The 72,089-nt window shown below is 45.1% G+C and overlaps 1 protein-coding gene across 1 annotated transcript; it reads right to left on the minus strand.

Annotated features, from left to right (window-relative positions):
* Positions 1-3,259: 3,259 nt before the first annotated feature.
* Positions 3,260-51,996, minus strand: LOC124572277 (histone transcription regulator 3 homolog). Its single transcript, XM_047131125.1, has 2 exons — positions 51,799-51,996; positions 3,260-4,114 (listed from the first exon to the last, which is right to left on the minus strand). The coding sequence occupies exons 1-2, from the start codon at positions 51,994-51,996 to the stop codon at positions 3,260-3,262; spliced, it is 1,053 nt and encodes a 350-aa protein (XP_046987081.1).
* Between the last annotated feature and the right edge of the window lie 20,093 nt (positions 51,997-72,089).

Raw genomic sequence — 72,089 nt, forward strand, 5'->3', positions numbered from 1 at the left:
AGATGGGGAAAATACTCAATTTGGAACACAGAAATTAAAGAAGTGATTAAAGAACAATACGTAGCTTGTCGAAGTTTCTACAGATGAAAACGTCAGAAAGTTTGCAGACGTACGGAATAAAGCGGAATGCTGCCCAACAATTACTGTGCAAATCTCACCAACAGCCTACTACATTCATAAGCGTCTTAGAACACGATGTACATGGCAGACAGCAATGTGCATACGAGGTCATGAAAGCGCTCAAGAAAGAAAAAGACGCTGCCTTACTAAACATTATAAGCAATGGATAAATTACACTGAATGCTGAAAATGACACTCGAGAAAGTATGAACAATGAATCAGTAGCGCAATTACTACGGACGAACTACAATACGCTTTGAAAGGCATGAAATACAGGAAAAAAAAGAATAGATGGAATACATGCAGAGCTAATCAAATATGGAGGGTTACCACTAAATAAGACTTTACAATTAACAAATGAATGTTGGTCGAAATGTAAGATCCCCAGACCATTGGTACATAGCAGAAGTGATCTCTCTCCAGGAAAGGGAAACACAGTGATTGTAGGAGCTATCGCGGCGTAAGTCTTCCAAACACTGGCTACATACTATATAGATAGAACAATAATGACATGCAGAATATTACAGAAACTATTATTTCTGAGGAACATAATGGTTTTAGGTCGTTTATGCACAGTCATTGTGGTTGTAATTAAAAACATGATAGGAAAAAGACAGAGTTTAATGTACAAACCCATATGGCCTTACCGATCTTCACCAGGCTTTTGGACGCGTGAGCCGTGAGAGCCTATGGAAGATTATGTCCAAATATTGATATACGTACTACCTAACTGAGGTAGTGAAAAGTCTTTACAATAGCACATGCAATGCAGTAAACACAGGTAGGAATCGATTAGATGAAATAATTATTAACCAACGGGTTAGATAAGGATGTGGACTGTCACCTATCCTTTTTAATGCTACAATGACATTACCTCAAATGCAAATGTAAAGTAAACAAAGGAATTAACATAACGAATGAGCAATATCTGAATGTATTTCAGACTGACCTCCAAAGATCAGTGTACCAGCTAACAAAGATCAATATATCAGCAGAACGGAAGTACATCTTTAGAATTTCTAGTAACAAAACAAAAATAATGGCATTCTGAGGAAAATCTCCAGTCAGGTCAAAAATTGTTTTGGATAATTGAGTTTTAGAACAAGTGTCTCAACTCTTATTTAGGATCCGCTGGAAGTTTTGATTTGGACCCTGATATTGAAAATTAAATACAGAAATTTCAAGCTCTCTGTGGCACCGCTAGCAGAACACTGGCTTATAAAGCACAAAAACAAACAGTCGTGATATTCTATAAAGTAACGGCTGTTCCGGTGTTATCTTACACAATCGAAAGTTTGTTTACCACAAGAAAATAAAATTCAAACAGAAGAAATGGGGTTCCTGAGAAAGACAAAGAGCTGCACAAGAAGATATGATTGAAAACGAAGAATTAGAAGAGAAATATTTCCATCATGAATGAAAAAGTTAAAAGAAATATCGTGAAGATTGGGAGCAAACACCTCATGATAATTCCAGGTCACAGAATTCCTCATACGATTGAGGACTACAAGCAGAAATGGGAGATATTGGAAGGCCTGGATAAAGATGGGTATGAGTTTGTTTCAAAGGTCGTAACAGGCAACAGCCTCATCCTTTGAAGGACGATGATAGTGTGTGTAGGTGGCTTGTGGGATTTGTTTGCTTAAAACAGCTCGAATACGTCCATAAAAATCACTCGTAGGTGCAGCTCCGTCATGTGATTGTGCAACAGAAATTTAAATTACGGTTGGTAGTTTTTTCTTAATGTAGACTACCAAGTTTTTACAGGTTCGAAGACTAGGGACGTTTCGTATACGTTACCACCCAAATAGCACCGAATGACTATATTTTCTCAGTTTTCGAAAACCCTTTTGACTCTTCAAACATTAGAACAAAATACTGGGCTTCTTTCACTTCATGTGAGGCATTCCACCATATTGCTAAGGTTATAAGGATATTATTTGGTTTACCGTGAGGTGTTCATTTTTCCCGTTTAGGTTCACGTTTTTCCTAAGACAGATCCTTCCTTCAAAGTTCCAATGAAGGGAAAAAATTTCTGATTTGCACTATCTTTCTACTCACTATGAACTCTTCGTACAAGTCCCTTGAGAGCTGTGTATCGAAGTAAATCGGCAGTCTCTTCCATCCCCCCTCCGTTTTCTTGAACGTCTAGAACGTATCTTTGATCCACTAGAGCAGCAACCGTTACATTCACTCCAACCTATTACTTGCAATTTATAGAACACGAGAGCGTATAATCCCTGAACTACAATTGCAAACCTTGTGCTTAAAGTAACAGGATGTAAACATGTACCAGTATAGTTTTAATGTTCATTGCACAGCACTGTTTACGGGATTACCAATAGGTTGCGATCCCACATGTCTGCTTTGACTCATGATATGAAAATACCGGCCATCTGGGTTTCAAGCATAAAGAATATGTCCCTCATAGTGCCACTCATTGCATCCGCGAACAAACTTAACATGCGTAATAATCACTACTAAAAACTCAAATTAACGGGCCAACCACGAGAAGTAGAAATTCTTGCCAAACACTAACAAGAAAACAACCTTAAATTAATGGAAAGAATCGTTCGTTATTGGTCGAAACAGCTGCTGGAAACTTATCACAGACAACTTCTCCCACTGCAGGAAGCAATGACCTACTCGTAAATTTCCTTATCACAGACAACGAAATTTATATGAATTACCTGTCCTCTTCCTGACAATTCTGAAAACGTATTATGCAACGTTTGGTGGGTTTCTAAACTTATCTTCTCACACCCTTCACCCAGAGATTTTCGAGTTGGATGGATACGAAATATGAAATCAGATGACTGAAGGAAATCCTCTAATGCGAAAGTAAACAGCGCAGCCACTGCAGATTAAAAAATCAACCATGTATAGAGTCGAAACAGGCAAAATAATAATGTAAAAAGTCTGTTTTTGATGTTATTGTAAAACAAATAATCGCAATGAGCATGCTATTATACAAATTGTATCAGAGGGAAGTTTTAATGAGAGAGATATATATAAATATAGGGGACTTTCATTTCACATGCATAACATGTTAATAAGAACATCAAATAAAATATGAACACCGTCATTTTCTTAAAACTTAACATCCCAGCAAAATACAATTTACAAAAAATATCAGAGTTCACTTACCATGGCTGTTATCTTGATGGCACTCTCCTCCCAAAGCAAAAACACTCTCGTCAGCACCACTCTCACCCTCGTCAGCACCACTCTCACCCTCGTCAGCACCACTCTCACCCTCGTCAGCACCACTCTCACCCTCGTCAGCACCACTCTCACCCTCGTCAGCACCACTCTCACCCTCGTCAGCACCACTCTCACCCTCGTCAGCACCACTCTCACCCTCGTCAGCACCACTCTCACCCTCGTCAGCACCACTCTCACCCTCGTCAGCACCACTCTCACCCTCGTCAGCACCACTCTCACCCTCGTCAGCACCACTCTCACCCTCGTCAGCACCACTCTCACCCTCGTCAGCACCACTCTCACCCTCGTCAGCACCACTCTCACCCTCGTCAGCACCACTCTCACCCTCGTCAGCACCACTCTCACCCTCGTCAGCACCACTCTCACCCTCGTCAGCACCACTCTCACCCTCGTCAGCACCACTCTCACCCTCGTCAGCACCACTCTCACCCTCGTCAGCACCACTCTCACCCTCGTCAGCACCACTCTCACCCTCGTCAGCACCACTCTCACCCTCGTCAGCACCACTCTCACCCTCGTCAGCACCACTCTCACCCTCGTCAGCACCACTCTCACCCTCGTCAGCACCACTCTCACCCTCGTCAGCACCACTCTCACCCTCGTCAGCACCACTCTCACCCTCGTCAGCACCACTCTCACCCTCGTCAGCACCACTCTCACCCTCGTCAGCACCACTCTCACCCTCGTCAGCACCACTCTCACCCTCGTCAGCACCACTCTCACCCTCGTCAGCACCACTCTCACCCTCGTCAGCACCACTCTCACTCCCCTCGAAACAAAACAACTCCCCTCGAAACAAAACAACTCCCCTCGAAACAAAACAACTCCCCTCGAAACAAAACAACTCCCCTCGAAACAAAACAACTCCCCTCGAAACAAAACAACTCCCCTCGAAACAAAACAACTCCCCTCGAAACAAAACAACTCCCCTCGAAACAAAACAACTCTCCTCCCAAAGCAACAACAAAACTCCACTCCAAACAGCAACAACAACAAAACAACTCCTGCCAACTCCGTGCTCAATACTCGATGTGATCAAATCTAACCACGTAAGACGAATAACCCTCAGCTGTTCGTATCATCCGTTGCAGCCGTCAGGCAGGTCACATGACTCGATAGCAGCGCCTCTCGTGGCACCCCACCAACCGTCCGTCTGGCAAATTGGCTGTGTGTCGGCGTTTTGACTGACCGACCGACGAATTTTTATTGTCGGGTTGTCGGGCGCGTCCGACCAGTCGACAACTGACCCAAGAAATTGTGTCGTGTGTATCGCGATCGTGACAAACGCATGACTAAAACACCAGTTCTGACACAGCTCTCAGAATTAAATACTGTTGTAATATACATTTCTACGTCCGAGGCGGACGAAACTTTAAGGACAGAGTTTTTAGAGAAATTCAAAGACTGTACATCTTTTCGCGACACATAGTGTGAGGAGTATAACAATAGAGGTGCAAGAAATGAAGCACTTATTTCATTTTTTAACGAATCCATAATGGTTTCTCTATGTGCAACACGAGATTAAGTCTGTTGATCTTCTTTATTTATGTTTTTAGATTTTAATTTCCCTGTAGACCAAATGTGGCATCTTTAATTTTTATTTATTTATTTATTGCAATTCTAACGCTGAGCGAGTTGTTGCAGTGGTTAGCACACTGGACTCGCATTCGGAAGGACGACGGTTCAATCCCGCGTCCGGCCATCCTGATTTAGGTTTTCCGTGATTTCCCTAAATCGCTCCAGGCATATTCCGGGATGGTTCCTTTGAAAGGGCACGGCCGACTTCGGCCGACTTCCTTCCCCGTCCTTCCTTAATCCGATGAGATCGATGACCTCGCTGTTTGGTCTCTTCCCTCAAACAACCCAACCGTACAATTCTAACAGTCGCTAAATGTTTCATTTCTTACGTATCCATTGTATTTACTAGATGATGCGCGCCACCGTCATGTGTAGTCTTTCTTGTTCAAATATGATATGAGTTTCTGAAATTTGCAGATCATCTTTTGTATAGCATCCGTAAATAAATTAATAACGTTTTGTTTTATTTATTTTATCATGATTTATTACCTCTGTCAACTATAGATCACGTTGCACGTTTCAGGAATAATTTTAGGTAATAATTGCAGCGGTATGACAGTACTGAATCTTAGGTCTGCCGCCAGTGACGAGAAATCGTAATGCAACTAACAGTCTCTCCTCGGAGTTTAGCACCTCTCTCAGGACTGCATTATTTCTCCTTTAAGTCCAGCAGCCCCGAAATGCATGATTCACCCCTTCTTAAATAATCAGGAAAATTATAAGCTCCCAGCCTGAACATGGGTGAATTTCTTCCCTTGCGTTGGCCACTTCTTTGCCCACAGCTTTCTCTCTGTTTTTTCCCTTCTCATCTTTAAAACAGCCAAAGCAAACCGCGTTATTATTTTTCTGAAAAACCAGGCGAGATCTCGTAGAACAAAAACGGAATTAACTGAAGATAAAACAAACAACAGGGCGGCACTATAATCGCCGAGTACAGTCGGTTCGGACGTGTGTAGGCTGCGACCAATTTGGTCATTCTGTCATCCGATAAATTTGTGTGTGTGTAGGAGCCTTGTATACGCAAATACTGTTCATTGAGACCTTAAACCGATGACAAATCCGTATTTTCTGCTTCTCGACGCTGAGCTGCCTCTGTTTCCTTTGCCTGGTCTTTGATGATAGCCAGCGCAGCTGGATAGATGTTTTCGCTCTGGCGCAAATTTTAATTACTTCCGGATGAAAAATGGACAATTGTTCCCAAAGTATGGAGCACAGGTTCTTAGTGACACCAATTTCCGTGGAGAAATTGTGGTTCCATAGATCTGGACAAAAAAAATTTCGTAGCTGGGAGGTGGAGGTTAGAGTTTAACGTGCTGTCGACAGCGAAGCCATTAGAGACGGAGCACAAGCTCGGACTGTTGAAGGGTGGACTAAAAAGTCGGCCGTGCCCTTTCACAGGAACCATCCCGACATTTGCAGTAAGAAATTTAGGGAAATCACGGAAATCCCATACCTAAATGACCGGACGCAGGTTTGCACTGTAAACCTGCCGAATGCTAGTCCAGTGTGCTAACCACTGCGTTACCTCACTCGATAATTTCATAGTAGTTTGAAGGAGCGATTCTGAGGTTACAAGCAAACCTCCGCGAGAAATCGTGGTCAGCCACTCAACCGAACTTTCCTCAAGCATTGCCAGTAACTCCCCTTAGTGTGTCGCCAGCGATCTGTCGTAATGTTGCTTCGGTATACTACATATAGTATTGAAATCTTTCAACGCTGAAGTCGGAAGCCTGTTATGAGACATCGGAATCTGCTATTGCGAAATTTATATTTTCGAGCTCTTTCTCTCATTCAGTTACTATCAGTGTCTCACTGTCAGTAAAGGACCCTACCCTACACATGCGCCGGTTTACCGACCGACCGATAAATTGTGCGCGTGTAGCTTGTTGACCGACCGACCGACTAACAGTACGCCTGTAGGCTTGTTGGTCTGAAGAGAGATTTTTCTTTGCGGTGGGTTGGTTGGCTAAGACTAGCAGACAGCCGCACCTGCCTGCCCGCGACCCCATTCGCCGTGCAAATCGTGTAGTCTGTCGTGCAAGCCGCCCCACAACAGTTCCTTTTCAGTCACCACGCGCGGGGTTCAGTGCACTCCGAATGTGGCTAACACTGCAGTGTGCGAGGCAGACGAAATTTGTATGAGAGAGTTCCTGGAAAGTTTTCGAGTCTTCAGACGTCTGTGGGACATGCCGTGCGAGCAGTATAGCAATAGAGGGTAAGAAGTGAAGTGCTTCTTTCATTTTTAACGAATCTATAGTAGTTTCATGTGGCAAACAGAGAAATTAAAATGCACATTTTTGTGAATAACTGTTAATCATCTGTCTGTTTCTCGATTTTATTTCCTATACTCATCGGAAAGGAAGTCTGATAATCTTAAATACAGACAGATTGGATTTTTATTTAATTTCCGATACGTAGCGAAAATAAAAACTAAAAGCCGAATTACAGACACATTTGGTTCATTATTAGAAGTGTTACAAAAATTCAACCTATCGTCACCCCTCCTGCTATGAAGAGCAAAGTGAAGAGCTTTTCTCAAGTTCTAACAACTGTTAAGTGCTTCATTTCTTATGAGTATGTTGCTGAATTTATTACATAATACGCGCCGCCGCCATTTGCAGTCGTCCTTCTAATCTGAAATGAATTTCTTGAACTTACAGGGGATATTATTACATTCGAACATAAATTCATAAAGTTTACATAAATATATTTTAATTATCGTTTCGCTTCTGCTTTATCACGAGTATTTCCTCAAGCAACTATTAATCACCTTGCAGATTTCATGAATCCGTTTAGATAATTTTGGGGATTAATTGCGCTGAGTTCCGCCAGTGGCTAGAAATCGTATTAGCTATCGTATGACGACGTTCAGGAGCTCCGAAAAGCATTTTACATTCATTCTTAAATAATTCCGAAAATCCTCGGGTCTCAGCTCCGTAAGTAACAAAGCATTTGGTCCATTGCAATAGCCATTTCTTTACCCACAGCTTTATCACGGCTTTTTCTGGCCTTGTTAGTTCGAACAGCCAAGCCAAATCCCAATTATTTACTTGTGGAATACTAAGCGGTATCGCGTAGAACAGAACGTCATAACCAGCTCTAGGAGCAGGGGGGCGCTGAAATCATGTAGTCGGTCGGGACGTGTGTTGTGTAGACTGTTACGAAATTTGTCGGTCGGTCAATAAACTGTGTGTAGTAGAGCGGTTGATGTTGGGGCGGGCTAGTTTTGCATGACGGAGTAATAGAGCACAAAATGAGAGGTGTGCTGAGCACAGCCTACCTAGACAGCCTTCCCGCACCAGTGGCCGAGCGTAGAGGCCATGGCCAAGTCATACGTAATGTTAGACTCCAAAAACGTCAAACGTACCTTCACCCCTGCGCAACTACATCCACCACAGGATTCTCATTCGTGATGTATTTGTAATCATGCAGAGTGAGGAAGTATTTGCAGTAACAAGTAAAACTGAAACCAATGCGTAAACGTAGAGGAAGCGGGATAGTCCAAAAAGCGAAGTAAGGAATAAATATTTGTTGTAAACTGAAACAAATTCTACAGCATGTCACGCGTAAACTGATCGTTTGTGTTTCCAGTTGCGAACACTCATTTAAAGAAATACAGTTGTATGAAATCCCCCACTATCTCCTTCAGGAATTTAGGTTGTAATAAAAAACAGCGAAGTTTGTTGCAATGTGTGCTAAAAAGGTGACACGTTTTAGAGGTGAGAGGTGTTTCTGATGACAGTTCCAAAGAAATAGGCTAAGAATTAATTCATCTAGGTGCAAATTATCGAGAAGTCGGCGTTTCAGATGTTACGTCAAATATTTCTACTGTAAGTATGCATGTCAAAGAAGAGGCTTCTTGCAGTCCGAAACCGTATTATAATCTTCTGTTATAAAATTATTAATACAAAATTCTCTACGACGGTTGATATATGTGGACTGATTCGTATAAAAGGCGCATTATTCGACACAGCACATAAGCACATATTGGTCTCTTGTGAATAACATTCGATTTATAACCGAATTCCCAGACGTTAAGCTGACAGGAGTAAATACAGGGTGTATACGAGGATGAGAAAAAAAATTCCAGGATTTCTCGGTGAAAATTAGACTTTCTCCTGGGTGAAAATACACTTTTTCCTTGTTAAGTGACAGGGTACTTTTCCTCGAACCTGTAAAATTTATCAATCCTTTGAATGGTTATGGCTTTATACACCAGCGTAGTACTTCTCGGCCCTTTAGAAAGCCACATTCAGTAAAAAAAATACATGAATTTGGAAACGTGTACGCTACATATTTTCGTATTACGGAAGTGTACATTTAAATTCCACCAAACGCCGCATGTCACTTTCTGAAGCATTGAAATAAAGATTACAATGCGCTTTTGTAACCAGTCATAGCTCATGTCACGTGATCTCGCCAGGCGATGACAGCGGATATTCGAGCATATGACACGTGATAGCAATACCACTGTTCAGTAGTGGGTTCACAGATAGGAAACGTTAATAATGGTTCAAATTAATATACATCTTGTTACTACAAAAAAAGCAAAGTTTTCACATATAATCTTGGTCTCTAAGATTAATAAGCTGCAAGAGAAGCTAAGCTTTCACATACCATATTGATTTTTGCGCGTTACACTTACACACTTCCCACAAAGGACATGACTGATCTTCTGAGCTCGAAATTTTTCTAAATGTTCGTACCAGACTTGATTTTTAAATGAGTCAAACGCTCTGTGATTTAAGGAGTTCATCGTAAATTCTCGCACATAGTACAACTTACATAAAAGGAAATTTACTTTGAAAGTAACGATTTTCAAACAACCATTCGCAATATTTTCCCGCGACCTGTTATAAATAGGTTCGCCTCAGTAGTTGCCAGAGCGCCAGATAACAGGCGTCACCGCGCTTGCGCAGCTACTAGGATTCTGGAAGCTCGTATGTTCGTAGGTGTAAGACATTAAACGATCTTACATTGTCATAAAAGAAAAAGACATCAGAGTATACTCAAAGTGCATCGGAATTTCGTGAACCACACTAAAACGCGTAATTCGGCTTGATGTGGACATTCCTATGTCCAGATTCGGATGTAAATTTTCTTGGAGTACCAGTAATGTATTATTTCATCTTTGGTTCTTCATTATGACATAATTTCATACGTGCTAGAAGATGAAAACATGCACTTTCGAAATGCAGCAAACCGTTGAAACCAGCCAGTAGTGTGGAATTAAACACTTCGTTTCAAATAAATTGACTGCCTCAGTGGAAAAGATTAATGAAAGCCAAATCTCTTCGACAAATATAACTTCATTGTTCTGTAAGGCTATTAATGCTTGACTGTCAGAAAGATGGAAATAAAATAAAATCTGAAACTAATAACATAATTTAGCCTTCCGTACTCCTGTCAATGTATTTTAATTCACTTGATAGCTCTCAGCCACAGAAATCCATTTTGTTTTCACTTGACGTGAGAGCAATAAACGAAGAGAAAACAGCAAAATCACTGAACGTAAACGTCGGTCGTGTGAAGATTATCACCTTTCCCACTATAACTGAGACTGCTTTGCGCATCAGAAAAAAACTCGCAATCAATATTGGATGGGATAATTTGTAACCGGGAGAACAAGAACTCTTCAGAAAATTTGCATTATTTATTGCCTATAGCTAATAACTCGTTTTTTTGTGTGATATAAAATTAAATATAGGATACATGAAACCAGTAGAAGAGACAAGCAAGACAGTACATTTCGTCAGACATTAAACCTAGCATTTTTACTCTCTAACTTTGTTACAGATTTACATGACGTGCTTTCCTTTCTGGGAAAGAATCTATTACCTCATCAAAGATCGTCAAATGTTTTGCTACATGAAAAAAGAAATTATTTGGCTAATACTGAAAAAGCCGTTAGTACATACAATACCCAAGACTTGGTGATTTCTCAATCTGATAACGTGTTTGTCACTGCTAGATAAAACAAAATAAGCCTGTCTAATATTGTAGCTATCTTAACAAACACCAAATAAACGAGACAGTTTTGGCACAAATGGTCATTTTTATAACACGAGAAAATATAATTCACGAAGTACCAATATCAAATGCTTATCAAGCCTACTACAAGCAAAAAGCTTCATGTTCGGAAGTAGTTTCACATTTCATTCATATGCTCCAGCTTCCCAAGCATGAGATCGAAAGTAGTAGTACGAAATTTTTGTATAAAATTGGAATCGTCGCTGCTCGGGAGTAACCGAGCTGTCTATGGGCGCTGCGATCGTGGACTGTGTGGCTGGTCCCGGCGGAGGTTAGTCCTCCTTCGTGTGTGTGTGTGTGTGTGTGTGTGTGTGTGTGTGTGTGTGTGTGTGTGTGTGTGTGTGTGTGTCCTTAGGCTAAATTTGGGTTAAGTAGTGTGTAAGCTTAGGGACTGATGACCTTAGCAGTTACGTTCCATAAGATTTCACACATACTTCAACATTTTTTTGGAATCGTCTTATTCTTACATAATTTGTGTGATGTCCCCGTTTCTGCTTCTTCGTTCTAATAAACATTCTTGTCGTGACTAATTACGTAACTTATTCTCCGGTTAGCTTCACTAACCCTGCCACAATCAACGGTTTAGTTATCCGGCGTTTATTCTCCGGTTAGGCATTATTAGGTGTTCATATATAGATGAGCGAGGTTTCTACGGCTGCTGCCCCCTCTCTTATCCCAATCACCATCGTTCACGGTCTATCCAGTCTCCTTCATTAAGACTTCTTGCCGCCGTTGCTTCGTTGACGTCGTCTTTCCAACATCTCGCAGGTCTACCGCGCCTTCTTCTTTGATGTGGAGTCCATTACCATACCCGTTTTGGCCATCTTGTATCTGGAATACGCTGTAAGTGACTATACCAGAGTAGGCGCTTCCTCTCTATCTAGTCTAGGATTGTGCTTTTGACATTCATAACCTCTCTGGTCCTATCACTTGTAATATGGTCAAGTCTGGAGTATCCACAACTTCGCCTCCAGAAATCCATCTCGACAGCCATCAGGCGATCTTTCTGCCTCTGAGTTAGTTCCCACAACTCTGCACCATGTGTTGTGATACTTCCAATAATTGAGCAAGCGTACAATGATCTCTTCTCCTCGAAAGCTAACAAGCTGATTACTCTGGTCAACAACACGCAATTCTAGGTAATCCAATATCTGAACTGTTACTGGGACATATATAGTTTGTGTGGGCTTGAACTATTTTATACCCAGTGCCGACTGTAGGGATGAATCAACTTATCGTTGAGGTATGAGTTTGTGGCAATATTGCTCTCAACGTGGATTGTGCTGACTGGTAGTATACCTACAGCTTGATCCGATGCATAAAATTTACTGGCGTCCCTCACCAAAACACGATCATTTGCAAAACCTAGCAGTGGACCTATTGAATCTGTCTAAAGTCGATCGTAGCTCTCTGCCCGTATTTGATTTACGGATATTAATGTTTGCCCGCAGTTCAATACCTTTTCCTGACTGTTTTAACACTTCGTTTAAATCATCAATATCGTAGGCACCAAGTTGTATTTGTAGACTCTCCTTCCGACCGTCAATTTCCAGATGCTCTTCGTGAAATTTGGAATGCTGTTACACGCCTCCAGACCAATCAGAGCAATACGCCAGTCCCCTGCACTTAAATCGGCGGAAAGTAATCTGCACGTAATGCTGATACTCGCTCTTTTAAAGTCAGTGTGTATGACATAGCATCTAAACCTCAAATGATGGGCGTGCGTTCAGTTATGGCTGTTTCATATGTGTGGATGTTCGCACACCGGCTCTGACAAGGAGAGGAGAAAGCGGGCATTCCAGACTTCTCACCGTTCAGTCTAAATATAGCGCGCATTCCAGAAGTTCGCTGATACAGGCGAAGGCTAATTTGCCATGGCTGTGATGAGGAACATAATGCAGAGATGCCCGCACAGGTATGTGTTAAAGTCCTGACATCGCCGTAGATTGTAGAAAACACGACTTTTGCTGGTGAAGTAGCGCTGTGAATCTTCAGGCGGCTGTAAATCCCCAAATGAATCGAAATATTGTACTGTATTCGCACTTTCCTTAACATACGCCTCCCAATGGATCCCTGGACCCCCAGCAACATCTAAATTTACAATTCCGCACTCATTAGTCCGCCACATACTCTTCGGTAATGTATCCCGCATAAAGACGCCACGGAATCCAGGAATGTGATGTTTCTCTTTAACAATATTAATGATACCTTTATTCGTGAGCGTTCGATCAGGTAGGATAACTAACGAACTTTTTTTTATTTATGAAGAGACCTAGTCCTTTTCTGTATGGTTTAAAGTAGAGACCCTTTCCGATAGCTGCTGCTTCCGTGGCCCGATTATGTCTTCTGGCTTCCTCTAGATGCCTGTGCATTTTTGACGCTCTGGCTACAGCTGCAGCCCCACCTGTGAGTGAACCTACCGCCGACAGAGCTGCAAGGGCTGGAACGAGGAACGGAATAATTCCACCTGATGTGTTTGGTAGTGGTAGGACTCTAGGTGGTTTAATTGCAGTCTTCTTCGACTCCCCCCCCCCCGCCCCCCCCCCCGCCCCCTCCCCGCCCTTCAACACACGTTTAGCTGTACACATCGAAGTGAGAATACAGTTTTTCAAAGAACCTGGTGTGGTGTCACCGCCAGACACCACACTTGCTAGGTGGTAGCTTAAATCTGCCGCGGTCCATTTAGTACATGTCGGACCCGCGTGTCGCCACTGTGTGATCGCAGACCTAGCGCCACCACAAGGCAGGTCTCGAGATACAGACGAGCACTCGCCCCAGTTGTACGACGACATTGCTAGCGACAATACGGACGAAGCCTTCCTCTCATTTGCCAAGAGACAGTTAGAATAGCCTTCTGCTAAGTCCATGGCTACGACCTAGCAAGGCGCCATTAGCCTTACATAGTTTGAGAGTTATAGTATAAATGTCTCCAGAAGAACGCTGTATTCATCCACGAATAAAGTTAAGCATAAAGCAGCTACGTACTGTTCTTGCTACCATTCAATAGTTATCCTGTTCCAGAATTCACGCCTGTCTGCGTTAGATAGCGTGCCTATCGGCCCCCTCAAAATAAGACTGTGTCGGCACTTCTGTCCACACATCATTTGGCGCCGAGGCTTAACGGATCGTGTTCTTACTCATTGCTTTGCTCTGATTTGTCATGGCTTCGCCACAATCTCCAGATGTACTGTCTGAATTTTATCGCTTGCAGAATCAGCAGACGCAGGTGTTATTGGATGGCTTTGGACAGCTCGTCCAGGGTCAACGTGCCATTCAAACCGATGCGCCAGCCGCCGCTTCACCGCTACCGCAGCCACAACATGCTGTTGCACCGCCGTTTCGCAGTTTTAATGCGGCGCACGAGTCGTGGCCAGAATGGTCCCGACAGTTCGCCTTCCATCTCGCCGCCTACAGAACTCAAGGTAATGAGCGGCAGCCGTTTTTGCTTTCTTGTGTCGGTGTGTCCACCTACCGTGTGATAGTGAAATTGTTTCCCCGACGCGACGTAGCAACTCTGTCCTACGAGGAAATTTTGTCTGCTTTAGATGCCTATTTCAAAGACACAGTTAATGTGGTTGCAAAACGGTATACGTTTTTTCGTACAAAACGTACGGCCGGTCAAACGAATAGGGAGTGGGTAGCAACATTGCAAGGACTTACTAGGGACTGTGCCTGTGACTGTGGCCTTCTTATTCAGATACAATGGTACGTGATGCTATTGCACAGAACGTTTCTGATGTTCGCATACGGGAGCACATTTTGAAACTAGTTAATCCCTCCCTTCAACAAGTGATAGACATATTGGATAGACAAGACACACTTGACTGTGTTCAGGAATCTTTTGAAACTTCGCCAGCCGTGTGTAAGATTAACCGGCCCGCCGGGTGAGCTGCGCGGCCCGGTCAACTGCCCTCGCGCACACAAACGCAGCTGCCGCCGCGCTCTAAACCAGGTGTGCCGCGCCAGCCAACAAATGCAGTGAAATCATGCCCGCGGTGTGCTACTAGACATTCGCGTGAACATTGCCCATCGCGCCAAGCTATTTGCTTTTTCTGTAATAGGAAAGGACATGTTCAAAGTGTTTGCCAGAAAAAGCTCCGATCTGACAATCACAATCATTCCAGGCACTTTGCTTCGCGCCGGAATCGAACCAAGGACACTCAGGATCGTGGACCTTCGCCCATGGACATTCATGTAGTTAATTCTGATTCGTCCAGTGCCACTTTCTCTAACAGTGACTGTGTTCGTCCCACAAAAACTGTGCGTCGACGTCGCCGGAAATCACGTCAATTAGCAAGTGATTCTGTACAAGTGTCTGTTCAAATTGCACAAGACAGTCGCTCTTGTCGTCAGCAGGACAATAAACTTTTTGTAGATTTGGACTTTAATGGCAAGGTCATACCATTCCAGCTCGATACCGGAGCTGCAGTTTCATTGCTCAATCACGACACGTACAAACAACTCGGCACACCTCCGTTGCGTGCCGCAAATGTTCAGTTACATGGTTATTCAGGACAGAATATACCTGTGTTAGGACAGTGCAGCCTTCTTGCCACATACAAGGGACAAATAAAACTTGTGTCGTTTCACATTCTTCGTTCTTCTTCTGCAGTGAACTTGTTTGGTTTAGATTTATTTCAATTGTTTAACATTTCTATAGTAAATCATGTCCTATCAGTGAATCAACCTGTGCCTTCAGACAGTGTTTCTCGTCTGTGTGGCGAATTTGCAGACATTTTTGCACCGGGCTTAGGTTGCGCTAAAATCTATGCAGCACGTTTGGAACTGAAAGTAAACGCGCAACCAAAATTTTTCAGAGCGCGCAATGTTACTCACGCATTGCGTGATGAGGTCGCACGAACATTCCACGATTTAGAATCACAAGGTGTGAGTGAATGTGCGCAATGCCTCTTCTCTTTCAGCTCCGCTTCATCGCTTACGCCGTACAGGTGTTCCGTTCGTCTGGACGACGGAATGCGAACGCGCCTTTCGCCAGTTGAAATCGGCGTTGCTTTCTAATACTTGCCTCACGCCTTTCGATCCCCGGTAACCCCTTTTGTTGATGGTAGATGCATCGGATTTCGAGATCGGTGCTGTGCTTGCGCACAAAGTTGGCTCGCATGATCGCCCTATTGCCTTTGCGTCAAAATTGCTCTCATCTGCGCAAAGACATTACTCACAGATAGAGAAAGAAGCTTTGGCTCTCGTGTTTGGTGTTACTAAGTTCCATGATTTCTTGTATGGTCGTCACTTTACCATCATCACAGACCGCAAACCTTTGACATCGCTTTTTCATCCGAACAAGCCTGTACCTCCGCGTACAGCGCAGAAATTCATTCGCTGGTCTATTTTTCTCTCGCAGTACCGCTACGATATCTTCTATCGGTCCACTGCTAGGCACGGCAACGCTGATGCGTTGTCCCGTTTGCCTGTTGCTGAGGATAAAGCATTCGATTCTTCCGATCTTGCTTGCATGTTCATTGATTCGGAAACAGATGAAGTGGTCGAATCGTTTCCGATTGATTTTCGTCGTGTAGCTACAGCCACAGCTGCTGACCCTGTCCTTGCTACCGTTTTGCGTTTTGTTGCTACGCAATGGCCTTTGTCAAAGTCTCGGATCGAGGATCCGTTGGTTCGCCGATTTTTTGCTCGCAAGGAGAGACTTTTTGTTCGACGTGGTGTTTTGTTGTTGCGTTCTGATAATCAGTCCAGAGTCGTGGTCCCACGTTCGTTACAGTCCTGTTTTACGGCTTCTTCACCAAGGACATTGGGGTATAGTGCGAACGAAACAACTTGCTCGTCAGCACTGTACTTGGTTCGGAATCGATGCTGCGATTACGAATATGTGTTCTTCTTGCATGGCGTGTGCCGAACAACAATCCGCACCGCCGCGGAAAGTCTTTGCATGGCCAAAAGCCACTTCCCCTTGGCAACGCTTGCACATTGATTTTGCTGGTCCATTCTGGAATGTTCGATGGTTGGTTCTGGTCGACGCCTTCAGTAATTTTCCTTTTGTTGTCCGGATGTCTTCCACGACGACCTCCGCCACCATCCAAGCGTTGTCTGCTATCTTTTGCATTGAAGGTCTTCCGCAGACTATTGTTTCCGACAATGGCCCACAATTCATGTCCGCAGAACTTCAGTCATTCTGCCAGGCCAATGGTATTCAACATCTGACATCCGCGCAGTTTTCGCCTCAGTCAAACGGTGCCGCTGAACGATTGCTCCGGACTTTCAAGTCACAGATTTTGAAGTTGAAAGAGTTGCATTCTCGGGAGGACGCGTTGTTGCTCTTTTTGTCTTCGTATCGCTCTCAGCCCCGAGAGGATCGCTCGCCGGCTGAGTTGCTCCACGGTCGCCCTCATCGCACCTTGATGTCTTTGCTACATCCGCCGCATCAGGTTCCTGTGCAGCGGCAGACTCCTGCTTTTGCTCCAGGCGACGTTGTATTTTATCGTAACTATCGAGGTTCACGGCGTTGGCTCGCAGGGCGCATTCTTCGCTGCCTCGGCCGCGCGATGTATTTGGTTTTGGGGGCCTCTGGTGAGGTGCGTCGGCATCTCAGTCAGCTGCGCCTCTGTCGTCGCACGGGTTCTGCCGCTCCCCGTCTGCTTTCAGCGACGGTGCCGTCCGGTCAACGCCCTGGGGACCCATCTACTGGCTCGCCTCATCCCCAGGTGTTACCGACGATGCCTTCCATTTTGCCCCATGGCGACGCGCCGCCGCAGCCGCCGCCGCCGCCGTCGCCTGTTCTCCCGCCGGCGCCACCCGCATTCGACGCTTCGCTGCAGCCGCCAAGCGCCTCCCAGGGTCACGCGCCGCCGATCGCTTCCCGTGACCAGCTGTCCTCCGCCATGGAACTCCCGCCCGCTCCGGACCACATGACGTCATCGCGCGTCGGCTACCCCGACGCAATTGAGGTCGACCCTTCGGCCCCTCCTGTCTCTTTACGGGCGCATACACCGCATGTTGACGTGCACCCTGGACTAGGTTTTCAGGCGTTTCCTAGCTCCCCTCGGACTGAATGGCCGGGTGCGGGTGGCACAGCCTCGCCTGTTGTTAGGCTCCCCACCTCATCGCATACGTCAACATGGGGTCCTCCTCACGGCGGGCGGAAGCCTTATCTCACGACCGTTCGCCGATTTGCGGGGGAGGAATGTGGTGTCACCGCCAGACACCACACTTGCTAGGTGGTAGCTTAAATCTGCCGCGGTCCATTTAGTACATGTCGGACCCGCGTGTCGCCACTGTGTGATCGCAGACCTAGCGCCACCACAAGGCAGGTCTCGAGATACGGATGAGCACTCGCCCCAGTTGTACGACGACATTGCTAGCGACAATACGGACGAAGCCTTCCTCTCATTTGCCGAGAGACAGTTAGAATAGCCTTCTGCTAAGTCCATGGCTACGACCTGGCAAGGCGCCATTAGCCTTACATAGATTGAGAGTTATAGTATAAATGTCTCCAGGAGAACGCTGTATTCATCCACGAATAAAGTTAAGTATAAAGCAGCTACGTACTTTTCTTGCTACCATTCAATAGTTATCCTGTTCCAGAATTCACGCCCGTCTTCGTTAGATAGTGTGCCTATCGGCCCCCTCAAAATAACACTGTGTCGGCACTTCTGTCGACACATCACCTGGTTCCTCCTTCTTCGCCCCCAAAGCTGTTCGCGCTGCATTCATAGTTAGTTTGTAATTCATAACCCCCATGTCCAATTTAATTTTTCCACGCATGGTTTTATCAACTACGAATGCAGCAATGTGTTGACATATTCAGAGATCTTGTCTTCGTCTTATTTGCTTAGCTCTATCGGCTAATATTCGGTCGGCAACGTGGCATGCTGGGAGATCTTTATTTGCAGCGAATGCGAGGTCGTGTTCAAGACAGACTTCGTCTAGTAGGTTAATACTGCTAACACCGCGTGCCAGGCGTTTCTGAAGCTTTGTCTCAGGCCCACAGAAGTTGTACCCCGGAATGTGCAATTCAAAAGGCAATTTTTCAAAAATACCACCTCCACCTCTTATGGTGTGCTGCCTATCATGCATGATACGCTACTGAGGAGACAGAGGTCTACGCTTCCTGTTATACACCAACTCGTCAGCGTCAATCCAACTATTTTCTGATGATGGAAATACTAACAATTTAACTAGCGCTCTATTCCCGCGACGTCTTATCACGCGTTCGATGAGAAATACATCTGCTGCAGAACTCTTCTGCAATTCTTCTGTGTAAAAGCATCCAGCAATTTCTTCACCCTTGCCATCCTTTAGGATATATGTCCTAGGGTTCGTTCTGTGCACTTTGGATACTGTGAATATCTCCGCTGACCAGTTTGGTAAGTAAGATTTCTCGAACGCTGTCTTGTATTTTGAAATATGTACTAAGTCGCCTACATTGAACCTCTGTTTGCGCGGGTCCAGCATTTAATGTGGAAATATACTTCGTCCATGAGTGAATTATAGCGAACATCGGTCGGTCTCATTTTTATTGTACTATGTTTGGTTCGATAATACCGCGCAATTATTTGTGGGATGATATCTAGCCACTTGTAAGAACCGCGAAGATTAAACGGTATTCACATTTGAGCTTTCACCATTCTGTTCAAACTGTCCACGAAGCTAGCTTTCAGGTGGGTAAACGTCGAGTAGTCGTGTATCCCGTACCGCTCCATCACAGTCTTGAAATGTTCATAGTAAAACTCACCACCATGATCGGTTTGAAGATTGTCTGGGCATCGATTCGATCCTGTCTGCAGCAAACGCTCAAACACTACAGCAACATCTATACCGGTTTTAGTTTTGACAGGTAATGCCCATGCGAATTTAGAGTATATATCAATAACCATTAAAATGTATTTGAATCCATTATTCTCGTGTGAATATTGACTCATATATACAAGATTGGCCTGCCACAAGTCATCCAGCCGCTTAATCATGACATGCCTCGGAGCATATGTTTTGCGTGGTGGCTTGTGCAATTCTCGAACTACCGTCTTCATACTTATTAAATAATACCTCTCTCTCAAAGCTCAGAGATTATCGAAACAACCTCATTCGAATGAGCTGTACTGCCTGCAGCAGCCGAAGCCATCAACAGTCGAAGCCTATTAGTTCATCCGGCTCATCGTAATATATATACTGTGGGAGTTGATTGCTCACGCCTTTATGCTGAAAGTCTACACCCTCACCAATGCTTTTAGGATGCTCATTCACTAAAGGTTGTATAATGGCTCTGTATTTAGTTTTGCAGGTTTCTCAGTGTTCTGTCAGGAATTTAATACAGCTCAGTCAATTGCAGTATTTCACCATACACTTTGCGATTATTGGTAGAGTATTTTAAGTTTTTTGAGGGCCTTAGGAACATTAGATTCATTAAGCCAGGTGTTCTTCTAAACTCTGTATCCCCGAGGCGTGTCGTGCTATCGGATAAACTTAGTTTGAGAGCCTAGCATGTATGGTCTCTCCCTGCTGACACCGAATGTTCTATCTTACCCGCCCAATACTGGTTGGTGAATTCTGCGATTGAATCATTATCACGCGAAGCCATCTTACTGATAGATTCGGTAACAGGTTTAAAAGTTTCTCTTAATGTTTGCTCGCAACCCATATGCCCCAATTTCTCTGGAACTGCTTTGTGTGCCTGAATGACTTAATGCTTTGTCGACATCTCGGAGCATACTAATCAGAGCTGTGCATATCACGTGGTTTTATATATGCTTTGTCGTTCTTCTTCTTCCCTACACCACCTCCTTCAATAACAACCACCTCAGCTTCTATCTTCACTCCAATTGCGCTAAATCTATTCTCTAGCCAATTTTGGTTAAGTGCAAGAAGTTTAGGAGTGTCCTTTAATTCCCTTACAAGCTTACCGAGTCTTGCCTCAAGATTCGTAAATTTCATATCGGTATACATGTGAGCATTCTATGCACACCTAACCTCTCAGATTGAGCGTCCGCCAAGCGTGCGAATTTGTCCATGGTGTAGTGTCTACTGACGCACTCAGCTATTTTGTACATTTATATATGGAGAAACTGTGGTGTCACCGCCAGACACCACACTTGCTAGGTGGTAGCTTTAAAGCGGCCGCGGTCCATTAGTACATGTCGGAGGCGCGTGTCGCCACTGTCAGTACTTGCAGACCTAGCGCCACCACATGGCAGGTCTAGAAAGATGGACTAGCACTCGCCCCAGTTGTACGACGACTTTGCTAGCGACTACACTGACGAAGCCTTTCTCTCATTTGCCGAGAGACAGTTAGAATAGCCTTCAGCTCAGTCAATGACTACGACCTAGCAAGGCGCCATTAGCCTTACAGTGATTTTAATCAAAGTCTCATTTGTATCGTCAAGAGCGATGTCCCCCCCTGCGGGTCCGGGGATTAGAATAGGCCCGAGGTATTCCTGCCTGTCGTAAGAGGCGACTAAAAAGAGTCCATCCTCCTCACGGGGGTAGTTAGCACCTGCGTCCGGAGACGGACGGTTCTGCGACCTATAATTGTGGTCTTTTTGGTTTTTCACTTCTTGTTTCTTCCTTCCTTTGGTTGCTTCCTTTCTTTGCTCTTCTCCACCTCACTGTCTTCCTTACTCTTTCCCTTGACTTCTTCTCCTTGCATCCTCATTGCCTTCTTCTCCTTGCCTTCTCACTGCCTCCTTCTCCTTGCCTTCTTCTCCTTGCCTTTTCTGGTCTCCGCCTCGGCGTTTGAGACAGTCTGTCCTCCTTCTCCCTCTCTCTTCTTTTTCCTCTTCTTCCTTCCTCCCTGTGCGTGCCTGAAGGCCGACCCACGCGTTCGCACGCGTAGCCGGTGACGGGGTAACGCGTAATTCCCCGCCCTGGGTAGACATGTAACGCACGCGCGTACCCCCTGGTAAAGGCCAGGCCTGGGGAGGGGTGATTGCCTGAGCTGATACCTTCTCACCATGCCGATTGGTCCCTCCGTCTGTTTCTCGGGAGGTGTGACCTGAGGTGTAAACATTCACCTGAGGCGGGAGTGCCCTCTGAGAGGGTCCCCACAAGGAAGGAGCGCGCCATCGGAGACGCTGGCAATCATGGGGGATTCCTCCGCAATGGATTCTACTCCATCTCTCTCGACTTTTGCCCAAAAACGGAAACGTGACCAGCCACAAAATGCTACCGCCTGCCCCACAGTTCCTCGTCGTTTCTCGATCTGAGGACGGAAAGGATTTTTCCTCTGTCAACCCTTTCGTTATCCAGAAGGGCGTAGATGCCATAGCCGGATCTGTCAAATCTTGTACCAGGTTGCGTAACGGTACCTTATTACTAGAAACTGAGAGTGCCTTTCAGGCACAAAAACTGCTTCGGGGCACACTCCTGTACATGTTCCCTGCCCGGGTGGAGGCCCACCGAACTTTGAATTCGTCTCGTGGTGTGGCCTATACTAGCTCCCTCGATGGATGGATTGACTGACGAGGAGATTCAATCTTTCCTCGCTGAGCAGGGCGTGACGGCTGTCCATAGGGTCATGAAAAAGGTCAACAATGACCTTGTACCGACCCGGACACTTTTCTTGACCTTCGATAGTGTTAAGCTGCCATCGCGCATCAAGGCGGGCTACGAGGTTATTTCTGTTCGCCCCTATGTCCCGACACTACGCGCTGCTACCAGTGTCAGCGTTTCAATCACACTCGACAGTCTTGTTCCAATGCGGCTAAATGTGTCACTTGTGGCAGGGATGCCCATGAGGGTCACTGTCCACCTCAGTCTCCTTGTTGTGTGAACTGTCAGGGTGACCATGCCGCATCCTCCCGCGACTGTCCTGTCTATAAGGAAGAACGCTGTATCCAAGAAATTCGGGTCAAAGAGAAAGTGTCCACCTCGGCTGCTCGCAAGCTATTGGCTAGTAGGAAGCCCGCGCTGCTCCCAGCAGGGAAATACAGTACTGTCCTCGCCTCTCCTCGGACTACAAGGGAGGTGGCAACCCAGACATGCGATCTGACCTTCAGCACCACGGTCGTCCGTTCGGCCAGTGCTAAGATCGCGCGGTCGACGTCTCCTCTTCCTCCCATCACCCCACAGACACGAGCCCCTTCATCAGCTTCTGTTAAGACGAACACCCCGAAGACACATGCACGGGCCTTCAAGAAGGAACCATCCCGTGCAGACTTCCTACGTACCTCGACCTCCCAGCCTTCGACCGGTACTTCCACCAAACGTCCTTCCAAGGAGGCTCATAGGAAGCACAGTTCTCCTTCTCCGCCCCGGCGCATTTCTTCTCCTGCGCCACCCAGCGGTTGCCGCGCCTGGCCGCACCGCTGGTAGCAGAATATCTGGCCGTTCACCGGCGGAGGAAGCTCCCCCTCCCGGCCACCCTCCCAAGATGGCCGATTAACCTATAGACCCAATGGACGATGACTGTCCGCTTACTGATAGCGGCGGCAGTGCTCGCTCGAAGCCAGGCCCTCAGCGGCCTTCGAGGTGACCCCTTCTTTCATCTTCCTTTTCTTCTTACGATGGCACTTATTCACTGGAATATTCGCAGCATTCACTCCAACCGAGAGGACTTGAAGTTGCTGCTCCACTTGCACCGTCCGCTCGTCGTAGCCCTCCAGGAAACAAAGCTATGCCCATGCGTTCAAATTGCCTTGGCACACTACACCTCTGTGCGTTTTGACCTACCCCCTGTGGTAGGTATCCCAGCTCATGGAGGGGTTATGTTGCTGGTCCGGGATGATATTTACTACAATCCCATCACGTTGCACACCGGTCTGCAGGCAGTTGCCATCCGCATTACTCTCCCCACTTTTACGGTTTCCATTTGTACCATTTACACTCCATCGTCATCTGCCGTTACCAGGGCAGACATGATGCAACTTATTGCTCAGCTACCTGCACCATTTTTGTTAACTGGAGACTTCAATGCCCACCATCCCCTTTGGGGCTCTCCAGCATCCTGCCCGAGGGGCCCCTTGTTAGCAGACCTTTTCAACCAGCTCAATCTTGTCTGCCGCAATACTGGCGCCCCTACTTTTCTTTCGGACACATCTCACACCTATTCCCATTTAGACCTCTCTATATGTACTCCCCAACTTGCACGCCGGTTTGAGTGGTATGCACTTTCTGATACGTATTCGAGCGACCACTTCCCGTGTGTTATCCATCTCCTGCAGCATACCCCCTCTCCGTGCTCCTCTAGTTGGACCATCTCCAAGGCAGACTGGGGGCTCTTCTCTTCCAGGGCGACCTTTCAGGATCAAACCTTCACAAGCTGCGATCGTCAGGTCGCACACCTCACGGAAGTCATTCTCGCTGCTGCTGAATATTCCATCCCTCACCCTACTTCTTCTCCACGTCACGTACCGGTCCCCTGGTGGTGCGCAGCATGTAGAGATGCTTTACGTGCTCGTCGACGTGCTTTACGCACCTTCAAACGCCACCCTACAGTGGCGAATTGTATCAATTATAAACGATTACGTGCTCAGTGTCGTCGTATTATTAAAGAAAGCAAGAAAGCCAGCTGGGCTGCTTTCACAAGCACCTTCAACAGTTTTACTCCTTCTGTTGTCTGGGGTAGCCTGCGCCAGCTATCTGGCACTAAGGTCCACTCACCAGTTTCTGGCTTGAAGGTCGCGAATGACGTCCTTGTGGCCCCTGAGGCTGTCTCCAATGCCTTCGGCCGCTTTTTCGCAGAGGTTTCGAGCTCCGCTCATTACCACCCTGCCTTCCTCCCCTGCAAACAGGCAGAGGAGGCTAGGCCACCTAACTTCCGCTCCTCGAATTGTGAAAGTTATAATGCCCCATTCACCATGCGGGAACTCGAAAACGCACTTGGCCGATCACAGTCCTCCGCTCCAGGGCCTGATTCTATTCATATTCAGATGCTGAAGAACCTTTCTCCTGCGGGTAAAGGTTTTCTTCTTCGTACATACAATCGCATCTGGATTGAGGGACATGTTCCCGCATGCTGGCGCAAGTCTATTGTTGTCCCGATTCCTAAGCCGGGGAAGGACAAGCACTTGCCTTCCAGTTATCGACCTCTCTCGCTTACCAGCTGTGTCTGTAAAGTGATGGAGCGAATGGTTAACTCCCGATTGGTTTGGCTGCTCGAGTCTCGACGCCTACTTACCAATGTACAATGTGGATTTCGTAGGCGCCGCTCTGCTGTTGACCATCTGGTTACCTTGTCGACCTTCATTATGAATAACTTCTTGCGGAAGCGCCCGACCGCGGAAGTGTTCTTTGATTTGGAGAAGGCTTACGACACCTGTTGGAGGGCGGGCATTCTCCGCACCATGTATACATGGGACCTTCGCGGTCGCCTCCCTCTTTTTATTCGTTCCTTTTTAATGGATCGACAGTTCAGGGTACGTGTGGGTTCTGTCCTGTCAGACACCTTTCGCCAGGAGAATGGGGTGCCACAGGGCTCAGTTTTGAGCGTCGCTCTCTTCGCCATCGCGATCATTCCTATAATGGATTGCCTCCCAGCTGATGTATCAGGCTCCCTTTTCGTGGACGATTTTACCATCTATTGCAGCGCGCAGTGTACACGTGTCCTGGAGCGCTGTCTTCAGCGTTCTCTTGACCGTCTTTACTCCTGGAGTGTCGCCAATGGCTTCCGTTTTTCTGCCGAGAAGACGGTCTGTATTAACTTATGGCGCTACAAAGAGTTTCTCCCACCGTCCTTACGACTCAGTCCTGTTGCTCTCCCAATCGTGGAGACGACCAAATTTTTAGGCCTTACATTTGACAGGAAACTTAGCTGGTCTCCACATGTCATATTTGGCCGCCCGTTGTACCCGTTCTTTAAATGTCCTCCGTGTTCTCAGTGGTATGTCGTGGGGAGCGGATCGAACCGTCCTACTTCGTCTATATCGGTCGATCGTCCGCTCCAAGCTGGATTATGGGAGCTTCGTATACTCCTCTGCACGGCCATCCATCTTACGCCGCCTCAACTCCATACAACATCGGGGTTTACGACTTGCGATCGGAGCATTTTATACTAGTCCCGTAGAGCGTCTTCATGCTGACGCTGGCGAATTGCCACTCACCTACCGGCGCGATATACTGCTTTGTCGGTATGCCTGTCGGCTACTGTCAATGCCCGACCATCCATCTTATCGTTCCTTTTTTGACGACTCTCTCGACCGTCAATACGGGTTGTATGTCTCTGCCCTGCTACCCCCTGGAGATCGCTTTCGTCGCCTCCTTCAACACCTTAATTTTTCACTCCCTGCAACCTTTCGAGTGGGCGAGAGCCACACGCCACCTTGGCTGCAGGCTCAGGTCTGCATTCACCTTGACCTCAGCTCACTCCCAAAAGAGGTTACCACCGGTTCGGTCTACCACTCCCGTTTTTTGGAACTTCATTCGAAGTTCATCAATATGACTTTCATTTATACAGATAGCTCTAAGACCAAAGACAGAGTCGGGTGTTCTTTTATTGTCGGGGCACAAAGTTTCAAATACCGGCTCCATGGCCATTGTTCGGTCTTCACAGCTGAGCTCTTTGCCCTCTACCAGGCTGTTCTTTACATCTGCCGCCACCGACATTCTGCTTATGCCATCTGCTCCGATTCCCTGAGCGCCATGCAGAGCCTCAGTGATCCGTATCCGGTTCACCCTTTCGTGCACCGGATCCAACGCTCTCTTCGGCAGCTGGCGGACGTCGGTTCTCCGGTTAGCTTTGTGGGTCCCTGGCCATGTCGGTATCCCTGGGAACGAAGCTGCAGATGCCGCGGCCAAGGCTGCGGTCCTCCAGCCTCGGACAGCTTCTTGTTGTGTCCCTTCGTCAGATTTTAGCAGGGTTATTTGTCGGCGCATTTTATCGCTGTGGCATGCCGATTGGGCTGCCCTTACAGCCAACAAGCTTCGGGCCTTGAAACCTCTTCCCGTGGCTTGGACGTCCTCCTCACGCCCTTCTCGGCGGGAGGAGGTAGTTTTGGCCCGGTTAAGAATTGGACACTGCCGGTTCAGCCATCGCCATCTGCTGACGGCTGCGCCGGCGCCGTTTTGCCCCTGTGGGCAATTGCTGACGGTCCGCCACATTTTAATGTCTTGTCCGGATTGTAACGCACTGCGTCTCGATCTTAACCTGCCATGTACTTTAGATGCCATTTTAGCGGATGACCCACGAGCAGCTGCTCGTGTTCTTCATTTTATCCATTTGACAAACCTCACTAAGGGCATTTGATTATGCTGTTTTTAATCCTATGCCTGTCAGTCTGTCTTTTATCGTGTTTTCCCTTTTAGTTGTTGTTTTAAACTTGTGCCTCGCGGTGCATTCTTAACGTCGTCAGGGTGCTAATGACCATTGAAGTAGTGCGCCCTAAAACCACAAAAAAAAGAGCGATGTACCACAATGATGGATTAAAGATGAGTATTAACTTAGCTGCATACTTTTCTTATTAGCATTCACAACTTATCCTGTTCCAGACTTCACGCCAGTCGGCGTGAGTTGACGCGTGCCCTTTCGGTAACTTCACCCTGTGTCTAGACTGTCTTGTCTAGACACAATAGAAACTCCTGGAAGTTCCGGCTATAACTACCATCATTCAGTTTCCGCCTTTTATCAATAACGAGGAAACGGGATTGTGAGTGATTCCAACAATCAGCACATATGTTTACAAATTCATTGTATGACATGACAGTCCCTACATGAGCGTGGTAAATGTATTTTAAATTGAGATTGTCTTGTTTGAAGGCTATGAGGTTGGCGTTATCCCTCACCAACTGTGTTGGGATGCTGGAATATGTCTCAGACAAAATACGTCAACACCCATATGACGACCAAAGCAGAAATATCTACGAATTTGATCCTGCTTTTCAACAGCCACATAGTCAAATATGAAGACGGTGTTAGGCTTTACATTTTCAGGTTAAGGGGGGATGACGTCGATTTCACTAAATGCTCTGTACATTACACCATCTACCCCATCTAATATTTTATGCAGTAACTGGTATTTGGGTTGAAGCAGTGCTTCAGAGTAGATGAAAAAGTGCTTGAAGCGGACTCAGTCTGTGTGTGTTGACACAGCCATCAAGACATTATCTAACCACATTTGGAAGGACCTACAATTATAGCTTGTATGCTGTTGGGAAGGAGTGCTCCATTCTTCTTCTTCTTCTTCTTCTTCTTGGTCTTCTGGTCTTGATCATCACAGGACCGGTCACCAACAACAAAGTCCTTGCAGCAAGTGTGCATCACCCAGCCTGCCATGATACCTATTGTGCTATGTACTGGCGTGCAATAGGCTTTTATATGATAGAGTGTGTGTGTGTGTGTGTGTGTGTGTGTGTGTGTGTGTGTGTGTGTGTGTGTGTGTGTGTAGCCACTATAGTGCAATCACCTTATCAGCTGAGCTACAACAGCTACACGACAGAATGAATTCCACGTGGTATATTTAAAGGGAAGTGTGTCACATAGATTAACGTACATAAAGGTGTACTAACGTGCATTAACATGTGACATTTTTGTCTAGAGAAATGAAAAAGACAGAGAAATTTAATATTATAAATACATTTATTTACTCGAGACATAAAATTATGATCAACATGGAAAACAAAAAGTTCATTCTTTTTCAAATGGTGCAGCAGAAGTATAGTATTTCGAAAATAGCTGTTTCTTATGTCCCTCAAATTCAACACGTGTATCTCATAATGTTATAGACCCATTGAAATAGTTGGGTGTCCCATCAGTAAATTTGAGTTCAACATTCTCAACACTTATTTGAGGAATAGCACAAGACTTCGGCACTGGAGTTATACAGGTGCTAAGACAATGGTCTATATCTTCTATGTGAATGCTAAATGTCTGAAGCCAGTTAATGATGTTATTGTATACACCTTGAACACACTGGCGCCATCTATTTAGTACTAGTTACTGCCATGTGTAGATTGAATAAGTTATCAACAGTCGAGTGCTGCATGAAAATACTATGACCCCCAGCACATTTGATATACTCTCTACTTCGACCATGTGTCTCTTTTCCTAATCTAATTCTGTCAGCATCACCCGACTTAATTCGACTACATTCCATTATCCTCGTTTTGCTTTTGTTGATGTTCATCTTATACCCTCCTTTCATGACACTGTCCATTCCGTTCAACTGCTCTTCCAAATCGTTTGCTGTCTGACAGAATTACAATGTCATCGGCAAACCTCAAAGTTTTTATTTCTCCATGGATTTTAATACCTACTCCTAATTTTTCTTCTGTTTCCTTCACTGCTTGCTCAATATACAGATTGAATAACATCGGGGATAGGATACAACCCTGTCTCACTCCCTTCCCAACCACTGCTTCCTTTTCATGCCCCTTGACTCTTATAACTGCCATCTGCAATATCACTCTCTTCTATAAATGATGTAGTGAAATGTGGCTAGTCCTCCTTTGAATGTCTACATCATCTGCATTCATCTCGATGATCGAACATGTGACGATGCTTTGATGATGACAACAGAGCAAAGACTAAATGTGCACCGCCAATCAGGTCATCTGAGTGGCGAAACAAAATAAGTCGCCGTCCTGGATAACGGTAGTTGAGTGGATGTGGTCCAGTTGGCCTTCTTCCCGCCAAAATCCGACATCTTGAATGACATCCTCTGCTGGTGGCAATGTAACTTATCCAGTTGGACTATGGATCTCGTGGCGAACACACCTGCAAGATATTGTTGAAGTAATAATAAAGACAAGTCAGGTTTTAGTGCCATTATTGTGCTGGAATTTAAGCTTGCCGCCATTTTCTAGGGGCTTGGGGGGATAGGTTAGTGGACGTAGCCCAATTGGTCTATTTTCCCGCCATTTTCATGGTGTGATGCATTATCCTGCTGGAATTTGAATTTCCCACCCAATTTTTTTCTGGAGGGTTAGGTTAGTGGAGGTAGCCCCATTGACCTATCTTCCAGCCAACATTCAAACTTCCCACCAAATTCCGCACTTGCCCGCGAAAGGCAAAGGTCCCGAGTTCGAGTCTCGGTCGGGCACACAGTTTTAATCTGCCAGGAAGTTTCATATCAGCGCACACTCCGCTGCAGAGTGAAAATCTCATTCTGGAAACATCCCCCAGGCTGTGGCTAAGCCATGTCTCCGCAATATCCTTTCTTTCAGGAGTGCTAGTTCTGCAAGGTTCGCAGGAGAGCTTCTGTAAAGTTTGGAAGGTAGGAGACGAGGTACTGGCAGAAGTAAAGCTGTGAGTACCGGGCGTGAGTCGTGCTTCGGTAGCTCAGATGGTAGAGCACTTGCCCGCGAAAGGCAAAGGTCCCGAGTTCGAGTCTCGGTCGGGCACACAGTTTTAATCTGCCAGGAAGTTTCACATGTATATTAATAAACACACTTGACGGCATCCACAACAGCCTAACTGTGCTTCACACAGGACCCAACAGTAAAAAATTTAATCTACTAGAACAGTTAGAAATAATGCTACACAAAGAAAAATATTCCGAAAACTTGTTGAATGAACAAGTTTAACAGCCACATTTTTTTACGCCTTCAAAAGTTTATTTTTCCCTAAGAAATCAAATCCATAAGAGTACGAACAGTCGACAATCTACAACATGGTGCCAAATAATTATTTTAATGATACCTGTGTACTAATAATACTATCATATTATCTTCTGTGAAACAAGAAAATCGATTATATTTAGAAGTAGAATATCTGTATGAACGAGAATCTGTGGCATGTTTACGTTCTGCTACTACAATGTGCGAAAAAGTGTGTGACTGTGTGTATCCCAGTGTGCACTGCAAAAGTAAAGATGTATACTGTGTATACCAACTGCACAACAGAAGCAGACATCATACAATGTTAAACTGTAACTTATTTTCACATTATTAACGCTGTTAAACTTACATCTAGAATATACGATGTTGTAACAGAAAAATGTAATAACAGGCAAACAACTAAAAAACCTGATGCAAATCGCTAACAAGCACCTGAAGATGAGCCTCCAGTGCTCGAAACGCATAGTGCAGTAAATAAACGCAACTTGTGACTGAAGGCGGTTTGTTCATTTTATTAAATAATTCTTCCAATATGAGATGGCACCCTATCCTCCCTCTCTCTCTCTCTCTCTCTCTCTCTCTCTCTCTCTCTCTCTCTCTCTCTGTCTGTTCAATGCGTCTGGAATGAGGGAGACTCCCAAGTCAGTGTTACGACTTGTTCACACCAAAGAATGATGTAAACCTGGAAGAAGCACTTGTCATCGATGGTGGATTTCTTCTCCAGTGCGTTGTATGGAAGAATGGTGAAACACTTAAGTTAATGCTAACCAAATACGTTGAATACTTAAGAAGACACTACAGCGGAAGTGCGACAAGTGTGGTGGTAGATGGCTACCCAGAAGACCTGCCCACCAAGAAAATCAAATATGCTGAGCACCTCTGTCGAAGCAAAAGACACACTACTCCTGAGGTCATATTTACCGAGCTAATGATGGTGATTGACTCAGGAGCAATTCCTTTCCAGAAATGAAGCACATCTCATTAGCTTGCTTATTTCGAGGCTCGAAGATGAAGGCTTCTTAGTAAGGCAAGCCACTGAAGACGCAGACCACTTAATTGTCTTAATTGTTACCACAGTGCTTGAGGTTTCACAGGAGCATGAGAAGGTTGTGGTTGTTGGTGAGGATACGGACCTTCTCATCATGCTCAATGCCCTAGCCACACCATCAGCAAATATAAATTTCTTGAAATTTGGAAGAGAAAAGACCTCATCAGAAATATTTGTTTCTAACAGTTCCAAACTGGCAAAGATCAGGTCACTCGTATTTCTTTACGCCATAAGTGTGTATGACACAACTTCAGCACTCTTCGGTCAGGGCAAGAAGGTGGTCAATCTACTGGTCAAAAATAAATGTCTTCTGGAAGATATCAAATCATTATTACAGCATGACACTCAAGCTGAAGCTATTGTCGAAGCTGACCTCCGATTTACGGAGGTATGGCAGGAGAGACTTCAGACAACTTGCGATTCGACCTGTTTTCCAAAGCGATTGTGAAATTTAGATTCACCCTAGCATCCCTACCACCAACGTCGGAAGCAGTTCGCCAGCGTTGCTTGTGGACCTACTTAAAAGTACAAATGTGGATAGGACACCAGATGGATCCGCTCCTCTGGGGATGGCAGGCTTCAGAGTTTTGTCTTTGCCTCATTCCTACCTCCAAAGAACCAGCTCCACAGTCTCTTCTCTCAACAATTTCCTGCAAATGCAACAAGTGCTGTGTAGGTAGTTGTGGGTGTCGGAAGGCTGGTATTAAGTGCTCATTAATTTGTGTAAACTGCAAGGGGATCTCATGAACTAGCTCCCTCCAACCAGACGAAACCGACGAACAAGATGTTAACGAAGACCTGGATTGTATATATGAGGTGACGAAAATTACTGACTTTGAGGAGCCGAGTGACGGGGCGTCGGACTCGGAAATTTCAGACTTTGAGAAGCTGAGTGGTGCAATGACAGTCAAACGTTGACGTATGTGAAATTTGTGTACGTACCTACTTTTACCTTTTCATCTCATACATTTATGTAAAATTCTGTAATTACGAAATATAATAATCACTACTTAATTTCAAGGAGTGTCTCTTCCTGCGTCCTTCATATCAGTTGAATGGGTATCACTATATTATATTGAGGGTTATGAACGGAGACCACGTACCTGACAAGACAAATTTCACAAGGGAGCTGAAAAAATAACCTTTAATAAAAATTTTGATTGTTTTGATTTTTTATTTAGAGATAAACACTTATTACTCACAGGTTGTGCATTGTCTTTTTTGCATCATTTTGTTATAACATGTATTTTTTACACTTACAAGTTTTTTTGACTCAGAACTTTCTGACATCTGTCAGATACGAGGTCTCAGTTCTTAACCCTCGACATATGAAAAACTTTTTTAATATGTTTCAAATTTTACAAAATTTTAGAATTTTTCTATTACTATATTAAATAAGTGCAAGGCAATTGGTTGCTATAGTTCTGTGTTTAAAAGAGTGTACATAAGAATTACTGAAGAACTACATTTGAAATGTATGATGAGAAATGGTCCAACTTTAATGGGGAGCAGTACACAAATGGGTGGTTCAAAAAATTCACTTCTGGTTTCATCGAATGCCAAATTTCTCTCACCATATCTCTTTTATGAACGACATTATTGATAGGTGGGTTAGTTTCTACGATATTACAAAAAAGAGGTTAAAACGAAAATTTTTTATGAGCATGTGAAATTGGTCTAATTTTGAAGAACACTAGTATGGAAACGGGTGGTCCAAGAAATATACGGATGGTCTCGTTCAATGCAGAATTTCATGCCCTACAATTTTTAATTGCGCTATGTTTTCGATTTGTAAGTCATTTAAGAGATAATCTCGAAAGCGAAAAATACCCCTCTTTCGGGTACATTTTTGCCCCCCAGCACTTTTCCACAACTCCGCCGTGGGGGAAAACGTAGGATAGTCATACTGGGACACAAACAAAGCCATTAAAACAGTAAAATTTTTGTAGCAATTATTTCCGATTGGAATGCTAAATCTACTGGACTAATTGTAAATACTGTTTGTTAGGGTGAGTGTGGCAACGGCCGACATCGTAACCAAAGTATTGGACATTGATTTACTCCAGGATATGGCTGCTCTCGGAACAGAATTCATAGGTTGCAATCACATTCCAGGAAACTGTCGCTGAATAAGAATGACAGAAATAATGGACGCAGTATATCGGGACAAAACACGGGGCCTGCGCCTAACTGGACGCCAACCCCGCAAAATCCTACCGTGAGCACTTTAGAGGTGTCCGAGGAATGGTCCTCTAGCAACGCCGGCGGGTCATACTAAAACCGCCCCCATCGTACTCACTGCGACGGTCTGTCTTGTGACAGCCAGAGCGAGAGCACCAGCAGCAGCGAGTACTGTTTGTATAAAGCGTTTATTTTGCATTTTGTTTATGACCTTCCACTAAGGAAGGGATTCTATTTGTGTTTATCTGCTCTGCATAGTAACTAACAGTTCTTGGTAAAACTTTACGTAGTTTTCGTGTTAGATTTCTTAGTGTCTTCTTGATCGTTTAGAACAGAAAGCGCCCTAAAACCGTCTTTTGTTTGTTTCGCGGCCGTTAGCCACTAGTCACTTGAATCAGCAGTTGTCTTGTGACAGCCAGAGCGAGAGCACCAGCAGCAGCGAGTACTGTTTGTATAAAGCGTTTTTGTGCTTATTTGCTGCGCTTAGCTTTTAAATAGTTTTTCTGGGAAAACCTAGCGTAGTTTTCGCGTCTCGTATTTCAGTGAGTGTTTCTTGATTATCAGAGTAGCTCATCAGAAGATTATCTTGGGAATTTGTCACCGTATAGAGTAGGGTAAACAGTCATGTGTAGGGACTGTGGTTGTTGTGAGCGGACGCAAGGAGAATTGGCCACTCTTCGGGGGCAGGTGGAGGCTTTGTCTGTTAGGCTCATCGAGCTCGAGGCGCAGGCGTCGGCTCGTAGTGGCGTTGGGGCAACTGTGGTGAGACCTATGCCTACTTCGGTGGCCTTGGAATCACATGGAACCCCTGATGTCGCTGCGTCTTCCGGCAGTGAGCATCTTACCGGTCAGCCATCACTCCAGGGTGAATGGCGGACAGTGGTGGGCTCCCGCGTGCCTGGCCGAAAGGCGAAGGTGGGATCTGGCCGCATGGCAGCTGCCTTACCCTTTCCAACAGGTACGGGGTGCTTCCTAGTGGTGATGACATCGTTTCCGAGCCACCACAGGATGCCTCGCCCGTTGGGCCAGTGGCCGATTCTCCGGCAAGGTCCCGACAGTCACAGAGGGCGGGCCTATTAGTTATAGGGAGCTCCAACGTTAGGCGGGTTATGGAGCCCCTCAGGAAAATAGCGGGTAGGTCGGGGAAGAATGCCAGTGTGCACTCGGTGTGCTTGCCGGGGGGTCTCGTCCGTAATGTGGAGGAGGCCCTTCCGGCAGCTATTGAACGCACTGGGTGTGACCGGCTGCAGATGGTAGCACATGTCGGAACGAATGACGCCTGCCGCTTGGGTTCTGAGGCCATCCTTGGTTCCTTCCGGCGGCTGGCTGATTTGGTGAAGACAACCAGCATCGCACGCGGAGTGCAAGCTGAGCTTAATATCTGCAGCATAGCGCCCAGAGTCGATCGCGGTCCTCTGGTTTGGAGCCGTGTGGAGGGTCTAAACCAGAGGCTCGGACGACTCTGCGACTATAATGGCTGCAAATTCATCGACCTCCGTTATTGGGTGGACAACTGTAGGGCCCCCCTAGACAGGTCAGGCGTGCACTACACACAGGAAGCAGCTACTAGGGTAGCAGAGTACGTGTGGCGTGCACACGGGGGTTTTTTAGGTTAGAGGGACCCCCCCTTGGGCGAAACGATAAAATACCTGACGGCTTACCAGAGAGGACATTATCATCGTTGATAAAGAACGTCCGTCCTCAGAGACCAAAAACAGGAAAAGTTAACGTAATATTGGTAAACTGCAGGAGTATCCAGGGCAAGGTTCCTGAATTAGTATCTCTTATTGAAGGAAATAGTGCGCATATAGTATTAGGAACGGAAAGTTGGTTAAAACCGGAAGTGAACAGTAACGAAATCCTAGACACAGAATGGAATATATACCGCAAGGATAGGATAAACGCCAATGGTGGAGGAGTATTTATAGCAGTAAAGAATTCAATAATATCCAGTGAAGTTATTAGCGAATGCGAATGTGAAATAATCTGGGTTAAGTTAAGTATCAAAGGTGGGTCAGATATGATAGTCGGATGCTTCTATAGACCACCTGCATCAGCAACCGTAGTAGTTGAGCGCCTCAGAGAGAACCTGCAGAACGTCGTGAAGAAGTTTGGTGATCATACTATCGTAATAGGGGGAGACTTCAATCTACCAGGTATAGAATGGGATAGTCACACAATCAGAACTGGAGCCAGGGACAGAGACTCTTGTGACATTATCCTGACTGCCTTGTCCGAGAATTACTTCGAGCAGATAGTTAGAGAACCAACTCGTGAAGCTAACGTTTTAGACCTCATAGCAACAAATAGACCGGAACTTTACGACTCCGTGAATGTAAAAGAGGGTATCAGTGATCATAAGTTAGTGGTTGCATCAATGACTACAAGTGTAATAAGAAATGCCAAGAAAGGAAGGAAAATATATTTGCTTAACAAGAGTGATAGGGCACAAATCGCAGAATATCTGAGTGACCACCATCAAACGTTCATTTCTGAGGAAGAGGATGTGGAACAAAAATGGAAAAAATTCAGAAACATCGTCCAGTACGCCTTAGATAAGTTCGTACCGACTAAGGTCCAAAGCGAGGGGAAAGATCCACCGTGGTATAACAATCATGTACGAAAGGTACTACGGAAACAAAGAAAGCTTCATCATAGGTTTAAGAGTAGTCGAATCATAGCTGATAAGGAAAAGCTGAACGAAGCGAAAAAGAGCGTAAAGAGAGCAATGAGAGAAGCATTCAACGAATTCGAACATAAAACATTGGCAAACAATCTAAACAAGAACCCTAAAAAGTTTTGGTCATATGTAAAATCGGTAAGCGGATCTAAATCCCCTATTCAGTCACTCGTTGACCACGATGGCACCGAAACAGAGGACGACCGAAGAAAGGCAGAAATACTGAATTCAGTGTTCCGAAACTGTTTCACTGCGGAAAATCGTAACACGGTCCCTGACTTCAGCCGTCGCACGGACGCCAAAATGGAAAATATTGAAATAAACGATATCGGAATTGAAAAATAACTGCTATCACTTAGTACCGGAAAAGCATCCGGACCAGACGAGATACCCTTAAGATTCTACAGTGATTATGCTAAAGAACTTGCCCCCTTTCTGTCAGCAATTTATCGTAGATCGCTGGAAGAACGTAAAGTACCTAGCGACTGGAAGAAAGCGCAGGTCGTTCCAATTTTCAAGAAGGGTCATAAATCAGATGCGAATAATTATAGGCCTATTTCGCTTACGTCAATCTGTTGTAGAATAATGGAACATGTTTTGTGTTCTCGTATTATGACGTTCTCAGATAATACAAATCTCCATCATAACCAACATGGATTCCGCAAACAGAGATCATGTGAAACTCAGCTCGCCCTATTTGCCCAAGAAATTCACAGTGCCGTAGACACTGGCGAGCAGATTGATGCCGTATTCCTGGACTTCAGGAAGGCATTTGATACGGTTCCGCACTTACGTTTAGTGAAAAAAATACGAGCTTACGGAATATCGGACCAGGTTTGTGATTGGATTCAGGATTTCCTAGAAGAAAGAACACAACATGTCATTCTTAACGGTTCAAAATCTGCAGATGTAGAGGTAATTTCGGGAGTACCGCAAGGAAGCGTGATAGGACCTTTATTGTTTACAATATACATAAATGACTTAGTTGACAACATCGGTAGCTCCGTGAGGCTATTTGCAGATGACACGGTTGTCTACAAGAAAGTAGCAACATCAGAAGACTCGTACGTACTCCAGGAGGACCTGCAGAGGATTAATGCATGGTGCGACAGCTGGCAGCTTTCCCTAAACGTAGATAAATGTAATATAATGCGCATACATAGGGGCAGAAATCCATTCCAGTACGATTATGCCATAGGTGGTAAATCATTGGAAGCGGTAACGACCGTAAAATACTTAGGAGTTACTATCCGGAGCGATCTGAAGTGGAATGATCGCATAAAACAAATAGTGGGAAAAGCAGGCGCCAGGTTGAGATTCATAGGAAGAATTCTAAGAAAATGTGACTCATCGACGAAAGAAGTAGCTTACAAAACGCTTGTTCGTCCGATTCTTGAGTATTGCTCATCAGTATGGGACCCTTACCAGGTTGGATTAATAGAAGAGATAGACATGATCCAGCGAAAAGCAGCGCGATTCGTCATGGGGACATTTAGTCAGCGCGAGAGCGTTACGGAGATGCTGAACAAGCTCCAGTGGCGGACACTTCAAGAAAGGCGTTACGCAATACGGAGAGGTTTATTATCGAAATTACGAGAGAGCACATTCCGGGAAGAGATGGGCAACATATTACTACCGCCCACATATATCTCGCGTAATGATCACAACGAAAAGATCCGAGAAATTAGAGCAAATACGGAGACTTACAAGCAGTCGTTCTTCCCACGCACAATTCGTGAATGGAACAGGGAAGGGGGGATCAGATAGTGGTACAATAAGTACCCTCCGCCACACACCGTAAGGTGGCTCGCGGAGTATAGATGTAGATGTAGATGTAGAAAGGGGGGGGGGGATTGGAAGTGATAGACGGCATGAAGAGCAGTGGCAGCTGTTGGGTAAGAGCCCAAGAGCACGTGAACACCGTAACTTTTGGCACCTTGCTGATTTATTCCTTATTTTTCTTTGAAGGCTTTAAACATAATGTAGATGGGGTAACCCTAAATAAATGGCACCTACCGCGCTGCGCTACATTGTTCCCCGACTCAGTGAAACTGAAACTTGGGATCACGATCACGGGCGCACATTCACGGGCCAAATATATACGGATTTGATGAGCAATGTAAACGGTTTACAGCACTCAACTAAAAGTTTACATCAATACCACCAGGTGATAGCGCACTGCAGCAGTCGTTTGCGTGGCATAAATCCCACGAGGCAGTTAGCACACTGCGCAGATACGCCAATTCACTCGTTATATGGTAACATTAGATCGGACGTTAGTATATTTTATACTGACAAAAACACCTATTTTGTGAGATTCTGAATGAGATATAGTACAATAAGTTTTGGATTTTATCCAGCAGTAATCCGTTTGAGGCACTCAGAACCATAAAGCACATGATTGTCAATTGTGAGAGTGGAGCATTTATTCAATGCTTCTGAAGTCTGTTGAGCTTACGGTGGGTCAGGTATATCTGCACTGTGGGCCCACATTACATGTATATCTGAACATCCAAGAAAAGCTGTCTCACTGGTTTCTCTAGTATTCACTTAAATTTGGGGGTCAAGGACAGTGTGCTTTTGGCCCTCGTGGCTCTCAGCGCCTCATTTGTATTCTGGTCAAGTGAACTCGTTGGTAGATAGCACTATTTGAATTTAATAGTTTCCATGAAAGGCAGTGTGTGTTTGGAGTTCGCTGTTTACTGCGCATGAATCGGCTTTCTTGTGCAGTGTCAACATCAGCTGTGTTGAACCTGTCTTAATGAGCGTACAGCATTGTGAGCCGGGAGTCCCCCATTTGGGGAAGTTCGGCCGGCGAGGGCAAGTGCTTACTGCATTCGACGCCACATTGGGCGACTTGCGCGTCGGAGATGGGGATGAAATGAAAACACAATACCCAGTCCCTAACGGAAAAAAATTTTCTGCTCGAGCTGGGAATCCAACCTGGGCCCCTTGAACCTGTATTAAACGCTAACAGAAAACAGAATCACCAGGAAAAGGAAGCAGGGCCTCTCAGACGACATTCGTTGTTTGAGAAAGTGAGGAAATCAAGTAAGCGTGACTAGAAGCGAACATTCAACAAAGAAGTGTATAATACGCGTAAGCTGTGTGGGTGCATCGTAATAATTCCCGATTATCGGCCAGGAAATCAATTCATTAACTAATACACGAATTGTACATACATGATCTTGTACATTTTTTCGAAAAACTAAAAAAGGCGCGAAAACTGCCACTTACATAAAAATGTGAAATGGAGAGTAGTGAAACCCTAAACATTGTTTCATTCTTGCCATCGACTGCACTAAATAATATATAGAATAACAAAATACCACATACACAACTTTTTTCAGACAAGTTGAAAATTATTATTATTATTATTTATTATTATTATTATTATTATTATAGACAGTGGCGGAAGTTGTACAGATATCTTGATAAGCATAACTGTTTTACAGTAGATGCTATTAATTACAGACATATTTACCGGAATTCAAAAATTTGTGAAGACCCAGAATATAAACCTATGAGCAAACCTGATGAAAAGTTTCATATGCTACGATATAAAGAGGATACAGATATTAGAGAAGAACTGTGAGGAGATTTTAAATCGTGCATGAAACTTAAAGAACTAGTTCAGGCAGCCGTGAATTCTGTAGTGGAGAGCATACCCACGGCAGTTGTACTGGACAGAGGAGCAGGTATTAACTTCCGTGACGTGAAATTTTCAAAAGTGTAACTAGTAAAACTCGTCTACCGATAATGCCATTCCAAAACTGTGTAGTCTCCGGTGCTACTGGCGTCAAGGGACAATTAGGTGAGTGTGGAATGAGAGGTCCGAACAGTAGTATCAGCTACATGATAATGTGTGCACGTAATTTCCTTAATAGTCATAGTTGCATATTTGCATGGAAGTAAGGCGCTGCACGAGTTTCAAAAAGTTTGCATTTCACATTTTTATGTAAGTGGCAGTTTTCGCGCCTTTTTTAGTTTTTCGGAAAAATGTAAAAGACCATGTATGTTCAATTCATGTATTAGTTAATGAATTGATTTCCTGGCCGATAATCGGGAATTATTACGATGCACCCACACAGCTTACGCGTATTATACACTTCTTTGTTGAAAAACACGAGTCGGTGCATACTACATTATATTATAGCGGTGTATTAAATTTAGCTAACATACTGAATTTTTCTTTAGACTTGGGACTTGGTGTCTGTCATCGATCTCGAAAAAAACTGCTCTGACGAATCAATGAAGCCACAGTGTAATATCTACATCATCTCTTATATTTCCACAACTGTTTGAGATATCGAAATGAGATTATGGCAAATGATAAAACGCAAAGAGACTATTTTTCCTTATGTTTATTATGCAGAACGTCTTCATTTACGGTGTTATTCCACGAACTACAGAATTTTTCGAAGAAAGCACATGCTATAGGTTTCAGAACAACATAAGTGAAGATATTACACGTTTATTTTTGTACCGCGGATGTGCTTTTCCATAAGCTACCGATCTTACTTTTCCTCAGTTCCTTACTTAAACTTCATAAGCTACTGTTTCGGAATTGTCTCTGCACAACATGTTTGTGAGGTGAAACTGTAAACTCTGCTGTGCTCTGGCAAAAGAAGCAAGTTTTAACAGGGCAACAAGTTAAAAGTACAGGTTTTATTAAAATTCGGCACTCATGATGCTTCTCTGAAAATTACAAATGGTTAATAAACCAGACGAAAACCAATTCAGCGGAATTCTTTTTTGATATTGACGAAAGCAGAGGTGGCAGAACTTTCCGAATGGTCACCATACAAGTGAGGGCTCCACTTAATACTAAACGAAAATTTTGAGCGTACGCTTCACTTTAGAACGCACTATACCTCCAACGCTCTAAAGTTCCTCTACAGGGCGTGCCCGTAACCCACACCACCACCACCACCACCACTCTCCCCAAACGTGCCCAGCCGTTCTCGCAGCGTTATTCGGCCCGGGCTCAACGTTTCTCTGTGTCAAGAATTTGTCTGTTTCCTGTCTGGTAGGCATGGGATTTCTGCGAAGAGGGGACGCAAAGATCGACCTTCTGAACGGAACAAGTTGTAAGTTTCTTGAGGAAAACCTCATGTCATGGTAGGTATAGCGAAAAAGTGAAGGTCAAAGTCTCAAATCTATAAAAACTAAGGCTCTGTCCACTAGTGATGGGCAGTACTGTGTTCATAATGCACTATAATGTCAGAATACAGGAGATGCCATGGATATTTTATCCCACATTCAAACGAAAATAGGCGAATCAGAGCATTTAACATAACAACAAAAGGCTGACCTAGCTGATTTGCTAAATAAATATTCAAATGTCTTACCACATAAGCCTGGCATCATCAAGGGGTACGAATATCATGCACAGGTAGTCCCTTATCAGATGTATCCTAGGCGCAAACTAAGTTCACACAGCGCGCAGTGGCAACTGTAAATGGGAAATGCCTTTAGGTCACTCACACCGGTCACTGCGCCGACTACCAACTTCGTCTGCATATACAGTACTGTCATGTGACGTATTGCTTTCCCTGGGCCTAAGGAGAGGCGGTGGAATTTCTACTTAATTTAGCTTCATATATAGTATTAATAGTTATGATGGCATTTTGTAGTCAGTCCGGCAAATTTCTCTTCTAAAAATGAAAAAAAACTTTTCTGACTTTAAAGCATGATTCTTCAAAGTTAAGTGAACTTCTTGTAATTATAGATAGTAAATATTTCTGTTTAATTCATGAGTCTCAGACAGATGATCGGCTGTACTAATCTCGTGGAATAATGTATATATGAAAATATATTTGTATAACAACTCATCAAGATTTGGACACAAGCTTTGAAGCAGTAGAAGTACGCTTTGTTTCATGGACTAACCACAGTGGCGTGTAAAGCTAGGAATTTTAAATATGTTCTGAACAGTACAATAGTTAATTCAAAATTGCGTGAGAACAAAATACTTGCACAGCAACTATTTGATTGTCAATGTACACAGAAACTCCTGAGAAAAGAGACACAACGATTCTGTATTCATTGCAGTTTAAAACCCACTGTGGAACTCAGCACACTTATTTAAGTGATACTGAAAGGCTGTGCAAGCATAAGCAAATAAAACATGTGAAAGCCCATAGTAGTACGTTAATCTGTACTCACCTCTGCTGCGTCGGATTATGGAGGTAATCGGATGAAGTATGCACGAACGCTTTTAACCAAGTGTATCTTCGTAAGTGTTCTCGCACGGGACAACAAATAAACGCGTCTGGTAAACGTGGTACTAACAAAGCGAACTGATGTCTGCCATTGTGGTATTCAGTAACAGTGCTTAACAAGTCCACTATTGTCACGTATGGTTGTGCTTGTTTAAAGTACAAAAACTTTAAAGACTGAATAAATAACCTGTGCCCTACGAGAACGCTAAACTACCGTTTGTCGTAGACAGTTTTGTAATATGATTAGCTAAGAGCTGAACTATGTGCAACAGGTTAACAGTAATTCTACAGTGGATGTCATGCCGCGCTCTGACCGGTGACAGTGTTGCCAACGTAAAACAAGGAAACGTGTTCTCACTTTGAAATGAACGAACAGTAGAAACTGCGTATAAACTACATTAAACAACTGACCAGACAAATATGCTAAGCAAAACTCTATTCAGCGCCGTCTAGTGGATAACAAATGTTTTGTCTCTGTGATGCTGCACTTAATTTGTTTTGTATAAACGATGCTGAGGTGAAAAGCAGAAGCGCAGCCCGCGACACATCGTGCAAACCTTGGTACCAGCAGCAGGCATTTGTTCCTATGAAGCAGTTGGTGTGGCGGCAGAACCGCAACAGAAAAGGTGATAGGAGCCGCCGACCGTGTGATGTGAGCTCCGTATCAATTACATAGTCGTATCAAATGAAATTTACGATGAAGACTTTAACGCTGACGTGTGTCACACTAAGTTTAAGAACTTTACTACAATTTGTAAACTGTTGAGCCAAAAATAGCTCGGACTTGAAAACAATCAGTACAATAATTTTGATAACATAATTAAAACAAAACAATTTTGTGTGTAATTCTGTTACGTAGCGGTTGTAAACATGAAGCGAACTTTATGTTAAACAAAAGTGGATGGAAATTTTATCCCTCGCTGCGTTTTTTTTGCTGAGGCATGTTTTCCCGTCGGCTACGCCGAAGTTGGGAGGATTGGAAACAAAGTATAATGCCACGTAAACACAACTATTCACTTTTGCCTCAGTCAAATGCAAATATTGAAAAAAAAGTTCTCATGCAATCCTGAAAACTAAGCCTTATAATAATGACAGTTTATTGATCAGTGTGCAAGTAAACTTTATTTGGTTATTTTATAATTATAGCAAATGAGAATATTTCTGAAAATAATTTGCCATCAGAAAATCGTAACCAATACATTAAAAAAGAGTAAAATTCTTTTGAAAAATATTTAGAGAACAATTAAATACTAGCTGGTAACTGATCGAATGCATGAAGTATGTTCTGTTGATCGTATAACATCATTCATTCATTCGGCTTACAACACATTATATATCCTCATTATCTGTGAAAGACGTTTATGCCATGCCCCCAAAGTGATTTCGAAAACGTATTTATAGAAGTCTATTAATACTGAACTTTATAGTACCGAAAAATGTTTTCTGTTTTTTTATACAAAGAAATGTTTTGTAATTAAAATCGTTTGGATAGACACAGTGCTTAACAAGTCCACTATTGTCACGTATGGTTGTACTTCTTTAAAGTACAAAAACTTTAAAGACTGAATAAATAACCTGTGCCCTACGAGAACGCTAAACTACCGTTTGTCGTAGACAGTTTTGTAATATGGTCAGCTAAGAGCTGAACTATGTGCAACATAGCATCGTTTATACAAAACAAATTAAGTGCAGCATCACAGAGACAAAACATTTGTTATCCACTACACGGCGCTGAATAGAGTTTTCCTTGGCATATTTGTCTGGTCAGTTGTTTAATGTAGTTTATACGCAGTTTCTACGCAGTTTCTACTGTTCGTTCATTTCAAAGTGAGAACACAACCACCTCTGGCCGTAACAACGGCCTTGATACGCCTGGGCATTGAGGCAAACAGAGCTTGGATGGCGTGTACAGGTACAGCTGCCCATGCAGCTTCAACACGATACCACAGTTCATCAAGCGTAGTGACTGGCGTATTGTGGCGAGCCAGTTGCTCGGCCACCATTGACCAGACGTTTTCAATTGGTGAGACATCTGGAGAATGTGCTGGCCGGGGAGCAGTCGAACATTTCCTGTACCCAGAGACGCCCTTACAGGACCTGCAACAAGCTGTCGTGCATTATAATGCTGAAATGTAGGGTTTCATAGGGATCGAATGAAGGGTACAGCTACGGGTCGTAACACATCTGAAATGTAACGTCCACTGTCCAAAGTGCCGTCAATGCGAACTAGAGGTGACAGACGTGTAACCAATGGCACCCCATACCATCACGCCGGGTGATACGCCAGTATGGCGATGACGAATACACGCTTCCAATGTGCGTTCACTACGATGTCGCCAAACAGGGATGCGGCCATCATGATGCTGTAAACAGAACCTGGATTCACCCGAAAAAATGACGTATTGCCATTCGTGCACCCAGGTTCGTCGTTGAGTACACCATCGCAGGCGCTCCTGTCTGTGATGCAGCGTCAAGGGTAACCGTAGCCATGGTCTCCGAGCTGATAGTCCATGCTGCTTCAAACGTCGTCGAACTGTTCGTGGAGGAGGATGTTGTCTTGCAAACGTCCCCATCTGTTGACTCTGTAACGGATGGTGCAGCCACATCTCGATCCCTGTCATGCGGGTAAGATGCCTGTCATGTCGACTGCTAGTGATACGAGGCCGTTGGGATCCAGCACGGCGTTCCGTATTACACTCCTGAACCCACCGATTCCATATTCTGCTAACAGCCATTGGATCTCGACCAACGCGAACAGCAATGTCGCGATACGAGAAACCGCAATCGCTATAGGCTACAGTTTGACCTTTATCAAAGTCGGAAACGTGATGGTACACATTTCTCCTCCTGACACGAGGCATCACAACAACGTTTCACGAGGCAACGCCGGTTAACCGTTGTTTGTGTATGAGAAATCGGTTGGAAACTTTCCTCATGTCAGCCCGTTGTAGGTGTCGCCACCGGCGCCAACTTTGTGTGAATGCTCTGAAAAGCTAATCATTTGCATATCACAGCATCTTTTTCCTGTCGGTTATATTTCGCGTCTGTAGCACGTCATTTTCGTCGTGTAGCAATTTTAATGGCCAGTAGTGTAATTAATTTCATTTTCTCATATTTTTTGCTTGCGTTTGTCGTCTATGGTTTCCTCCCGCCCGTCGCAGACGGGTAAAACAGCCAACAATTTTCTTACCGTGACATACTGGGAAAACTATGCTTACCAGTTTTCTCCCAGAATATTCTCATTCACTATAAATTCAGAGAGAGAGGTGTGGGTTTCGTCACTACTCGGAGGTCGCAAAAGTCATGGGATACCTCCTAATATTGTCTCGGATCTCCTTCCGCCTGACGTAATGCAGCTATTGGATGTGACATGGACTCAACACGATGTTCGAAGTCCCCTGCAGAAATAATTAGCCATGCTGCCTCTATAGACGCCCATAATTGCGGGAGTGTTGCCAGTGCAGGATTTTGTGCACGAACTGATCTATTTGTCCCCTAAATGGGATTCGTGTCAGGCGATCTGGGCAATCGAATCATTCGATCGAATTGTCCTGAATGTTCTTCAAACGAGTCACGAATAGTTGTGGCCCAATAACGTGGCGCATTGTCATCCATAGAAATTTTACCGTTATTTGGAACATGAAGTCAGTCAGTGGCTGCTGATGATCTGCAAGCAGCCAAACATCTCCATTTCCAGTCACTGATAGGTTCAGTTGGTCCTGAGGACCCAGTCCGTCCATGTAAACACAGCCTACACCGTTACACCAGCTTGCACAACGCCTTGTTGACAACTTGGGTCCGTGGGGCCTGTTCCATAGTCGAGTCCCACCATCAGCTCTTACCAACTGAAATTGGGACTCATCCGACCACGACACAGTTTTCCAGTCCTTTAGAATCCAACCCAAATGGTCAAGAGTCCAGGAGAGGCGCTGCAGGCGATGTTGTGCTGTCAGAAAAGGCACCCGCATCGGTCGTCTGCTGCTGTAAACCATTAACTCCAAATTTCTCCGCACTGTGTCTAGCGGATACATTCGTCCTACGTCCCACATTGATTTCTGCGCTTATTTCACGGAATGTTGGTTGTCTGTTGGCACTGACAACTGTACGCAAATAGTGCTGCTCTCTGTCGTTAAGTGAAGGCTGTCGCCATTGCACTGTGCGTGATGAGAGGTAATGCCTGAAATGTGGTGTTCTCGGCACACTCTTGACACCGTGAATCGCGGAATATTGAATTTCCTAACGCTTTTCGGAGTGGATATCCCAAGCGTCTAGCTCAAATTACGCTCCAGTGTCAGTTAATTCCCGTCGTGTGACCATTATGAAATCTGTAACCTTCTCACATGAATCACCTGGCTACAAGTGACTGCTCCATCCATGCACTGTCCTTTTATACTTCATGTACGCGATACTACATCCACCTCTATATGTTGACATTGCTATCCATGACTTTTTTTTTTACCTCAATGTATCTTATCAGCGACAATGCATTACTATGCTGTTCACAGTAGTGTACCCGAATTCCTATTTTGTTATTCATTATTAAACCATTCCTGCTTTACCCATATTTGCCTTTGTATTTATAACCCTTTATTCACCGGACCAGAAGCCCTCTTCCTCCTGCCACCAAACCTCACTAATTTCTACTATATCTATCCTCAACCTGTCCATTTCCTTTTTTAAATTTTCTAACCTACCTCCCAGATTAAGGGATCTGTTTCCACACTCCGATCCATAGAGAGCTATACAAACCGAAATATACAGCTTGTACATTTAATTGAAACTATCTGAACAGCATTACCCGCGATTACCTTCATTTTTATTGCACTCCCATCACTACGACTACTATATTTACTTGATGATTCAGCAGACGCAATAATCACAATAAAAACAATTGGACGACAATGATACTGAAGATAGGAATATCCTTGTTTCTCTTGATGACGTGAAGTAACAGCTTCGCTAATCTGATGTTCGGGCAACAATAGCTGGCTGCTAAGCGGTAACTGATCAGGATCATAGCTTGGCATCTTGTAATAGCGAGTGGCGCCTAGTTTTCTTAGTGTGTTCACTGTCGCCGCTACGTTTGCTCGCGTTGTCTGTCCGTGAGTGGCAGCAGCAGCAGCGCTTATCGATAGCGCTTACTGTGGTACCATCTTTGGAGCAGCCTTTAGTATTTCCGGGTCGTCGTGTGTCGAACAAGAGGAGTTGGGAGAGAGCAGCAGTGAGGTCTGGACAGCCAGTACTCGCCCGACCGCTCGCGACACACATCCACTGTCCGGCGGATGGATGTGGTCGCGAGAGTGCACGGCCACGTCAAGGACCGGATCCAGCGAGGTTTAGTTGAATGGACCGTGATATTTTATTTGTGTGTGTGTGTGTGTGTGTGTGTGTGTGTGTGTGTGTGTGTGTGTGTGTGTGTGTGTGTGTGCGTGCGTGCGCGTGCGCGTGCGCGCGCGCGCCTGTCTCTGGCCGTCGAAGTGATCTCATGGAAATAAGTTGCCAGTCGATGATTTATACTGGGATCTTTCCTGTACCTGACTTGAGTGGAGACGACCGTTGGTTGGTCGTTCGGTCGTCGCAGCGGACGACGTACATTAGGTGTTCCAACCACTTCTGTGCCGACTTGTCCATGTTGTTTCTTAGTGACTGGTTTTAGTATTGTGAGTTGTTGTCGTAATTGTTTTCCGGGCTCCGTGTGTATCTTGTGATCTTGTGGTTTTGAATGAGCAGTTGTTTTAATGCTGTCTGCGTACTGGATTTGGTGTCAGTGGGAGGGTGAACGGACATGAGGTCGTTAGGGGGCGCAGGTGCGTGCAGCGCGGGGGCGAGCCGGGGTTGCTGGCGGCGTGCTGCCACTGCCGGATCGAGGAGGGGCGGCTGTGAGAGCGACGACTTCGTTGTACACCGAACCCTGGACGTTTGAGTGAAGAGTTAACTGCTAATGCAACCTTGACTATTCTGAGATCTCGACTTTGGCAGGCGGGTTGTTGCTCCCAGGCCCGCTGAGCCTGGCGGCAACGAGTGAAGTGTTTAGAGGCGGTGAAATATTGCAGCCGTCTTTCTCTATTCGTTATTCATCACTGAATTTAGTATTACTCTTATTAGTGAAGTACAAGCTGTGACATCTTCTGCCTTGTGGCCGCTAACGCCCCAGTTACCTGCCCTGGAGGTTAGGGTACCTTTCCGGCAGTGTCCCTTTCCGGCAGTGTCCCTTTCCGGCAGTGTCCCTTTCCGGCAGTGTCCCTTTCCGGCAGTGTCCCTTTCCGGCAGTGTCCCTTTCCGGCAGTGTCCCTTTCCGGCAGTGTCCCTTTCCGGCAGTGTCCCTTTCCGGCAGTGTCCCTTTCCGGCAGTGTCCCTTTCCGGCAGTGTCCCTTTCCGGCAGTGTCCCTTTCCGGCAGTGTCCCTTTCCGGCAGTGTCCCTTTCCGGCAGTGTCCCTTTCCGGCAGTGTCCCTTTCCGGCAGTGTCCCTTTCCGGCAGTGTCCCTTTCCGGCAGTGTCCCTTTCCGGCAGTGTCCCTTTCCGGCAGTGTCCCTTTCCGGCAGTGTCCCTTTCCGGCAGTGTCCCTTTCCGGCAGTGTCCCTTTCCGGCAGTGTCCCTTTCCGGCAGTGTCCCTTTCCGGCAGTGTCCCTTTCCGGCAGTGTCCCTTTCCGGCAGTGTCCCTTTCCGGCAGTGTCCCTTTCCGGCAGTGTCCCTTTCCGGCAGTGTCCCTTTCCGGCAGTGTCCCTTTCCGGCAGTGTCCCTTTCCGGCAGTGTCCCTTTCCGGCAGTGTCCCTTTCCGGCAGTGTCCCTTTCCGGCAGTGTCCCTTTCCGGCAGTGTCCCTTTCCGGCAGTGTCCCTTTCCGGCAGTGTCCCTTTCCGGCAGTGTCCCTTTCCGGCAGTGTCCCTTTCCGGCAGTGTCCCTTTCCGGCAGTGTCCCTTTCCGGCAGTGTCCCTTTCCGGCAGTGTCCCTTTCCGGCAGTGTCCCTTTCCGGCAGTGTCCCTTTCCGGCAGTGTCCCTTTCCGGCAGTGTCCCTTTCCGGCAGTGTCCCTTTCCGGCAGTGTCCCTTTCCGGCAGTGTTGATGCTGTCCGACACGGCGTGTAGTTTGACAACCTCTTGTATTGTACTGTGCGCATATATATATAAATTTGGGGGGTTTACGTCGGTCCTAGTGTTTCCTTCGCCCTTGGGTGTTTTGTGAAGACGTAGTGCTGTCTGTCATCGCCCTTGCCTAAAAATATTCCATCGTTGTACCAGTGATTGGACGTTAGGCGCATTGGTTAGTCGGTCGGTCTACGCTTAACCTGCCCCTAGTTTGAGTAGTTTTAGTTGCTATCCTCTTGCGTCGCTACTACTCTTCACTGCCTGTCTCACCCTACCTTATGTTTGAATTACTTTCCCAGGCCGACCCTTGGAACACTTGCTGAGAACTGCTTGTCCTGATTCCTTAGATTGTGGTCTTTGTTTTAAGGATATTTGTAATTCACTAATTATTGTTGATGTGGCCTTCGGCCGAGCAATAATTTCACTTCTGATGTGTCTGCGTAAGCAGAAGAAACTAACGATCAAAGTCCGAAAAGAATTTATTGGGCTGTTCAATTAACCAAAACAAATTCTCCAAGTATAACACCAACACACAAAAGTGATCCGTCTTCGAATCACAACTACATACAACAATAAGATAGAAAACAACTGAAATAATATCCTCCTAGTCTCCGCCAGAGACTTCTCCGATATACCGAGCCTAATCCAGAGATCAGCGAGAAGATCAAAGCCGGGCTGCCGCGGCGGCAGCCATCCACGTCTGCTGGCGGTCGATGAACTGCCGGTGTGTGGCCGAGCGCCGGCCTTTATAGCGCTTCGGCGGATGAGTACCTCGGAACTATTTTCCGTCACGTGGTTTGACGTGTGAAAATAGTTCCGGGATCTGCAGCGACCTCTTCCTTATGTTTATGTGGGCCGGTAGTGGCCCCTGGTGTCTGCTGGTGTCTTTGCTGTGGTGTTGGTGTTGTGGTTGTTGCTGTGGCCATTCATCAATACTGCCTGCCGGTCGTGTAGTGCTTCGGGTTGCCCGCGACGCGGGCAACCCGCGGCTGCAGGCTGTCAGTTTCGTTGCTGATGCTCTACGCGCCGTTATGTCGGGTGGAGAAGGCCTCAGCAACTTCTTTGGTGATAAGGCCTTCAGCCGTGTTACAATAAGTTTTTTTAAGCAAACTTGTTTTAAAAGCAACGTATTTATTTTAAAAGTGCAATTTGGAATTGTTCTTTTGACTTCTAATTCAGGCCTTCAGCCGTTTGTTGTTTGAGGTTATTGTTGGTGGCCTTCGGCCCTAAAATTGTGGATATTTTTTTCTGTGCTATCACACAGTCAGTCGTCTTTTTAAGAGATCGTTTTAAAATTTAAATTTCTATAAATAAAGTTTACGTATTTGTTGTGCAACTGAGAGTAACTGATTACGGCTCCATCCACAATCGTAACCTTATCCTGCTCCATTCTGAGAAACGAGCTCTCAAAATCCGCTGAGTTTCGATTGCGCCAAAAGTCGCACAAATCTGAAGGCTGTAAATTCAACTAAATACTTAAGGATTACAATTACAAATAACGCCCCTCAAACCTTCCTCTCTTGGCCTAAGCCGGCGGGTCCATGGGATCGCATTTATTTGCACTTCGCCGGCCCCTTCTTCAGCTACCAATGGCTTCTCGTCACCGATGCTTTTTCACGTTTTCCGTTCGTTATCCGTCGTACCAGCACCACTGCGGAAGCGACCCTCGCTGCTCTCAAGAAAGATTTTTCCTTGGAAGGGTTGCCGCTAACAATTGTTACCGATAACGGCCCTCAATTCCAGAGCCAGATATTCGCGACGTTTTGTTCTGCCAACGGCATCCAACATGTCCTCACTCCGCTCTTTCACCCGCAATCGTACGGCAAGGCCGAACGCCTCGTCCGAACATTTAAGGCCCAAATGTCAAAATATGCCTCCACCCACACTTTGGACGAGTCGCGGACATTGTTCCTCAGTTCCTATCGGTCGAGGCCCATCGGCTCCCGTAGTCCGGCTGAACTTCTGCATGGCCGGCAACCTCGTACCCTTTGGCACCTCCTCCGGCCCGGACCCAAACAATGGGTTCCGACTGCACAGGCACCCTTTGTTCCGGGATCCCTTATCTAGGCGCGAGGTTTCGGCCCGAGAGCCGGATGGATTGAGGGGGTGATCGTCCAGCCGCAAGGCCGTCAGCTCTATGATGTCCGCATTGCCGACAAAGTGGTCTGCCGGCACCGCAACCAACTCCAGCGCTGATATCAGGGTCTTCCCGGCAAACCGCTCTGCCGCCTTCTTCCGGCCGCCCGGATGTGATCTCTTCCGCCTGTGGTTGGCGTGCAGGGGTGCCAGACCCCATCTAGCAGCAACAGCAGTCATCTCGACAGCGGCTGCAGGCTCCACCGGCTCCTCCGCCGGCCCGACCGGCTGCGCCATCCGCCAGCGTTGACGATGCCCCCGTGGCCTTGGTACCGCCGCCGCCGGTGTCGCAGCCTAGCCAGTGACGCCCACGCAGTCCACTTTTCGGGCAGCATCCCGCGGACGTCGATGAACCTATGCCCCTGGAACCATCGCGGCCGGCTTCCCCGCCTCTTCCACAACGCAGCTCTACCCGTCTGGCCTGCCACGCCGCGCCCTACTCTGCGGGGCCGAGTTTTCACCGCCTCCTACACGAGGCCGCCATCGGGTTCCCCTAAATGGCAGGCAGCACCGCATAACAGCCACGCTATGAGGGGAAACAAACCAACAGGCGAAGACATCAGGTAAACACGTCAAAGATTCCAGTCGATTGATAGGAACCTTTCCTTGCAGAGGTCACCGCGAGATAGCCAGCCACAGATTCCTACACTGGGTTTCTATTGGCTCCAGCTCACTATATAGGCCCGGCCAGTCGAAGGAAGATCAGTCTTCGTCCGCATCTAATGGCAACCGCTATAGCAGAGTCTGTGAGAAGATATCACCAGAGCCGGTGTACTGCACCGCCGATCGAAGTACCAGTCGACCGAGAGGAACCACATCTGACTAGATCGTTTGACGTCTACATCTATTATACAGCCAGCTATTGTATTGTAGAAGTTACGTTCAATAAATGTTTAAATACTACAATGTACTAGCTTTCCAGCGTGTGTCTTTGTATTTCTATGAATCAGTCAAATAATGTTAGTAGGAATGATCAAACTCTGGTTTTCCACTGGTAAATATACGAGACTTACAGTGATCTCGCATATAGAAACAATATTGCAGAGTTTACTTTGTTTATACATCGTAATCACTTGTCTTCACTCAACATGGGAGTCCACCTGGCTGAAAATGAAGTCACCCATACAATTTCAGCATAACAAACTGGATTGCGAAATTATTTAACATCGACGATGCATTTCACCGCTTTGTGGCATCACCAGATTGTGTAAAAGAACCTGTATATGTAATCCATCTGGCATAAAGCCATATAAAATGGAAAATGGACACAACAATGGCAGTAGCCCACAGATGTTTTAAAAGAATGATGGTAGGCAGTAGCAGAGCAAACCTGTTTCTGATTGGTCTAGAGAAAAGGGGTTGGGAAAGGGAGTACTCGGCGCTAAATTTGTTAGCAACATTTATCTGCAAGGTCGTCGGTACATTACGACAGGTTTGCTGTGGCGGACTGTCCTCTCCCCCAGTGACTGAGTGCTATTTGTGGCAGCCACTAGGTCTCTTGCGTGTGCACAGATACGTATTGTTTAAATAACGCAAATTTCTGCTCCACACCTGGGGAGACGGTCTGGTGTAGTGTTAGGCAGACATGCAGTGTTCTCCCATTCGTGACTCTGTGGCCGCGACCGCACAGGGAGTTCGGTACCCTGCTGGCATTATCCAGTGAACACAGGGGAGGAGATCCTCGTCATCCAGGTATGTATTAGTAGCGTTCTTTGAATTTACACCGACGTGTTGGGATCTGTTTGCTTTTATATTACAGCGGGCAGGAGACTTTTCGGCCAAAACTGATACGGCAGCAGTGTCAGCCACCAGGCTGGAGATGACCACACCCCAACGTTCTCAGCAGTTGCTCCGCATGTTCGCGGTCATATTCCAAACAGCAGTTTCCGCGGCTATCCATCCACAGTTTGCAGTCAAAGGGGTAAGCTACCGTCAGCGAACTGATGTTCGCTGAGGTGGTTTCAGTTATTGGACGGTTGTATCTCTAGGTGCGTATTTTATAGCGCTGTACAGCATCTGAAACAGTATCTTCCGTTGGAGGCATCGGTATTTTATTATGTCGTCACACAATATAGTAATGTAGTGGTGGTTTGGAAGGGGTTTGTCTATTGGAGTGTGGTATTTCTTATGTTACATACTTGGTTAGACATCTGTAGCGCTTACAGAAATTGCTATGACATAATTTCTACCAATACATTAGTTTCTAACACATACACGATGACGTCCCAAAAACACACACACACACACACACACACACACACACACACACACACACACACACACACTAGTGATGGAGTGGTGACTTAGCAATGATAAATAAATAAGACCTATGCTTCGTTGTGATTGCCTGAGGGCATCAAGAAATTGACCAGACGTCGAAACAGTGGGGTGGATCTTGTGTGATTCGACGCAATAATTATAATTTAGGGAAGCCCGAAAAATTACGAAAATGGGCGAAAAATGCGTAAAATTGGGAAGATACCAAAAATATGGGAAATTCAGGAAAATTGCCGAAGAATTTTATAAATTAGAAATCCTTTCAGTACAGAGTACAACTGACTGGGCTCATGCAGTTCAGCTGTACCTGTTGTTGTTGTGGTCTTCAGTCCTGAGACTGGTTGGATGCAGCTCTCCATGCTAATCTATCCTGTTCAAGCTCCTTTATCTCCCAGTACCTACTGCAGCCTACATCCTTCTGAATCTGCTTAGCGTATTCATCTCTTGGTCTCCCTCTACGATTTTTACCAACCACACTGCCCTCCAATGCTAAATTTTTGATCCCTTGATGCCTCAAAACATGTCCTACCAACCGATCCCTTCTTCTAGTCAAGTTGTGCCACAAACTTCTCTTCTCCCCAATCCTATTCAATACCTCCTCATTAGTTACGTGATCTACCCACCTTATCTTCAGCATTCTTCTGTAGCACCACATTTCGAAAGATTCTATTCTCTTCTTGTCCAAACTAGTTATCGTCCATGTTTCACTTCCATACATGGCTATACTCCATACAAATACTTTCAGAAACGACTTCCTGACACTTAAATCTATACTCGATGTTAACAAATTCCTCTTCTTGAGAAACGCTTTCCTTGCCATTGCCAGTCTACATTTTATATCCTCTCTACTTCGACCATCATCGGTTATTTTACTCCATAAATAGCAAAACTCCTTTACTACTTTAAGTGTCTCATTTCCTAATCTAATTCCCTCAGCATCATCCGACTTAATTCGACTACATTCCATTATCCTCGTTTTGCTTTTGTTGATGTTCATCTTATATACTCCTTTCAAGACACTGTCCATTCCGTTCAACTGCTCTTCCAGGTCCTTTGCTGTCCCTGACAGAATTAAAATGTCGTTGGCAAATCTCAAAGTTTTTGTTTCTTCTCCATGGGTTTTAATTCTTACTCCAAACTTTTCTTTTGTTCTGCTGTCCAATTTGGAACACAACCTACAACCAGCTTAGAGACAGAAGTGATGACACTTTCTGCAGGACCTGACCATCATTTTGCAGGACAATGCTAAAGCACGTACAGTGCAAGATGTTACTGATTTGTTTGACTGATGGCGCTGCTAAGTGCTATACCACCTACTGCACTCCGCTAATTTAAGCCCTTGTGAGTTCAACTCGATTTCTAAACTGAAAGAAACACTTAACGTCATTCGCTTCAGAACTGCTACAAATTCGTCCAGCAATAGACCGCGCCGCTCGAACTCTCAACACAACTGGCACTGCTAAGAGTATTCAAGCGATTTCCACATCGCTGGCAAACGGGTCATACACAATGCTGGTGACTACTTTGAAGGTCAGTCAAACTTTGAAACACAGGAGCTGTAAATAAATAGTTACCACTATTAAAGTTCCAACCCTTGTAGATGAGTTTTTATCATGGCTGGTTCCCCCAAGGCTATCAGTAGGGGTCTCGTTTCGATTTAGGTCTTTTAGTGCTCTGTCAAATTCTTCACGCAGTATCATATCTCCCATTTCATCTTCTTCTACGTCCTCTTTCGTTTCCACAATACTGTCCTCAAGTACACCGCCCCTTTAAAGACCCTCTATATACTCCTTCCCCGTTAATGTTTTCCCTTCTTTGCTTAGGATGGGTTTTCCATCTCAGCAATCATGATTATCATACAAGTGGTTCTCTTTCCTAAAAAGGGCTCCTTAATTTTCCTGTTGGCAGTATCTACCTTACTCATAGTGATGCATGCTTCTACATGCTTCTTACATTTGTCGTCTAGCCATCCCTGCTTAGCCATTTTGCGCTTCTGTCGATATCGCTTTTGGGACTTTGTATTCCTTTTTGCCTGCTTCATTTACTGCATTTTTGTATTCTCTCCTATCATCAATTACATTCAATATCTTTTATTATCCAAGAATTTCTACTAGCCCTCGTCTTTTTACCCGGTGCCTTCACTATTCCTTCTTTCAAAGCTACTCATTCTTCTTCCACTGTATTTCTTTCCTCTGTTATTGTCAATGGCTCACTAATACTCACTCTGAAACTCTCTATAACCTCTGTCTCGTTCAGTTTATGCTGGTTCCATCTCCATAAATTCCTACCTTTTTGCAGTTTCTTCAATTTTGATCTACAGTTCATAACCAATATATTGTGGTCAGAGACCACATCTGTCCCTGGAATTGTCTTAAAATTTAAAATCTGGTTGCTGAATCACTGTCTTACCATTACATAATCTATCTGAAACCTTCCAGTGTCTCCAGGCCTCTTCCATGTATAGCACCTTCTTTCATGATACTTAAACCAAATGTTAGCTACGATCAAGTTATGCTTTGTGCAAAATTCTGCCAGGTGGCTTCCCCTTTCATTCCTGACCCCCAATCCACATTCACCGACTGCTTCTCCTTCTCTTCCTTTTCTTACCAACGAATTCCTTTCCCCAATGACTATTAAATTTTCGTCTCCCTTGACTAGCTGAATAATTCCTTTTATCGCATTATACATTTCTTCATGCTCTTAATCATCTGCAGTGGTAGTTGGCATATAACCTTGTACTGTGGTAGGTGTGGGCTTCATGTCCATCTCGGCTACAATAATAGGTTCACTATGTTCTTCGTAGTAGCTTATCCGCGTTCCTATTTTTTTATTCATTATTAAACCTACTCCTGCATTACCACGATTTGATTTTGTATTTATAACCCGTATTCACGAGACCAGAAGTCTTGTTCCTCCTGCCACTGAACTTCACTAATCCACAATATATCTGTTCCAGTCAAAACCCGTTTTTAGTTAGAATGCGTTCTTATTAGTTAAAACTAGTTTTTACTGTGCCACTTGGTCAAAACGCGTTTTGCCTAGTAAAAACTAGTTTTAACTGGCTTTCGCTTTTGACCAGCAGTAAATTCTAGTTGTAACTAAGAGTATCAGTATCAACTAGTAAGAACGCGTTCTAATTAAGCTACTGGTATACAGAACTAGTTTTCACTAAATTTATTTAGGGTCAAATATTAAAATAAAGAGCAACTGATTGAAATAAAAACACCTTTTTTGTATTGTGCAAAGTAATATTTATTGGAATATTGATCATACATCCAAACACTTCCAGATAGTGAAAACAAGAAGGCGCCGACACGGACAGTTCCAGGCGCCAAAACCCCCCGCCTGGGCAGCGCTTCAGCGGCCGACAATACCCCAGCCCGCCAGTGGGCGCTTTTCGCCACAACAAACAACACGGTAGAGGGGCCAAGCACGTGCAGATCAGTTTGTACGTATTTATCATGTCAGATCTATATCAAGAATGGCGATGGAAAGAATAATTTGTGAGAAGGATGTTACAGACTGAAGAACACGACAAAAGAGGAAACCATTACAATGTTACGACAAAAGGATCTTACGATAAATTAGTGGACGCGACTGAAGAACCACAATATGATAAGAAAAAGACACAGAAGCAGTAAATAAGATTAAATCGATTCAAGGTTATTAATATTTGTGGGACCAGCAAGTCAGTGACAAGAAGAGAGCCTGTGGAGTACTACTTACGTGTCGAAGAAATTTTCGACATTATTGAAGCAGCACAGATTAAACGTTGAAACTTCAAGAAAATACGAAAGCGCAACAGTGGACACGATACACATTTTTCTGTCTATGTGTGAAACTTGTCAGCGCAAAAGGAGCATTAAGGAAAGGGGGCACATGTCGAAACCCATACTTCATTCAGAAATGAACAGTCGTTGCCAAGTTGATCTGATCGACATGCAGACTTCCCCCTGCGGGTTCGGGGGTTAGAATAGGCCCGCGGTATTCATGCCTGTCGTAAGATGCGACTAAAAGGAGTCCATACCCCTCAAGGGGGTAGTTAGCGCCTGCGTCCAGAGACGGACGGTTCCACGACCTATAATTGTGGTATTTTCGGTATTTCACTTCTCGTTTCTTCCTTCCTTTGGTTGGTTCCTTTCTTTCCTCTTCTCCATCTCACTGTCTTCCTTACTCTCTCCCTTGCCTTCTTCTCCCTTGCCTTCTTCTCCCTTGCCTTCTTCTCCCCCTGCCTTCTTCTCCCCCTGCCTTCTTCTCCCCCTGCCTTCTTCTCCCCCTGCCTTCTTCTCCCCCTGCCTTCTTCTCCCCCTGCCTTCTTCTCCCCCTGCCTTCTTCTCCCCCTGCCTTCTTCTCCCCCTGCCTTCTTCTCCCCCTGCCTTCTTCTCCCCCTGCCTTCTTCTCCCCCTGCCTTCTTCTCCCCCTGCCTTCTTCTCCCCCTGCCTTCTTCTCCCCCTGCCTTCTTCTCCCCCTGCCTTCTTCTCCCCCTGCCTCCTCCGCCGTCGCCTCCTCCGCCCTCGCCTCCTCGTTTGAGACAGTCTGTCCTCTCTCTCTCTCTTCCCTTTCCTCTTCTTCCTTCCTCCCTGTGCGCGCCTGAAGGCCGTCCCACGCGTTCGCACGCGTACCCGGTGATGGGGTAACGCGTAATTACCCACCCTGGGTAGACAAGTAAGGCACGCACGTACCCCCTGGTAAAGACCAGGCCAAAGGAGGTTTGATCGCCTGAGCTGATACCTTCTGACCATGCCGATTGGTCCATCCGTCTGTTTCTCGGGAGGTGTGACCTGAGGTGTAAACATTCACCTAAGGCGGGAGTGCCCTCTGAGAGGGTCCCCATAAGGAAGGAGCGCACCATCGGAGACGCTGGCAATCATGGGGGATTCCTCCGCAATGGATTTCTCTTTTTCTCTCTCGACTTCTGCCCACAAACGGAAACATGACCAGCCAACAGTGACAAAAGTGCTACCGCCTGCCCCACAGTTCCTCGTCGTTTCTCGATCTGAGGATGGAAAGGATTTTTCCTCTGTCAACCCTTTCGTTATCCAGAAGGTCGTAGATGCCATAGCCGGTACTGTTAAGTCTTGTACAAGGTTGTGTAATGGTACCTTGCTACTAGAAACTGAGAGCGCCTTTCAGGCACAGAAATTGCTTCGAGCCACACTCCTGTACACGTCCCCTGTCCGGGTGGAGGCTCACCGAACTTTGAATTCGTCTCGTGGTGTGGTCTATACTAGATCTCTTGAGGGATTGACTGACGAGGAGATTCAGTCTTTCCTCGCTGAGCAGGGCGTGACGGCTGTCCATAGGGTCATGAAAAGGGTCAACAAAGACCTTGTACCGACCCGGACACTTTTCTTGACCTTTGACAGTGTTCAGCTGCCATCGCGCATCAAAGCGGGCTACGAGGTTATTTCTGCTCGCCCCTATGTCCCGACACCTACGTGCTGCTACCAGTGTCAGCGTTTCAATCACACTCGCCAGTCTTGTTCCAATGCGGCTAAATGTCACTTGTGGCAGGGATGCCCATGAGGGTGACTGTCCACCTCCGTCTCCTCATTGTGTGAACTGTCAGGGTGACCATGCAGCGTCCTCCCGTGACTGTCCCATCTATAAGGAAGAACAATGTATCCAAGAAATTCGGGTCAAAGAGACAGTGTCCACCTCAGCTGCTCGCAAGCTATTTGCTAGTAGGAAGCCCACGCTGCTCCCAGCGGGTAAATACAGTACAGTCCTCGCCTCTCCACGGACTACCAGGGAGGTGGCAACCCAGACATGCGATCTGACCTTCAGCACCACGGTCGTCCGTTCAGCCAGTGCTAAGATCGCGCGGTCGACGTCTCCTCTTCCTCCCATCACCCCAAAGACACAAGCCCCTTCATCAGCTTCTGCTAAGGCGAAGACCCAGAAGTCAGATGCATGGGCCTTCAAGAAGGAACCGTCACGTGCAGACTTCCTACGTACCTCGACCTCCCAGCCATCGACCAGTACTTCCACCAAACGACCTTCCAAGAAGGCTCATAGGAAGCACAGTTCTCCTTCTCCGCCGCGGCGCATTTCTTCTCCTGCACCACCCAGCGGTTGCCGCCCCAGGCCGTCATCCATTTCGCCTGGCCGCACCGCTGGTAGCCAAACATCTGGCCGTTCACCAGCGGAGGAAGCTCCCCCTCCCGGCTATCTTACCAAAATGGCCGATGAACCTATAGAACCAATGGACGACGGCTGTCCGCCTACTGATAGCGGCGGCAGTGCTCGCTCGAAGCCAGGCCCTCAGCAGCCTTCGAGGTGACCCCTTCTTTCATCTTCCTTTTCTTCTTACGATGGCACTTATTCACTGGAATATTCGCAGCGTTCGCTTCAACCGAGAGGACTTGAAGTTGCTGCTCCACTTGCACCGTCTGCTCGTCTTAGCCCTCCAGGAAACGAAGCTACGCCCATGCGATCAAATTGCCTTGGCACACTACACCTCTGTGCGTTTTGACCTACCCCCTGTGGTAGGTATCCCAGCTCATGGAGGGGTTATGTTGCTGGTCCGGGATATTTACTACGATCGCATCACGTTGCACACCGGCCTGCAGGCAGATGCCATCCGCATTACTCTCCCCACTTTTACATTCTCCATTTGTACCGTTTACACTCCATCGTCATCTGCCGTTACCATGGCAGACATGATGCAACTTATTTCTCAGCTACCTGCACCATCTTTGTTAACTGGAGACTTCAATGCCCACCATCCCCTTTGGGGCTCTCCAGCATCCTGCCCGAGGGGCTCCCTGTTTGCAGACCTTTTCAACCAGCTCAATCTTGTCTGCCTCAATACTGGCGCCCCTACTTTTCTTTCGGACACATCTCACACCTATTCCTATTTAGACCTCTCTATATGTACACCCCAACTTGCACGCCGGTTTGAGTGGTACGCCCTTTCTGATACATATTCGAGCGACCACTTCCCGTGTGTTATCCATCTCCTGCAGCATACCCCCTCTCCGTGCTCCTCTAGTTGGACCATCTCCTAGGCAGACTGGGGGCTCTTCTCTTCCAGGGCGACCTTTCAGGATCAAACCTTCACAAGCTGCGATCGTCAGGTCGCACACCTCACGGAAGTCATTCTCGCTGCTGCTGAATATTCCATCCCTCATCCTACTTCTTCTCCACGTCGCGTGCCGGTCCCCTGGTGGACCGCAGCATGTAGAGACCCTTTACGTGCTCGTCGACGTGCTTTACGCACCTTTAAATGCCCCCCCACAGTGGCGAATTGTATCAATTATAAACGATTACGTGCTCAGTGTCGTGGTATTATTAAAGAAAGCAAGAAAGCCAGCTGGGCTGCTTTCACAAGCACCTTCAACAGTTTTACTCCTTCTGTTGTCTGGGGTAGCCTGCGCCAGCTATCTGGCACTAAGGTCCACTCACCAGTTTCTGGCTTGAAGGTCGCGAATGACGTCCTTGTGTCCCCTGAGGCTGTCTCCAAAGCCTTCGGCCGCTTTTTCGCAGAGGTTTCGAGCTCCGATCATTACCACCCTGCCTTCTTCCCCCGCAAACGGGCAGAGGAGGCTAGGCCACCTTACTTCCGCTCCTCGAATCGTGAAAGTTATAATGCCCCATTCACCATGCGGGAACTCGAAAACGCACTTGGCCGATCAGGGTCCTCCGCTCCAGGGCCTGATTCTATTCATATTCAGATGCTGAAGAACCTTTCTCCTGCGGGTAAAGGTTTTCTTCTTCGTACATACAATCACATCTGGATTGAGGGACATGTTCCCGCATGCTGGCACGAGTCTATTGTTGTCCCAATTCCTAAGCCGGGGAAGGACAAGCACTTGCCTTCCAGTAATCGACCTCTCTCGCTTACCAGCTGTGTCTGTAAAGTGACGGAGCGAATGGTTAACTCTCATTTGGTTTGACTGCTCGAGTCTCGACGCCTACTTACCAATGTACAATGTGGATTTCGTAGGCGCCTCTCTGCTGTTGACCATCTGGTTACCTTGTCGACCTTCATTATGAATAACTTCTTGCGGAAGCGCCCGACCGCGGCTGTGTTCTTTGATTTGGAAAAGGCTTACGACACCTGTTGGAGGGCGGGCATTCTCCGCACCATGTATACATGGGGCCTTCGTGGTCGCCTCCCTCTTTGTATTCTTTCCTTTTTAATGGATCGACAGTTCAGGGTACGTGTGGGTTCTGTCCTGTCAGACACCTTTCGCCAGGAGAATGGGGTGCCACAGGGCTCAGTTTTGAGCGTCGCTCTCTTCGCCATCGCGATCAATCCAATAATGGATTGCCTCCCAGCTGATGTATCAGGCTCCCTTTTTGTGGACGATTTTACCATCTATTGCAGCGCACAGTGTACACGTGTCCTGGAGCGCTGTCTTCAGCGTTCTCTTGACCGTCTTTACTCCTGGAGTGTCGCCAATGGCTTCCGTTTTTCTGCCGAGAAGACGGTCTGTATTAACTTATGGCGCTACAAAGAGTTTCTCCCACCGTCCTTACGACTCGGTCCCGTTGCTCTCCCAGTCATGGAGACAACCAAATTTTTAGGCCTTACATTTGACAGGAACCTTAGCTGGTCTCCACATGTGTCATATTTGGCCGCCCGTTGTACCTGTTCTTTAAATGTCCTCCGTGTTCTCAGTGGTATGTCGTGGGGAGCGGATCGAACCGTCCTACTTCGTCTATATCGGTCGATCGTCCGTTCCAAGCTGGATTATGGGAGCTTCGTATACTCCTCTGCACGGCCATCCATCTTAAGCCACCTCAACTCCATACAACATCGGGGTTTACGACTTGCGATCAGAGCATTTTATACTAGTCCCGTAGAGAGTCTTCATGCTGACGCTGGCGAATTGCCACTCACCTACCGGCGCGATATACTGCTTTGTCGGCATGCCTGTTGGCTACTGTCAATGCCCAACCATCCGTCTTATCGTTCGTTTTTTGACGACTCTCTCGACCGTCAATACGGGTTGTATGTCTCTGCCCTGCTACCCCCTGGAGTTCGCTTTCGTCGCCTCCAACACCTTAATTTTTCACTCCCTGCAACCTTTCGAGTGGGCGAGAGCCACACGCCACCTTGGCTCCAGGCTCAGGTCCGTGTTCACCTTGACCTCAGCTCGCTCCCAAAAGAGGTTACCCCCGGTTCGGTCTGCCACTCCCGTTTTGTGGAACTTCGTTCGAAGTTTATCAATATGACTTTCATTTATACAGATGGCTCTAAGACCAATGACGGGGTTGGGTATTCTTTTATTGTCGGGGCACAAAGTTTCAAATACCAGCTCCATGGCCATTGTTCGGTCTTCACAGCTGAGCTCTTTGCCCTCTACCAGGCTGTTCTTTACATCTGCCACCACCGACATTCTGCTTATGTCATCTGCTCCGACTCCCTGAGCGCCATCCAGAGCCTCAATGATCCGTATCCGGTTCACCCTTTCGTGCACCGGATCCAACGCTCTCTTCGGCAGCTGGTGGACGTCGGTTCTCCGGTTAGCTTTATGTGGATCCCTGACCATGTCGGTATCCCTGGGAACGAAGCTGCAGATGCCGCGCCCAAGGCTGCGGTCCTCCAGCCTCAGACAGCTTCTTGTTGTGTCCCTTCGTCAGATTTTAGCAGGGTTATTTGTCGGCGCATTTTATCGCTGTGGCATGCCGATTGGGCTGCCCTTCCAGCCAACAAGCTTCGGGCCTTGAAACCACTTCCCCTGGCTTGGACGTCCTCCTCACGCACTTCTCGGCGGGAGGAGGTAGTTTTGGCACGGTTAAGAATTGAACACTGCCGGTTCAGCCATCGCCATCTGCTGACGGCTGCGCCGGCGCCGTTCTGCCCATGTGGGCAATTGCTGACGGTCCGCCACATTTTAATGTCCTGTCCGGATTTTAACGCCCTGCGTCTCGATCTTAACCTGCCAAGTACTTTAGATGCCGTTTTAGCGGATGACCCACGAGCAGTTGCTCGTGTTCTTCGTTTTATCAATTTGACAAACCTCACTAAGGACATTTGATGCTGTTTTTTAATCCTATGCCTGTCAGTCTGTCTTTTATCGTGTTTTCCCTTTTAGTTGTTGTTTTAAACTTGTGCCTCGCGGTGCATTCTTAACGTCGTCAGGGCGCTAATGACCATTGAAGTTGTGCGCCCTAAAACCACAAAAAAAAACCTGTAAAAGATAGCCTGTCTACGTAGTGCGTGACGTCACAAGATGGCTACACACATAGTCCCTTCTTCAACAGTTTCACGGAACAGTGCTTGTGAATAGTCGTTCGGCGAGTTTCGCGTCAGTTTACAATTATAGTGAATGGTGTTCCTGCGTTAGTGTACGTGATTTGGTTGTTTAGTTTCTGTGCACTAAACTGGTGATCTGTTTTTCTTGCCTGTGAAAATTTCGTTGCCTGCAAAATGCCGTATCGTTGTTGTGTGCCGAATTGTAGTGGAAATTACGACGGTGGACCAAAAGTAACCGTGTTTAAATTTCCGGAGGATGAAGCAACGAGGAAGAAATGGTTGTCAAATATTCGCAGAGATATCTTCACTCCTTCAAGTTCAAGAGTAAGTATTTATTTTCTTTATTTCATAAGAGGTTAAGTGTGCTAACAAAGAATAGGCACTTATGAAGTAAGGAAGGTCAGCGACATTTTGACTAATATATCAGATCTTAACTGAATAAGTGCCGAAGAAAATAGCGTTTCGTTTTCTTGCTGGTAATTCTACAGTTTAGCTGGTATAGGTTATATGAATTCTGTATTCTGCAAGTTCAACCAGTATAGCCTAAGCACAGTCATACTTACGTAGTTAAATATCTCAGTATATCTTTATACTTACTGTTTATGCTGCCTATTAGGAATAAAAGTCGGTTTATAATTAAGTACGTGCACTTAAGATACAGACGACTTTCGATGTATTCTGCTTCTGTATTTAGTGTTTCTTTTTGCTGTAAAAGTCTTTAGGAAGTTGCCTGTTCAAATACAAGTAATGTGGTGTACCCAGAAATTGAAAATGAAGTAAAAACAGTGTCTCAGTCGCTTGTTGTTAATAAATTATTGGTGGGAATTTGAAGTCACTGCAAGGAATGTTACTATTAGGGAATATAGTAGGCTTTAGACTTAACAGTGAACCATAGACAGGAAAAATGAATGAGTACATAAATGGATTAACAGGCCATCACAAAATGCAAAGGGAGAAACTGTGAAAACATATAAAAAATACTTGTTGATTTTACAAATTCTTACTTTTTGGGTCTGGAATTTCAGATACATGCCAGTGGCCTACACAGCTGTCTTATAGATACACAGCTAAAGTACTTCAAAGCAATTGTGTGCTCATGTTTAGCCTAATAGGTAGCACATAAGTGGCAATGTATTAGTTCATCATACTGTCAGTTTTTATGTAAGTTATGAACTGATATCAAAAGCAAAACAGTGTCTGATAAAAAGCACTACCTTTAAGTACTTCATAGTTCTAAAGGTTACACAGTGTTGACAATTACTTTGTATTATTCTGTTACTGTGTCACAGTTGCTTCTATGGATTACACCTGTGCGAGTTTGGTGTCATCATGCTTTCTTGTGCTTGAGGTGTGTGTGTGTGGGGTGGGGGTGGGGGGTGGGGGGGAATAGAGCAAGACATTATGCAAAAATCCCACCCCTCTTGTGAATATATGAGCTTCAAGGCTAAATTATAAAAAAATTGTCACTGTTATTGAATTATGCTACAAACATTAGTCAATGTTTGTAATTTTTGATGGGGAAAGTACTTTCTTCATTTCACCATCTCTTTAAGAGCTTGTTGCCATGAGATGTAACTGCATGTGTTTTGATATTGTAGTGTTATTGTTTTATAGAGTTACTATGCCATGGCCACATTTATCGCTTGAGTATTCTTCTGCATTTTAGTTGGGAGTCTATTTGTATTTTAGAACTAGAAACTAACTTTATATTCATAAATTATTTTCACACTATTAATATTGTCATCACATTCAGTTGTAAGCACCTTTTTCATTTTTTATTCATTTCTAATTACAGGTATGTCATGTTCACTTCCACAAGGATGATGTTATTTGGGAAACACAAATTTTGGATGAAAGGACTGTTCAGTTATTAAGAGCCCCCCTACTCAAACCACGTTTGAGACCAGATGCAGTTCCATCACTACTCCCAGACTGTCCTTCGTACCTTTCAAAGGAAGAAAGTAGACGTGAAGGGCCATAGGAGAAAAAGCAAAGGCTTGAAAATGAGCAGTTAGCTGCAGCGTTACAATATAGTTTAGCATCACGGAAGGACCATGAAAACAATTTCAGCTTCAGTTCTTTAGAAGAGTTGATGTTGCGTACGAAGGAAGTGGATTTCCCCAACGAGTGGAGTGTGATCGAATAACACAGTGATTTTGTTTGTTTTTTAAAGATAAGAAATCCAGCACCATTAATCACACATTCTGTCGTTATAGATAGTAATTTAAATGTTTCATTGTTTAAGAAAGATGTACAAATTAAGACATTAGGAAAAAGATCTTTTCCTGTAATTGTAACCAATATCCAGGAAATTGTCAGTGTACTGCAGGAATTTTTAGGCACAGATTGTGGGCACTCAGAAACTTCTATAGATAGTATTGTAGAGATAGTGAAAGACAGAGTAGGAGTGCTGAAAGACAGTTTACAGGAGAGTGAAAAGGAGATGGTAGACTTTATATATGAACAAGTTAGTCTCATAAATGTAAAGAAATTTAATCATAGGTTTAGTTCTACATTTATCATACTGTGTTGTTTGCTATTTTCAATTTCGTCTCATGCTTACAATTTTTTACGTAGCAGCTCATTAATGAAAATGCCACATCCAAGCACTCTGCGTAGTATCTGCAGCAAATTTAATGTGAATCCATCTCACGAAAGGCTTGGGGGAAGTAATTTCCTGTCCTATGCAAGACAGAAATTTCAATACTTGAACAGCGATGATGTCAATGTTGTTTTGAGTGTAGATGAAATTCATCTAAATTCTTATTTCGAATATAAAGGAGGTAGTGTTTTGGGCATGTCATATAACTCTGAATGTGCTGCAAATTCAGCATTTGTATTTATGTTGCAGAGTGTCAAGTCTTTGTACAGGGATGTTGTTCACATTTTACCGGTGAAAACCATTTCATCTAATGCATTATACGATGTGCTACTGGCCGTAATAAATGGCCTTGAACTAATAGGCTATAGGGTTTTTTGTGTGGTAACTGACAACAACAAAATCAATAGCAAAACCATGTCAATGTTTTCTCTGGATAAAGCTATTAATATAGTTTCTAAACATCCATCTGATCCTAATCGCCCACTTTTCTTTTTAATTGATGTCATACACATTGTTAAATGAATAAGAAATGTGTGGCTGAACCAAAAAAATTATGGTAAAGATATGTTTTATCCTCAGTTTCCAGTTAGAAAAGAAGTGGAAGAAAATAAGTTTTCTGTAGCTTCTTTTAAAACACTGAAACAGATTTATGACATACATTCCAGTTGTTTAGTAAAATATTGTCACACATTGTCTCTCAAATCACTTTGCCCTACATCATTAGAAAAACAGAGCATGAAACTAGTGCTGCAGATATTCAATCGACATGTCAGAAGGCCTTGAGGTAGCTAGTGATAAATTTGATTTGAGACATGCACCATCAACAGCCGAATACATTCGAATAATAACAAAATGGTTTGATGTCGTTGTTGTTGTTGTGGTCTTCAGTCCTGAGACTGGTTTGATGCATCTCTCCATGCTACTCTATCCTGTGCAAGCTTCTTCATCTCCCAGTACCTACTGCAACCTACATCTTTCTGAATCTGCTTAGTGTATTCATCTCTTGGTCTCCCCCTACGATTTTTACCGTCCACGCTGCCCTCCAATACTAAATTGGTGATCCCTTGATGCCTCAGAACATGTCCTACCAACCGATCCCTTCTTCTGGTCAAGTTGTGCCACAAACTTCTCTTCTCCCCAATCCTATTCAATACTTCCTCATTAGTTATGTGATCTAGCCATCTAATCTTCAGCATTCTTCTGTAGCACCACATTTCGAAAGCTTCTATTCTCTTCTTGTCCAAACTATTTACCGTCCATGTTTCGCTTCCATACATGGCTACACTCGATACAAATAATTTCAGAAATGACTTCCTCACATTTAAATCTATGCTCGATGTTAACAAATTTCTCTTCTTCAGAAACGCTTTCCTTGCCATTGCCAGTCTACATTTTATATCGTCTCTACTTCGACCATCATCAATTATTTTGCTCCCCAAATAGAAAAACTCCTTTACTACTTTAAGTGTCTCATTTCCTAATCTAGTACCCTCAACATCACCCGACTTAATTCGACTACATTCCATTATCCTCGTTTTGCTTTTGTTGATCTTCATCTTATATCCTCCCTTCAAGACACTATCCAATTCGTTCAACTGCTCTTCCAAGTCCTTTGCTGTCTCTGACAGAATTACAATGTCATCGGCGAACCTCAACGTTTTTAGTTCTTCTCCATGGATTTTAATACCTACTCCGAATTTCTCTTTTGTTTCCTTTACTGCTTGCTCAAGATACAGATTGAATAGCATCGGGGAGAGGCTACAACCTTGTCTTACTCCTTTCCCAACCACTGCTCCTCTTTCATGCCCCTCGACTCTTATAACTGCCATCTGGTTTCTATACAAATTGTAAATAGCCTTTCGCTCCCTGTATTTTACCCCTGCCACCTTTAGAATTTGAAAGAGAGTATTCCAGTCAACATTGTCAAAAGCTTTCTCTAAGTCTACAAATGCTAGGAACGTAGGTTTGCCTTTCCTTAATCTTTCTTCTAAGATAAGTCGTAAGGTCAGTATTGCCTCATGTGTTCCAGTATTTCTACGGAAACCAAACTGATCTTCCCCAAGGTCGGCTTCTACTAGTTTTTCCATTCGTCTGTAAAGAATTCGTGTTAGTATTTTGCAGCTGTGGCTTATTAAACTGATTGTACGGTAATTTTCACATCTGTCCACACCTGCTTTCTTTGGGATTGGAATTATTATATTCTTCTTGAAGTCTGAGGGTATTTCACCTGTCTCATACATCTTGCTCACCAGATGGTAGAGTTTTGTCAGGACTGGCTCTCCCAAGGCCGTCAGTAGTTCCAATGGAATGTTGTCTACTCCGGGGGCCTTGTTTCGACTCAGGTCTTTCAGTGCTCTGTCAAACTCTTCACGCAGTATCTTATCTCCCATTTCATCTTCATCTACATCCTCTTCCATTTCCATAATATTGTCCTCAAGCGCATCGCCCTTGTATAGACCCTCTATATACTCCTTCCACCTTTCTGCTTTCCCTTCTTTGCTTATAACTGGGTTTCCATCTGAGCTCTTGATGTTCATACAAGTGGTTCTCTTATCTCTAAAGGTCTCTTTAATTTTCCTGTAGGCAGTATCTATCTTACCCCTAGTGAGATAAGCCTCCACATCCTTACATTTGTCCTCTAGCAATGCCTGCTTAGCTATTTTGCACTTCCTGTCGATCTCATTTTGGAGACGTTTGTATTCCTTTTTGCCTGCTTAACTTACTGCATTTTTATATTTTCTCCTTTCATCAATTAAATCCAATATTTCTTCTGTTACCCAAGGATTTCTACTAGCCCTCTTCTTTTTACCTACTTGATCCTCTGCTGCTTTCACTACTTCATCCCTCAAAGCTACCCATTCTTCTTCTACTGTATTTCTTTCCCCCATTCCTGTCAATTGTTCCCTTATGCTCTCCCTGAAACGCTCTACAACCTCTGGTTCTTTCAGTTTATGCAGGTCCCATCTCCTTAAATTCCCACCTTCTTGCACTTTCTTCAGTTTTAATACACAGGTCATAACCAATAAATTGTGGTCAGAGTCCACATCTGCCCCTGGAAATATCTTACAGTTTAAAACCTGGTTCCTAAATCTCTGTCATACCATTATATAATCTATCTGATACCTTTTAGTATCTCCAGGGTTCTTCCATGTATACAACCTTCTATCATGCTTCTTAAACCAAGTGTTAGCTATGATTAAGTTATGCTCTGTGCAAAATTCTACCAGGCGGCTTCCTCTTTCATTTCTTAGCCCCAATCCATATTCACCTACTACGTTTCCTTCTCTCCCTTTTCCTACACTCGAATTCCAGTCACCCATGACTATTAAATTTGCGTCTCCCTTCACTATCTGAATAATTTCTTTTATTTCATCATACATTTCTTCAATTTCTTCGTCATCTGCAGAGCTAGTTGTCATATAAACTCGTACTACTGTAGTAGGTGTGGGCTTCGTATCTACCTTGGCCACAATAATGCATTCACTATGCTGTTTGTAGTAGCTTACCCGCATTCCTATTTTCCTATTCATTATTAAACCTACTCCTGCATTACCCCTATTTGACTTTGTGTTTATAACCCTGTAGTCACCTGACCAGAAGTCTTGTTCCTCCTGCCACCGAACGTCACTAATTCCCACTATATCTAACTTTAAGCTATCCATTTCCCTTTTTAAATTTTCTATCCTACCTGCCCGATTAAGGGATCTGACGTTCCACGCTCTGATCCGTAGAACGCCAGTTTTCTGTCTCCTGATAACGACATCCTCTTGAGTAGTCCCCACCCGGAGATCCGAATGGGGGACTATTTTACCTCCGGAATATTTTACCCAAGAGGACGCCATCATCATTTAATCATACAGCGAAGCTGGATGCCCTCGGGAAAAATTACGGCCGTAGTTTCCCCTTGCTTTCAGCCATTCGCAGCACCAGCACAGCAAGGCCGTTTTGGTTATTGTTACAAGGCCAGATTAGTCAATCATCCAGACTGTTGCCCTTGCAAATACTGAAAAGGCTGCTGCCCCTCTTCAGGAACCACACGTTTGTCTGGCCTCTCAACAGATACCCCTCCATTGTGGTTGTACGTACGGTATGGCTATCTGTATCGCTGAGGCACACAAGCCTCCCCACCAACGGCAAGGTCCATGGTTCATGGGGGGGGGGGGGGGGTTTGATGTCATGAATGTGAAATCAGTGTTTAAAGGGAAACACAAACAGGATCCTTATATGGATCCGTTGACAACTGATAGCGTTTCTATGCAATTTTTGCTAGATTTTCTAGACTGGCTTGATGTGTGGAAAGCAAAAGGTTTGTCAAGTGGGTTTCTGACAAAAGAAACATTTTTTGCTATTCAGCATACAACATATGCCGTTGTAGAGATTGCTCGATACTGTACTGAAGAGCTAGGTATGAGCTATTTACTGACAGCCAAGCTACAAACAGATGTGCTTGAGCGGCGTTTTGGAAAGTATAGACCGCTTGCAGGTTCCCAATACAATGTTTCAGTGACACAAGTCTATGAAGCAGAAAAGAAGCTTCGAATTCAAAGCGTAATGCCTTTAGTTTTATGTTCTCCTTCCTATGGCAATATCACAGTAATGGCCATAAAAATTTTTATGTTTTCTGAAGTTGAAGAAATAGACACATTAGACATAGAAGTCAGTGTAACTCAAGATAATGTTCTTTCAGTGAAAGATATTGCAACGTCTTTAACTTTCATTGCAGGCTACTGTGCTCATGCAGTGATTAAGAAGCTGAAATGTGAGAGTTGCCTTAATGAAATTGTGATTGAAAAGGAGTTGCCAATAAACGAATATTTTAGTTTGATACAGAGACTTGATCATGGAGGACTAAAATACCCATCAGACACTATTTTAAATATGATTGTCTACACTTATATTGTCATCAGCAAACTTCTCAAAGATCATGAAAGAGATTTTATTGCCTGTACGAATCAACGTGCTATTGCCTGTGCAGTAGCACCTGCTACTCTTCACGAAAATGACTTTTTATTATTTGATGGGGTATGCTGCAATGGACATTCATCCCAGGCAATAATGAAAAGTGTTGTTTGGGTTGGTGTCAATATATTTTTAAACAACTACTGTAAAAAGGTTAATGGAAAAAAAATTTCAAAAAACTCAGTGAAAACTGCAAACTCTTACAACATAACTTTGAAATCTTTATCTTAGGTTCTTTTTAAATCATTAATACAAAACCTGTCATCAGTAATATTGCTACATCAA

This window comes from Schistocerca americana, unplaced genomic scaffold (genome assembly GCF_021461395.2).
Source record: "Schistocerca americana isolate TAMUIC-IGC-003095 unplaced genomic scaffold, iqSchAmer2.1 HiC_scaffold_18, whole genome shotgun sequence".
Lineage (NCBI taxonomy): Eukaryota > Metazoa > Arthropoda > Insecta > Orthoptera > Acrididae > Schistocerca > Schistocerca americana.

Excerpts from the sequence above, each read along its gene's own strand:
- LOC124572277 (XM_047131125.1), bottom strand. The coding sequence starts at position 51,996 with ATGGCGCAGCCGGTCGGGCCGGCGGAGGAGCCGGTGGAGCCTGCAGCC. Across the intron at positions 4,115-51,798 it reads CAGCGCTGGAGTTGGTTGCG|GGGAGTGAGAGTGGTGCTGA; the intron begins GTGCCGGCAGAC and ends TTTTGTTTCGAG.